The sequence below is a fragment of the Amblyomma maculatum genome, chromosome 2 (genome assembly GCF_055883805.1).
Source record: "Amblyomma maculatum isolate TAMU_Amacu chromosome 2, ASM5588380v1, whole genome shotgun sequence".
NCBI lineage: Eukaryota > Metazoa > Arthropoda > Arachnida > Ixodida > Ixodidae > Amblyomma > Amblyomma maculatum.
In genome coordinates this window covers 17,259,729-17,331,438 of record NC_139345.1, presented here as the reverse complement: position 1 = coordinate 17,331,438, position 71,710 = coordinate 17,259,729, and the positions used below count along the sequence as shown (strand labels likewise).

Here is a 71,710-nt window from a genome sequence, read left to right as displayed (position 1 = left end):
GACACGTGTCACTTATACTATGGTTAAATTGCGGTATTCTGCAAAGCGTGGTTTTTGAAATATAAATGCGGCGAGCTGCGTATGAAACAACTCACGACCATCAAATGATGAGGTAGACAGTAACGTTGGATGATTTGCTTGGTTAAGATGGGGTCGGCTGCTCAGTTTTAAGGCCGAGAGAACTAATTGGCGTATATCTGTGCCTGTTGATGCATTAAGTGCGTTCGCTTCCGCTCCCTGAGAAACAGGAACATGGCCCCATTTAGTCCCTGATGCAACGATTGTGCTCTCTAGAAAGTAAAAAATGGCTGTGAGGTGTGGCAGCACATTTACAAAATGAGTGACCGTGTGATGCAGTTTCAGGCTTTCCTCGCTTAGAAAGATACGTGATGTTGCTTGCGGCTATCGGCTATGCCATACGATGTCTGCATGCCCAAGCGCTCAAAAAAAAAATACGGTCGATTTGCATAGTTAATCGTATGCGAAGTAGGTGCTTAGCACTCCTTATTCCTGCTATACTTTTCATACACTTTAAACATTGTTATGAGGTTCTTGAGCCATTTGGCTGCGATATCAGAATTAGTAGAGTGACGTTCCCGCTGGAGGGGGGGGGGGTCTTTATAATCGTCGTACTTCAGCAAATCAGGCACAGCGAACCTGCGCCGCAGTGCCAGGCGGCCCGGTATTATCCATTGCGACGCGAAGCAAATGCGTGGCGCAGCCGCGTCCTCAGTTTTACTTACCTCGTATTCAGTGGTTCTTATTACAAATGAACGAAAATAGGCACAATGTATTGCATCCTTCTTTGGAATGCACTGCACTGCACTCGAAAGGTCTGGGGTGGCATCATATGGGGAGAGAAAGAGATTCGGGATAATGTAGGGAATGAGCGAAACAGAGGCTGCCGAGTTTCGGCGTCAACACACTCCGATCAGATGACCTGCTGGAAGGAGTATGAAACCCCTTGCCGATAAACTTTCTAAACGATAGCATCGAAAGAAAAGCAGCATCCGTAGCAGTTTGCCATCTGATACTCAGCGCAGTGGCATGAGAAAGCGCGCGCCACGGTTGACGCTGTTACGACCGTGCATCATCCGCACTTGCGCGCTCTATTGTTCGCCTGTGGGCATGGATAAGTGCTGTGGATATGTGGTGTTGGTACAATGGCTCTAAGTGAGCCTGTTTCCAGGAATCCTGTTTTGTAAGCCTGTTTTGCTTTGTGGACACCCTGCAAATGCCAAATTGACCCTGTCAAGAGAACGTCTAGAAAAACACAAAGAAATGTCCCCCTGCGGGAAATAGCCGGAAGTGCTTTGGTTCAATTGTTCACCCTTCCCGTCGAGAAGCCTTATCGTCCAGTGAGGAATGCCTACTGTCCAAAGGAGACGACAGAGTGACACGTCCGCTGACGTGCAGGACAAGAAAGGAGCATGACGCATACGGCCATTAAATGATTTCCCGGGAATGCAGAAAAGATTTGCAATTGTCGAAAACGGACAATGCTGGGAGCGTATGCGGCGCGCACGTGCACTTGGGTTTCTGAGAAGTAAATCCACTTGCCGGAACCAGCCTATCGATTCTTGGCTGAAGAATAGAAATGTACCTCCTCGCCGTTCCCAAGCTTTTCCCGCCAACAAGTGACCAGGCTCAACGAAACAATGCCGGGCCAGTCAGTGCTTCAGACCATCAGTGCAGTGATGTGTTCGATTGGATGCCGATATCTGAGGGGCGTGCCCTGGATTGGGTTGGTCAGCATCTTCAGAGAGGGGCTGGACATAGGGGGTTTTAAGGACGCTGCAGAGCACGAAATGTCGCTCTGAGCCCTGGGTAAACGGCTCATCCAGTCGCTTCTCGCTATGAACTCTTAACGCTTGCCATTTTGCTGATGTACCCTTCTTTTTCTTGTAAATAATCTTGTAAATAAGTTTTCTCAAAGTGCCATTAAACCTGCTTGTACATATTTCACCAACTTCAAAGATTCAATCCCTCATCAACCCCGAGTCTCTGCACGCTACCAAGTGAAGGCCGGGTCGACTTAGTCCCAGCGTCACGACAACGCCGATACAGCACCTTCTACCACGTCACTCAATATCCTGCAGCAGCAGATACACTTAACACCAGGACAAAACAAAAGGAGAACAAAACACCACCTTTTTCTATTATAACGGGTTGATTCACTGGGGCTGTACGGTCGCTCAGCGCAATTTGTTCCATCGCTTCCCATGGTCGAGACTATCAACAGCCTGGAGCCATTATAGAAATTTAACAGGTGTGGAAACCATAAGTGCCAGGGTAAAGTCTGTTGTCACTTGGGCACTCCAACTGCAAGCGAGCGCCATGGAATACAGCTGCGCTTCTCTGATCAGTGATGCATTTACTTTTCCGGCTGAGAGTACATGTCTGCATGCGGCTTGCGTTCTTTTGGCGTTGGTCTTCTGTGACTAGTACCTAGAAGGGCGCCCCTGTAGCAGTGTCTTCGCCTCAACATTCTTAATTAAGGGAGAAGGTACAGACTTTTGCTGGGAAGAACACGTAAGGTCGCCAGACTCAGAGGACGCTTAGGCATCAACCTCTGACACTAGAAATGGGTACGACGCAGTCCTGCATTCCTCATGTATATCGTTAGCCTTTGCCATAAAAGTGCTTTCTAATGCGTAAGCATTAGGGGCTATGTTCGAAGGAGCTTGTCCTCAGAGTTTGTCACCACGATTGCTGTGAACCGTTGGGTTAGATAAAAAAGAGCATTTGTACGCGAAAGAGGACCAAAGAATCTCACAGGGGAAATTGTGAAGTCGAAGTGGAGTCATTAGTTAGTTAATTACAGCAAAAAACGTAGCTGCAGTTTAGCTTGTGGTTAAACCTGGAGTTAGACGAGAGCAATCTGCATGTCTAGGCCTAGGTCCGGCTTGAGTTAAAAACATGACGTTTGCACATCGTAGTTTACTCTGTGGTTTCAGATTTATTTATGCCATAAGGGAATTCCTTTACGCATGCGCACCCCTTGCCTCTCATCGTTGACCATTCTCATTCGTGTGTAAAAGACTTCTAGTGATATGACATCATCTCTAGGCCGAACTCCGGGGCACACCGCCGTCACAACGTTCGAACGAACCTCCTGTCCAAGCAACTCGCTGTTGTCGTTCGCCTCTACCAACCACCGAGTTATCTGTCTTCTTCTTCTTCTTTTGCTCTCATTTTTTTTTTGCTTCTTCTTCTTCTTTTTCTTCTCACGGACAGGCGGGGCGAAATGGCGAGACTGTGGCCAATATATGCTCCCGCTACAAAAGCAAATCAGACGTCGAAATAGCTGAGCAAGCTAATGTCGACGTCCAAACATACGGGACGTTATGAAACTGGAAGACGACGTGTGCTTTGATGTCAGAATGAACAAGTGGAAATAAATGATCAATGAGTGTCTATATTAAAGTGATTAATGAGCGTCTATTAGTTAAACATATAATGAGGAAAAAGAGGACGAAGAGGAGCAAGGTGGGTATTTGATGCCGTCACTTCGGCGACGTGGCCATGGTGGCCACCGCTGGTGTCGCTATGGCGCGCCCTGTTATGATCGGGCTTCTAACCGCGGTTCCTGCGACTCCTGCGACGGTCGACGACTGAAGCCGAGCGGGTTACCGGCGAGCATATCATGCTCCTTACAGAAAAGATGCTGCGCAACATGGCTTAGGTGCACAGAGGAGAAGCCTAGGCGTCGGGCTTGTCCTCGTCAGAGCAGTTGCCAGACTCCATGGCTCCTCAACGATCGCCGGCGCCATGCAGGCGCGCCCTCCTTCCCTCCCCCTCCCCCTCGCTCAGAAGAGCTGTACCACATGAACTAGAGGGTTAGTTGGACAGACATCTTTCGAAACGGCATATGGCCTAGACGAGAGAAACAGTGTTTGTCCCCCTCTCCCGTCAAGGCCACGTGCCGTTGCTCTGCACCACTTCGGCTCGAAATACCACTTCTCGGACGAAGCCTTCCTTCGACGATTCAGGAAAGCCAGGAGCATGAAAAGCTAGAACGCCGAGAGCGCAATTAGAGAGAAACGCGGTTGATGCAGGTGGAGACTTCACTACATCGAATGAGCGTGGAAAGGCATAAAGCTGTAATTGCCTTTCAAGGTAACGGTTCGAAACCGCAAGACGGTATGCAACCGTTCCTCATCGCCGAGGACATGGCAGAGTATTTGACAGACTTCGATAGTATCTGCAGAAGTAAACGCTTTGAGCGAAATAGTCGGGCACAGAAATTGGTAGCTCTTCTCTCCGCTGAAGCATCTGAAGAAATCAAACGCTTGTTTGACGATCGCTTGAAAAACTAAGATGAACTGAAAGAGTCGTTGCTAGCATGATATCGGCTGTCACCGCAAGATCATCGGAAGAGGTATGCCCGCGAGCAAAATAGCACCAACTCGTACTTTTTTTTGGAGTACCAGTTGAAAGGCGCTGTAACCGAATGGCTAGACAATCAGGAAGCCTCGGAGTAAATTCAACTTCCACCAGAGAATGAGACACAGCTTGGGGAAGCGGCCGAGCAAGGCGACCGCAGCAGCGAGCCGACTGAGCCTCGAATAGAGAAGTCTCGGGTTACCTTGGCTGAGCCACTGGCAGCTGAGACGATTGGCGCCGGCTCCATAGGCGAGAAATTCAGTGACACCATCAAGCGAAGTGAACTGCATGTCGCCCCATCTAGCTGTAAGCAGTCAGATCCCACCTCCTCACAAATGCTGCGCTGATTAGTTTTACACGAACAAAGGAACTGGACAAACGCTGAGGTTAAGCGCAATCTACCAACTGAAGTTTTATTGCTTAGAAAAGGAAAAAGGAAACACAAGCACGCGAAGTAATCTGAGGATCGTGAATACACATAAATCATAACAATGCACTGTAACAGCAACAACAACTAAGGAATGAAACCATGAAGATGTGAAAAATAAGCACGTTATCTAAGCCCGGGATGAAATCGCACTCAACCCCCCCCCCCCCCCCCCCCACACATCTATCAGGCACGCGCGGGTGACCTCATGCAGGTCTTTTGTCTATTCTCAAAATATCTATTTCCCGGCGGGAAAGGGCTACGGAAGGAGCGCTAACGTAATCGCATTCTTTGCCAGAAACCATCCGAAAGGCCTCAATTACCTCACGCTTTTTCTTTTCTGTTGCCAAAATAACCGTGTTTTGGAAATATGGGCTGCACTCGTTTTTCAGGCAATGGTTAGCCAAATTTTCTGCACCCTGCAAGGAACGACATTTCCTGCTGTGCTCCAGAAGCCTTTCATTGAGGCATCGCCCAGTTTGCCCCACGTAGCACTTGCCGCAAGAGAGGGGAATTTTGTAAGCCACCCCCTTAGAGCATGGAACAAAAGGCGAAACATGATTGACGCCGCACGTACTTTTCTCATCTGCAGATTCTTCCTGGTGACCTTTTGAGCAGACCCCTTTAAACTTTAAAGGGGCTGAAAAAACAACCTTCACATCAAACCTCTGCCCAATCTTGCCCTTGCTGTTACAGTGCACTGTTATGATTTATGTGTATTCACGATCCTCAGATTACGTCGCGTGCTTGTGTTTCCTTTTTCCTTTTCTAAGATTGGATTGGTAAAACGTTTATTCGGGGCCTGCAGTAGAACGCGCGCTCGCGCGCGCGCGCTCTGGACGGGGCCTACGTCGTCCTCTGGGCACCGGCCGCGCGGTCGGGGTCCCCGCTCGACGTGGCCGGCTCGCTGGTTCCCTGCCGGGCCAGCGCCTTGATGACCTGCTGGACGGCCCAGAGTTGTTGCTCTTGATTGTCGCTCCCTGCGGCTGCTTCCGGTCGCGGTGGGATCCTCCCAGACTTAGCTTCTTCCTGGTACTTGGTACAATTCCACAGCATGTGTGCGAAGCCGGCCGTCTCCGTTCGGCAGACTCAGCATTTGTCTGTCGGGTGCGTCTCGGGATACATTAAAACCTCAGTTGGTAGACTGCGCTTAAGCTCAACGTTTGTCCAGTTCCTTCGTTCGTGTAAAATTAATCAGCGCAGCATTTGTGAGAAGATGTTTCAACTAGCTCAATCTCAAGCACTTCTTAACTTTGGATCCCACCTAACAAGAGTGGGAATCTGACACACTTGCGACTCAAAAGCAGTTGTAGAGCCTGGCGGACATGGGTCATGCTAGGAGATCGCAATATTGCAATTTGGGAAGTCAGCGTCGCCATAGATCATGACACGCAGGAAAACAAAGTGACGTTCGGGGAAACTGCGCAGCGCACAAGTGATGAACAGCGAAGGCATGTTCGTGTCCTGACGCGCTTAGTTGTATTGGCGAAAACAACAACCCTATCGCATGGACCTCATGCGATTCGAAGCGCCCCAGCTGTCGGACGAACTTGATTGTGCGCAGCGGGATGCGGCATACCGACGGATAAGGGTAACCTGAGTGGCGGGCAGGAAATGTCTAGCTGGGGGGCTGGACCCTCGTTTGGACGCGACTGGAGGTGAGTCATGCGCTGCTGGCCGCGATGCAGCCGCGGCACCGCACTCCGGCGACGCCATACTCGCTTCGGTTACTGCCAGCTTTTATGAGCTGGCAGCAAAAGAAAAATAAAAGCGAGCATTCACGTGCTGCCGCCAAAAAGAGCGAAAAGGCAGGCGCATGAGGGAATGCAGGCATCGAAAGAAGAGAAAGCTCAAATCAATACGAAATAAAAGGCGACGACTATCCCGACGGCACAAATGCGCCCGTGCTGAGAAAATGTCCGACTGGTGCGCAAAGCGTAAGGAACGGAACAGATCGTTCAGCAAAGCGATTAGCTCGTACTCGTCTGTTTCTTCGCACATAAACATGAGGAAAAAGTTGTTCAGAGAAATGGACAATCGATGCTGCAGCGGAAGGGTCCGAGGTAAAAAGGTAAAAACCGCCCGAGTACAGGTGACCTTGCTCAAGGAAGGCTAAATGAAGACTCCGAAGCGTCAAGTCGTACAGTCAGGGCATAGCCGACTTCGATGAAGCTTTCTCGTGTTTTGTACGGTTGCATACCGTTAATTCTAAAGTAGATCTCAGTTCGTACATCGGGCAAAATTGAATGACCTTCTTGCGTCCTCAGTTCTATGTTCCCGGCCAAAGTGATTTCAAAGGTCTGTTTGATTATTATTGCCTGATTATTATTTGTTCCTATTATCGTTATTATTACAAAGCGTTGTTTCGACCTTGTGCACTGCATCCTACACTTGTCTCTTGTTGCAGCGGGCACAAAAAGGGGACAGCAACTTAGTTATTTTGCACTGAACTATCCTTCGTCTGGTGTTGCGTCCGCCACGCCATCTTTAGTACAACGCAGCAGAGAAGTAGACGGGACGAGCTCTAACTTGCAACAAACGATTTATTGAAGGCACAGGTCCCATCGGGAGCACAACGTATGCGCAAACCTTTTATCAGCTGTCAGTCCGTTCTTACAACGTCGCTGGAGAGTGGGAGAGGAGGAGGAAACAAGGCAAGGAAACGACATCAGGAGTGTCGCCTCCATTGAGCGGCCGTGGTGATAAGTGCTGATGGCGAACTAACACAGCGGTCATCTCGAGCAATCTTCAATCAGCTCGCGTTCTAGTTTTCCTTTATGGCTGGCGATTACCGAAGTGTTCCCCAGCATGGAGTGACATTTGCACTACTTGTAATAGGTTGGGAAGTTAGAGCCATAGCCATTTCTAAGGATCTTGCATGCTCTCTTAACCCGTCATTGAGGCAGCGACCAGTTTGGCCGATATATAGTTCTCACCATAGTTCAGACGGATGCAATAAACAACGCCCTCGTTGCAAGAAACAAAGCTTTCTTGATAGTTTTTTTTTTCCTGCACCCAAGTTCTTCCTCTTTGTTGCAGATCACCATACGGCAAAGCCTGGGCAGCTTACAAGGCGCCTTAAATACAACGTCTACATCATATATTGCCGCAATTCTCTTTAGAAGTGAATAATCATGCAGCGGTCTCAATTTTGTCTGTGCACTATATCGATTTGGTAGAACATCTTTGGTATACAAGGTCTATAATCACGCGATGGGCCATAGTCCTGTTTCGGCGTCTCCGCTGCTCTCTTAGAATTCTAACTGGGCATAAACAACACAGTATACAAGAGCACATCGAGGCCCAGCTTATCGCACAGAAAATAAGATTCATACAGACGCAAATGGAAATGAACACACTGAGTATACTGGGCATGAGAGATGTTTGCACAGAAATAAATAGCACGGGAGCATACCGAAGGAAATAAGATAATTAGACAACTCGATTCCGAAAAACATGCATCCGAAAATACACAAGGCCAGAAGAGAGTGTTGTGCCGGTGGGGCTATCACACGGTAGCCCACCGTCAACAGGGTTGTGCCAAGGAGTTGGATGCGTAGCACTCGTCACCCGTTTCGTGAACGAGGGCTGTCAGCTCCCTGGGCGGTAGCGATGAATCCGAGTCGACGCTGGTGAGATGAAGAAAAGGCTTTATACATTATTTACAGGCATTTATACAACGAGTTCGGCTCTGGGGTCGAAAGCTAACATAGCCATCCATACGCGACTGTTCTCGTGCAGCGACGGCCGGGGAGATTCCGCCGCGTCCGCTCTCCCACGGGGCGAACTGCTCCCGATGGACGCTAGTGACGAACTCCCACTCGGAGTCTGGAACGGAAGCACTTGAGTCTCCGTAACCGAAAAAACGTTGACGCTCAAATGGTCCAATCCGACGGCAGCACTTTCGCAGTGCCAGTGGGAGAGCTTGCTGCGCTCTTGCTTCAAATATTCCGCGGGGCGAGAAAGGGTCCACCGCCAGGGCTCATGTTCAAACACGTCGCTTCTGTCCCCTTGGCACGGCTCGCCTCCAGTGCACCAGTACTTTGCAGAGCAGTATCCGGATTTTGTGAAGGAGGCGTTCGCCGAAGAAGTTTGGTGTCCGGCGAATTTATGGGCGGCTTTGGCCGGGCACAACAAGAGGCAAGATCGGAGGCACACAAAAGAACGTTCGCAGGAAAAAAACAGATTCTACGTCGACGCGGCCACTTACAAAGAACAATAAGAAGCTGTAGCCAGCGTGGTTGATCACCAGCTTAGGGGAATCAACTGCGCCTCAAAAGAGCAACAACATTCTTGAGGCTGTTTAAGCGGCAATCGCTCTCGCTATCACCCATCAGGGCGAGGAGGCTATTACACAAATAATTACGGGCTCGCTAGAAACATGCAGAAGGTATAGCAGCGGACAAATATCCACTATGCCCATCCGCATACTCAAGGCAAGAAAAATTCCCTTTTCGAAATACTTCATAACGTGGACGCCAGGCAATGAGACTGTCAAAGGTAACCAACGTCCCGACGCCAATGCCCGAGCATGCGCCCAACCGGGAGGCGCACAACGACGGGGAACTGGACGCAGTCACTAGAAGCTATGGAGCCATCAAAGAGCCTTAAGGAGGATCCACCCACCTCCCCACGAAGACCTTAATAGAGAGCAGTCGGTTACAGCCACAGACTAACACATACCCCAACCTGAGTCTACTCAGTACAATTCATCCCACAACATATCGCAATAAATGCACACTGTGCGGGGAACCCCCTACATTCTACCATGTTACATGGGCGTGTCAAAAAACATAGGTAGTGCCAATAAACACCACACCAACACCGGAGCAGTGGGAGGCTGCTGTTGTGCTGGTGAGGTTATCACACAGTATCCCACCGTCAACAGGGCTGTGCCAAGGAATTGGTTGCGTAGCGCTCGTCACTCGTTTCGTGAACGAGGGCTGTCAGCTCTCTGGGCGGTAGCGATGAATCCGAGTCGGCGCTGTTGAGATGAATAAAACGCTTTATACACTATTTACAGGCATTTACTCAACGAGATCAGCTCTGGGGTCGAAAGCTAACATAGACATACGCGTATGTTCTCGCGCAGCGACAGCCGGGGAGATTCCGCCGCGTCCGCTCTCTCAGGAGGCGAACTGCTCCTGATGGACGCTAGTGACGAACTCACACTCGGAATCTCGAGCAGAAGCACTTGAGGCTCCATAAACCGAGAAACCGTTGACGCTCAAATGGTTAAATCCGACGGCAGCACTTTCGCAGGGCCAATGGGAGAGCTTGCTGCGCTCTTGCTTCAAATATGCCGCGGGGAGAGAAGGGGTCCACCGCCAGGGCCACGGCGCCGAGCTGTATGGATATTCAGCTCATGTTTAAACACGTCTTCTCTCCCCCTCGTACGGCTCGCCTGCAGTGCAATAATGCTTCGCAAAGAAGTATCCAAATTTTGTGAAGCAGGCGTTCGCCGGAGAAGTTCAGCGTCCGGCGAATATCTGGGCGGCTTTGGCCGCGCACAACAATAGATATGACATAGCCACAACAGCATATGTCGTAATGTCGGGATCCCCAAAGAGGGAAAATGAAGTAGAAGTACTTGACATGTCAGTCTTTTTTTGTTGCTGTTGTTAGGCAGAGTTATTTCAGGCTATAGTGCCCGATTCATTAGCGAACACTCGGTGTATCAGTATATCCTAATTAGATTTTAATAAATTATCGTATGACGTTGTAGGAGTAGCAACGTGTAGAAACGCGGTCGCCATGCTGCCCTGATCGAGCCTCAAGCGTATGCATCTGACCTCTTCCCGCCTGCTTATGACGCCTGAAACAACGAATGTTGTTCAGATGAAGAAAATATAGTACAGCACAACCGTTATGGTTCCTAAGCCTAGCACGCCGCCGGGGTGGCGTAGTGGTTACGGCGCTCGACTACTGTTCCCAAGTAAGCGGGATCGAATCCCGGCCTCGGCGGCCGCTTTTCGGTGGAGGCGAAAAGCAAGGCGCCCGTGTGCTGTGTGATGTTAGTGCACGTTAAAGAAACCCAGGTGGTCGAAATTTCCGGCGTCCTCCCCTACGGCGTCTCTCATAGCCTGAGTTGCTTTGGGACATTAAACCCCACAAACCAAAACCAAGTCCTAAGTCTTGCGATTGGTCGCAAAGTTCTTTTAATTTCGCACAAAAAAAAAAAAAAAACTAGTTGAAAGGCCGCTTCCAAAGTTGTTGTTGTTGTGGCTGTAGGAAGAAGGAAAAGAAAATGCACGAGCCTGCTACTGGCTCTGTAGCTATATGCCACATCCGCTGCCTCGTGCAAACAGAAGAGAGAAAGTAGAGGAGAAAGAAAAAGAAGAGGGAGATATAAAGAAGTGTGCCGCAACAGCCGTCGTCCACCACCTAAGCGGTGGCGGGTGCAATGACGGCCTACAACAGATAAAAATTTGGTGCCTGGCTAGCCCCCGCCGCAAGCGGCGTTGACCTTCCGTCCCAGCCCCGTAGGGCCAGCAACAGCCACCCCCGCAGTCAGGGCTAATCCAGCCATGGAGCCCAGGTTCCATTGTAGTGTTCTGGAAATCCGGCGGGATCTTTCGGCGCTGTCTGCGGCGGTAACGCCACGGCAGCGTAAGCAGCAATGCGCTGCTTAAGAAACACCACGACCTGTTGGAAGAAAGGGTGGGAATATTGGCGCACATGCTGAAATCATTCATGGTTTAGGAAAATACTACATTTCTCAAACAGCACTAGAATCTTATTTAGTAACGTTTCCCCTCACATTCTCGTCATTTAGGAAGAACTCGCTTTATTTTTGCCGTCTCTCATCGTTTGTATACAACGTAGTGATCACCCCGCCAGGGTGGCGCTGTGGGTACGGCGCTCGACTACTGTTCCCAAGGACGCGGGACCGAATCCCGGCCTCGGCGGCAGCTTTTCGATGGAGGCGAAAAGCAAGGCGCCCGTGTGCTGTGTGATGTGAGTGCACGTTAAAGAACCCCAGGTGGTCGAAATTACCGGAGTCCTCCACTACGGCGTCTCTCATAGCCTGAGTTGCTTTGGGACGTTAAACCCCACAAACCAACCAACCAACCAACAACGTAGTGATCAGGGACGCTAGCTGGGCATACAACGCTGCTGGATCTTGGCGCTGATTATGAACAAATTATTTTCCTCTTGTTCGATAAACTAACCTGATTCTTCACGCGAAAGAAAGTTTCAACATTATCATTATGCGAATCTGCATGTGGCGTCTAGAAAACAAAAATTGAATAAGCATCATGCACCGACCAGAAGAAGGGTCCTGTTGAAAGTTGTGACCAGCGTAACAACGTTCCCTGTGATAATATTGTGCCTACAATGGCAAACAATATATTCAATTAGAACTAGACACCCCGGAAATACAGAAAATATCAATAATTATGGCTTTTTTATGCCCTGATGCACCCAAACAAGCATCGACATACGAAGCTGACGCAGCAAACGTAAGCCAAGTGTCCTAATAATTCAATCCCATATTATTAAGTCGGCGGATCAGAAAGCATTAAGCCATTAGCAGTTATTTTAAGTGTTTATGCTGCATGTAACCTAACTTTGACTCTGTTCAACTGTGCTAGAACTGACCGTAGTTTCACGGATTCTGTTGTACGCACCGCCACTTAGAACGTGACCGAACGGGTAAGAAGGCACTCTGAGATAAAACTCTTATCCTTCCTATATAACCAAGAACGCCAGACTCGTAGCACTTGCGAAGTTAACATAATGCTCTCTGCCCCATAGAGGAAAAAATGTCTCGAGAATAAGGAATGTTTTATCCACCTTCCCCACCTGTATGACAGCCCAATTTGTCAGTCAGCCACTTTTCGCCAGTTTGCAAAACGATCGAATTTTAATGAGGAAGTGGCGAATAGCAGGAGACTGGTAAAAAGGACCAATCACCGGAACCACGGAATGACAATGCTTGGCGATGAGGCTGATGAACACGCGGTCAATAAGTGTGTATATAACGGGTGCTAGCAGCCTGTTGTCGACTACTGATCTTTTTTTTTTTTTCTGGCGAACGACTTTTTTGCGACAAAAAAAAAATAACAAAATGAACATACCACTGACAGTGCTTTTAACATACTGACGAAGCTACAGCGCGAAAACAAAGCCATCTCGTCGTACGCAAGAAAGATAATTTCGGTTACAACTAGGCCTTTCCTTAAAACTTCATACATATATATTCAACGCTGAAAGTGATAGAAAAAGGATTGGTTACGTTACAGCAGGTTGCTAGGCGCATCGGAATCATATTCGAATAACTGTCATCTGTTTGCCAATCATGAGAGAGAGAAACTCGTTAATGGAACACACAATTAAGCTGGCGTTTAGAATTCACTGCATGCTACTCTGGGTAGAAAAGGAAGTTGGGGAGAGAAATATGGAATGAGAGCGAGGTGGAAAATAAAAGAAATAAAGAACAGGGAATACAGAATGCCGCCAATAAAAACGTACAATAGTGAGAGGAGGGATGGTAGGTGGCTAGCATTGGAATGCATCATAAAACCGCGCAAAAAGACAGGGAGGGTATAAGGAAAAAGGCAACAAGACAAAGCGTGGAACTTTAACTATTTTATTCTTCAACTAGTTATTTAAGTATGACTGAAAAAAGTGGCTCTGAAAGACTATGTGCCGGTGGTCTTCACCGCACCCCAAAAGCTGGCTCGCCTATGCAATAAAATGCCGGGAAGGCACAAAGAGGAATGCCGCAATAAGCACACAAACAGATTTGGCCCGTGGTAAACTGGGGTAGTTTATAAAATATCCCTGTCCTGTGGCAAAAGCTACATTGGACAGAATGGACGTTGTATAAACACCAGACTTCAGAAGCACCACGCAGGTTTTGGCGCATTGGCGGGGGGAGGGCATGGGGCTCACCTTTGTCGCCGCTGCCGTGGTTGCATGCCTCAGTACCGCGAGCCGAATATCTTGAAAAAGGTCGCGCCTAAACTTAGTAGAGAAGTGTACGAGGCCTACTGTATTAAGAAAGAATGCGGCTCGTGTGGCAGCAAAACATCGGTCAACTTATTAGGTAAACAGTTTGCATATCTAGATAGCTTGATGTCCCGTACAAACCTGCGCACCAGTGTTACGTGATTATCGTTTGCTAGGTTATAGTGTGATTGCGATGACAGTATAAAATGGGACGCACCGTTGTAATAAACTAATTGAAGTTCCACGCTTTGTCGTGTTGCCTTCTTCCTTGTCCATTGTCGCTTCGCACGGTTTCATGATGCATTCCAATAACGTATTAGGGTGCATTGTCGATTAATATTTTAACACGAAATGATGAGGTTCATAGTCCGACAAATGAGCTGACATAGTTGACAGCGCGAACAATTGCAAGGATGAATTAGATCATGTCGAGATGTTACGGCGTTTTCTTTTTAATGTGTAGATAGGATGCTCATTGTACGCCTCTGTTGCCTAGGGCAGACTAAGGGACCTAAGAAACTGTAGAGCTTGTCCATGCAACGTTCATAGTATTTACGCTCATCAGCATATTGCAGGACACTCAAACAAGATGTGTTCCACGGTTTCAATCGAGATGCAGCTGTCTCAATGCCGACTGTTCATTTGGCTGAAACTGTATAGCAAGCAGTTTGTAAATACAGAGTTCAAGCGCAGTCGATGACAAAGAGTTTCAAACTCAGGCATTGGTCGCTATAGAGCTGCGATCGTAACTCAACACTGATCACGGCTTCAACACCGTGGCTTTTAAATATCCATGAAAAGTGACCGGACCTTTAGCTCTTGGCGACTGGGCCTCAACACTGTCTGCATGAGTGATTAAACGGTGCGTTATGTGATGGCTATCTCGACGGCGGGAGTCATTTTATGTTATTGTTACTATGCCCGCTAGTTGCAGCCGTCACACTTATTTGCGGCCAAACATTGAAAGTATATTTCATTTCACAAATGGTTTGCACCATTACGAAATCTACAGCGATCTCAGCCAACCAGAAGGGAGCGTCGCAGCTGCTGAGCGTAGGAGATGTAAGCCTACTGGGCGGATGCCGTATTTGTGAATGGCGCCGCACGAGTTAGCAGCAGGATTCCGCTGGAATATACCTCCGCAGTGGGCCGTTCGCGCCATTTATTTTTGTTTCTACTCATTTAGCTAGTGAATACAATACTTGTTGTAATTTCCAGAGAAAATCGAGAAGTGTGTTCTTGATTACTGGAATAATTAACTGAAATATATGAGATCACTGCCCAACAATTTGAGGGGCTGTTAGGTATGCTCCTGTCCTCTTGATTAGACGAGAGAGCTAAAGGTTGTACAGGTCTACAAGAGTTTGTGATATCGAGTATCTATAATTGATCCTTATAGACTACAGCACCTGGTTGCGACCAGCCGCACAGTGATCAATGTGTCAGATGGCCGTGCCACGGCTACCGCTGACCCAAAATTAATAGTTTCACACGATCACAGTCACTTTGCCCCTCTGCCTTTCTGTTCCTTACCTGTGTGCAGGGTAATGTACTGTCTGTCACTGCCTGAGTTAGCACCGCAGCACTCTGATGTCTGGGTAGCGGCGTGATTGACAAAACTGCTTACTACCGTCCTGACCATGCCGTTAATGTGGGATTATACATCCTAGCTTTGCTCTTCTCTCTCTGTACCACGCTTGGTGTCGTCTGTCACTTGTGCAAACGTAACTTTTGCTCGCCGCTCAACAGAATAGCAAACATACTAAGGCGAACGCAAATTCTCGCTCACTCATCTCGTGCTGGTTAGCCACTTAAGCGTCACACATATAGCCAAGGTGTCACTTTTTCCCGTGTGCGTCTTATTGAAGCCACTGTTACAGTGTACAAATGTCCGTACTTACCTGAGGATGAGAGCTGGCAATGTTGTTCAGTTCGCAAGGATCCTTGACAACGTCGAACAGATAAACAGACTCCGTCTCTGAAAAGTTCTCCTTAATATTTCGGCACGTGAGCGTAGCTCTCTCCCTCCAGTTCTTGGACAGTCTTGGGTGTTTCGTTTCGTAGTAGTACCGTAGCGTCTTCGCCACGCTTGATTTGACAAGAAGCTCGTCGAGGTCATCAGACGGACGACTACCCCCAGGTATGGGGTAGCGCTGATTATACAGGCGTGTGCCATCCAGTACCAGCTTGTATTCGTAATGGCGAATGGCCGCAGCATTCATAATCCAGGGGTCGTAGTTGCAAAGAATCTCGACGCGAGGTGAGCGCAGCCCGTTAGACAAAACTTGCCACATGTCCATTCCGTCTATTTTACCCAGGTCTGCGGCATCGCCTCCTGAAAAACGCATATATTTCATTGGTGAGGGCACGAACAATAAACATAATTACGGAACTTGAATGTCTTATTACAGCGACCGTACTGTCATCGCTCAGGTCATTGTTATCAATAGGTTCATAAACGTATTTTACAATAATTCTTTGCTCCATTTTAAGCAACGCTCATTGTTTTTCTAACTACTCAGTGCGAGTGAATGAAAGGCATTGCAGCCAAATTTTTTTTCCCTCATTGCGAGCTCAGACCATTCCTATAAACATGCGCATAACAATATCCTACAATATCCCGCAATCGCCTCACAAAATAAACACACGAAGAATCCTAGGCTTCAAGGTGACTTCGTGTTCTTTATGATGTCAGTGTGCACGTTGCAGGTATCTAGGTGGTGGAAATTATTCCGTAGCCCTCAATTAGGAACCCATTTCTCTTACTCCTTTCGCTTTCACCTTTCTTCTTTTTATTACGGTGCGGTTCAGGTGCTCATCGACAAGTGGGACAGATACATCACCTTTACTTTCTTATAAACCAATTTACGCGTGTGGCGCGCATTTACTAAAGGTGTTTAATACCTTGCCAAAAAATGTTCCAGACTCTCAATGATAAACTGCCAAGCGAAACCGTGTCCCAGCAACTGGCCTGCAACCTTGCTATCTGGTTTTCTTGGTTTTCTTAAATACATTTTAACTACACGCCTCGAGCGCAGCGAAAACTCTAAAAGCAAATATTTTCTCCGCCTTGGAATATTTATTTATTTATTTATTTATTTATTTATTTATTTATTTATTTATTTATTTATTTATTTATTTATTTATTTATTTATTTATTTATTTATTTATTTATTTATTTATTTATTTATTTATTTATTTATTTATTTATTTATTTATTTATTTATTTATTTATTTATTTATTTATACAAATACCTCACAGGTTCCAAACATGGAACATTGTGTGAGGGGGAGGGGTTACAGTGTATCAAAAGAAACAATGGTACATAGTTTAAAGTACAAAAGTTAACAGTAATACAGGACTGGAACTGCAAATAAGTATTAGAGCATGCATGAGAAGTAATAAACCGAGGATTATGACATTATACAATAGTTAGCGGCATTGGACGAAATCAACCTGCACACAGTGAACGCAATACAAAAAAGTTATTCTGACTGCAAAACGGTACTCAATTCGTTTTTGAATTTTAGTGGGTCAGATATGTTAGCGATGCGTTCGGGAAGACCATTTCAACCCTTTATAGCCCGTGGCAAGGCAGAGAAATTAAATGCATGTGTTCGGCCGAATAGACGTTGAAAACTTATATTATTATTCAGGCGGTGGGAGGTGCGAGTCGGTCTAGTAAGTGGCACTGTTGATGCATGGTGACTGTCGATTAGTTGATTTAGCAAGCAGATAAGCGCGATATCCCGACGTGATTGTAAACTTGTGAGTGATAAGGACAACTTGATGTTAGTCACGCTGGTATGGCGGCTGTAATCATGGGAAATAAAACATGCTGCACGGTTTTGAATATCTTCTAGGGACTTGATTAGATACTCTTGATGTGGTGACCAGATGGCTGATGCATATTCTAGTTGAGGACGAACGAAAGTTAGAAATGCGAGTATATTATAATATCACACAATTGACTCACAATTAAAATATCTTCCAAAATCCTGGACTCGTTTCGGATGATTCGTGCGGCCAAAATACTTTGTTGCGCGCAGTCACCAGCTGCACAACCATCAATGTTCGCTCTCCGTTCAATCGACAAAAAAAAAATCGAAATTGGTTTTGGTAACTATGAGGCAAAAAATTTCGAGATAGGACCCCATGCTTGTATGAAAGCAAAAGATCGCTTGTGCAGGAACGCACGCTTCCTCGTGTAGTGCGCACCACCACGCGACCTCCACCTTGATGCTCTTTGTACTCTTCCTGATTCCCTGACAGCACCTGCTCCTCCTCTTCTCTTCCTATGTCGCACCCCCTCCACTCCTCTGGAAACGCCCACTGTGCCGGGTAGTGTAGCGCAGTGAGGCGATTTTGGCACACAACTGGAGGTACATATGCCGATTGGAATCCATACCGCTAGGTAGTCTTGCAGATGCTTGTCAATTCGGCAGATAAATCGTAAAGCACCATTCGGAGCGCTGCCCGTCGAGCGGTTGCGTTACAATTTTGGTACGAAAGAGAAGTGGCGATACTTGGAGGTCCGTTAATGATGGTTTAGGAGCAACGGCCGCGCCAGAGACGATGAGGGGGAAGCGCCCAGCGAGAGGAATGTCTGCTGTGCGTGCCTTTGCCCTACTCGCTGCTTTGGAGGCTCGAACACGGCTGGCGTCACAGTTTCTATGGCAACTGTGATGCAAGCAAGCCACGAAGGGTGTGTAGCGAGGCACGACGAGGCATTCGTTCTTTGTTAGATCTCGTTGCAACATACTGCAGCCTGTTCTCTTTCGTAGCTAATCACCACACTGTTTCAGTCATGGCGTCAGGACCCGTCTAGTAACGTTTGGCGCCACTATTTCGGCGAGATTTGTTGCGTTAGATGCGACCTAATAAGGATCCATTCAAACATTAACAGCGGCTCTTTCAAACAATAAATGCTCATTAAATAATTTTTGTGATAGTATTCATGACTTCATATGTCGATCTGTAGTGACGTGAAATTTATATCGAAACCATGCTTCAGCTTCATGGTTTTTACATATGCATAATTGTTTTCTCTCTAAATAAAACACTTTAAATCAAGTAATATAGAGAGAGTTTCAAGAGATATAGTGTAATAGTCAGCGTGAAATGTTCGAAAATCTTGCGGAGTTGTCCTTTAAAGTTTACACTTCAGTCAAGGTCAGTTTTTTTTTAGTTTTTTTTTTTTCATGCTCGTTAATTCATACCTGCTAGTACCTGACCTGATACGTTTTTTAGCCACAACGCGATAAGACTGCTCAGGAGCCATCATTAATGTGCGTGCCAGTATCTGCAATGTTCGAGACTCTGGGTTCTGATTTCATTTCATTTCATTTCATTTTATTACCCTCAAGCGCATACGCATTACAGAGGGGAGTGGTACATCATATATGATAGAAAGCATAGAACACTAAATGAACAAAACATAACAAAGGCTAAACGAACAAGGGAATACAGAACAACGAAAACAATCTTACAATAAAGAAAGTTATACAAGCGGAATAAATTGAAAACAATCATAAGGGGTGAGAGAACAGCATTATACAGCGAAAAGAACAACAGCACTGGGAGCAAACAAGCATGAAAAACCAAAAACGGAAATAAGATAATAGTCAGGGGGGAAAAAGTGTCACGGATCAGCTTCAAGATATTGCATCAGTGATGAGTGAAATGAATCGTGATCTTGGATTAATGCGATATCGGGCGGAAGGCGATTCCACTCTACTGACGTACGAGGTAGAAAGGAATGAAAAAGGGCATTAGTATTGCAAGTTATGACATTTACTTTGTAAGCATGATCAACGCGGGAGGAGCGATACGATGGCTGCGAAATGAAAGTATGCCTCAATTCGTTATGATGATAAATTTTGTGAAAAAGGCTAAGACGTGAAATTTTCCTTCTAAGCTCGAGAGATGGCAAAGATAACGTTAGTTTCATTGAAGTTATGCTGCTAGTGCGACTGTAATTGGAAAGAATGAAACGCGCTGAATTATTTTGAACCATCTCAAGTGAGGATTTCAAGTTCGTGAAACCGGGATCCCAGATTGCAGAAGCATATTCAATCTTTGAACGTACCAATGCTTTGTACATAGTCATTTTAGTGGAAACAGGTGCCTTCGAAAAGTTACGGCGCAAATACCCAAGCATGCGGTTACTGTTGTTAATAATGTAATCAATATGTTGCTTCCAGCTGAGGTCATTAGTAATATGCACACCCAAATATTTGTACGAAGTTACAGTATCTAAAGGAGTGTTATTCAATGCATAGCAAGCAGGGGGGAAATGATGACTACATTGAAAGTTCGTTCTCACCAGTTATTAGAGTGCGGACAAAATGGCAGAGCATTATATCTTAAAAATGTCCGTGGGCACTTCCCTCATCCCCTCTGCCGAGTCGACTTCTTTACTTAGAGAATTCATTCAACTGAAGAATATTTTGAGTTCAGCGCCACCGTGCCTGTCGCTCCCTCAGGACAGTGTTGATGGTCCCACGTCACAGACACACCATAATGCGTCTAACTCTTATTCTGCTTCTAATATCTACCGTTCCCACCGTATATGAACATCTTCAACGCGCTCCAATTCCTTGAAAACAGAAATGTTAGATGAGCCTAACAACTCGACTCTTGAAGCCAACTGGCGGCTATGCAAATATGCAAGCAAAAAGCCTGCCTCAGTAAAAACGATTTTTTTTTTTTCCGTATTGATAGGCTTGCCGAGCATTATTAATCCAATTTCACTCTCGTCCGTTAAATACGAGCAAAAACAGTTGCTGTAATATCATCTATACCAGCACTGCTTGTTAAAACCTTGAACCTGGGCTTGAACAGCAAAAACCTGCGTACTCACCACCTATTGAGTAAAGCGTGGGCAACCAGTCCGTGATATGCATTAATTGGTTGGAGACTGTGCGTTTTCGTTTGAGCAGAGGACTCCAGATGAAAGCAGCCGACCTAATGCCTCCTTCCCATAGCGGCCCTTTCGCGCCGCGCAGTGGCCAGTTGAAGCTGCGGCTGGCGTGGGGGCCGAAGGGAGCGCCGCCATTGTCGCTGCTGAAGACGACGACGATGTTGTCCAGCATGCCGGCATCACTTAGCGTCCGGAACAGCTCGCCTACAGACTGGTCGAGAGCATCTACCATACCTGTAATATGCAAGGGTATACGGCAGACATTAGGGAAGCAAGGGGCTCGTTATAGGAAGGCCACGAATCTCAACGAAACCATAGGGGAATTTTAACGCGAAGATGTCAGAATCTTCCTTCTCTAGAAAATATACCATCGGCTTTGTCGGGTTGTGAGCAAAAACTCACAGGCATTCACCTGGAAGGCGGTAGTTGACAAAGTGCGCCTACTGATTTGTTATAGTTTGCGCGCCGTCACGCCAGCTCGTGGCATGGCCGATTTGGCAGATGTCACATAAGGCTTCTCACAAAAATGGCTGGTGCTAGACAAATTTCTGAACATTCGTACTGACCTACGGTTTTTAAATCTATTTTTCACGATGGCGTTATTTTATCTGATTCCTAGTAAATGCAAATAATATAAACAATTATTTTTTATTCATTTAATTATTATTCCTCTTTATTGGGCACGCCTTCTATTGCGAGCTGTCCGAAAACCTCTTTTCTTACCCCCTACCCCCCGCCGCCCCCTTCGTGTCCAGGCGAAGTTCTATCCGTAATTGCTAATTCAAAGATGACCGGCCAGGCGTTGACATTAACCATGGAAAGCATATGAAAATCATGCAATCATTGCTTGCACCGATTCTTAGCCATATCTGCAATCTCGTATTTCAATGGGGCAGTTATTCAAATCAGCCCAAGATAACGAAGATGACAATAGGAAAGATGATTCAGCTCTGGCAAATAATTATCGACCGATTTCAATTCTTCCCTTTTTAGATAAACTTTTATCAAAACTAAACGAAATAAGGTTGTCAGGTTAAATTTAAACATTTACCATATTGACAGGTAGTCAACACAGCTTTCGGCGAAGAATATCTATACAGATACTGCACTAGCTTCTCTGATAGATTACGTTAGGCTGGCTATTGATAAGGAATGTTCTCAGGAGCAGTATTCGAATAATTTAGTAAAGCAATCGATTCCATTGGTCAATACATCTTGTCTCACAAACTAGAATCAGACGGTGTCACTGGACCTCCCCTAATGCTCTTGAAGAGCTTTCTTTGTGACCGAGAGCACATAGTCTCTATTAATGACCACGCATAACAGCGACACAAACGTTCCCAAGTATATCCGGGCGGTGGCGTGGGTCGATGCCAGCCATCGTGTGGTGAACAAATCCACACTGCCCATCGTCGAATGACGTCGACACTGTGAAAAAAGAGCTTGTAGCCCTTAGTGGGTCATATACAAACCTTTCAAAAATATGATTCCAAGCACAGACTAACATCTCTTCACGGATTCATCTCGCGCGTATGAAGTGTGCAGACGAGTTACCTCGAGTCCGTCAACGTACCCTAAAATAACCGGTGATTTATTAGAGACATTTGACGACCTCAATCTCAAGCTAAACATTAGAATGACGATTTCTTCGGTGCCTGCACACACAGGCATTGAAGGCAACTAGTGGACCAACAGTGAGGCACGAGCAGCAGCACGCAAAATATCAACCGCGCCGAGCGCACTTTCCACCATAGCGGGTACCAAAACCTCCCCGTTGTAACCCTCCACCTTCAACGCAATCGCGAGGAAGCGACGGCGCAAGGCCCTTGAGCACATCCGCAATGGAAGAGAGGAACGCGCTTAGGAACCGGCACGCCCCATTCCCCCTATGCCGGAACAGTTATCGAGGGCTACGCAGACATTAGTCCGCCGCTTAGCAACATTGAGGAAAAAATTTTTCCCAACGGCTCCGGCGAAAGGATGTGCCGTCACTACCGATCTGTCGATGTGCCGAAAGGATGTGCCGATGTCCAGCGACCGCTGCCCATATAGTATGGGACTGTCAAGAGTATTGTAGCATTCGAGTCAGGTCTCTCGCCGAAATTCCAATTGCCATCCGCCCGGCCAGCTACATGGACTGGGTCCTCCTGCCGTCTCTGGACAACGCTGCTGTCGCTATGCTCTGGGCAAAGCTCTGAGAGTTTGTTGACTTAGGTCCCGCTTGCGTAAGTCATATTCTATATGTAGCCCGTAAAGCTTTCGCCCACCTACTGCGACCGTTCACGCAACCTGTGCGGAGTTTCCTGACCTCCGGACGGCCAAACACTTCTGACCAAGTCGTTTTGAAGGTGGCTTAACTTTGGATACCTCTCTCGTGGTTCCGGTACTACAAGTTAGCCACTCCGGTAAGATAAAATACGACGTTGTTGAGATTTGTGTCGTCGTCCTACTTGTTGCATAGGCTCAGCTGTTCGCAGCAGCTGAGGCAATCTTCTACATCACGGTCATCGGTCCCACTGAAGATAGCTCGGTACCGCTGGCGAAGAGAGCCGGCACAGATATGGCAGCTGGGCTCGCCTGCACGGCTTGGTATCTAACGTCCTCAGGCATCGTGGGTATCAGGAGAGTGCGGCTGCGGGGCTCCAGAATCGATGTTCTTAGCCAGCGACTCACCAAATGTAAGATGGGGTTTATTTACAGGCACTGAGACTCGGAAGATCAGCAGCGAATAGAGCCCATAGACAGTCAGGTCGAACAAGCGCAGCGATAGCAGTGCCACCAACTGAAATGTTGTTGTGGTTGTTGGCCTTTTGAAAAATGGTATACGTTCCCATCATGGGGAATTGGACAAGATGTGGTGTCGTCCACAAACTCAGTTAAATGTTCGCACGTGCTTCTTTCTCTTCACAGCACTGGCATAGCGTTTCACACGACAGCTGTACTTTTAGTGGTTACTGCGGCCTTGATGGCATCCCTCATCTATGTGCACAGTAGTCCAGCGCCCTATCTACTGCACAACCGCGTCGATTGGATAACTAGGTTCAGCGCGGATAAAGCTGTGCAACCTTTTTAATTCTTGGTGTTTATCAACGCAATATCATTCATTTGTTAATCTTAACACTCAATGATAATTTTATAGCAACTCGAAAAAAACGCAGCTGTACATGCCGCCGATGGAACCAGAACAACTGCCCCCAGAATTTCGCATGCATTGCTCTACAAATTGAATTACGGTGGCGTCTTTTCAAGCTTGTGCCTTTGCAGTTATTATAATGTTCCTTAAACTCACACTTGTCGACAGCGATGGATCCAGTGCACCTTATTCAAATTATGAGGACACTTAAGCTTGCCGTTAAGAGAACGACACGATAGCGTTTCGTACAGACGGGCAGGACCACATTTATCTCGTGTATAATTATTCAATTTTATTTCATTTTTCTTTTTTAAAGATACTTAGAATTAGCAAACATTGACTTTACATTTTGAGCAGATTGGCATCTTTAAACGCATTTTTCATCTGTTGCAATTATTTTCATTGATCAATTTGTCAATTACACACTCTAAATTTTCTCAGTTAGCATCAGGTACTGGTTTTTCGTTCTTAGCATATTTACACTTCTGAACCCCCTTTTCTCAGTCTATCTGTTTTTGTTTTATTATTCAATATAATTGACCAAGTACATAACATTTTTTCGTAATTGCATCATGAAGTCTTGTCTTTCCATTCTGAGCATTTTGACATCCTTGAACACCACCTTTCCACTTTCATTTTTTATTTATTTTATTCTTCATTTATTTTCAATTATTTCCTTAACGCATCATTGACTATCGCACTACAATCAAACATATATCATCAGAACCGCAAATTACCATGATCCCCTTTATCATGCAGCCTCCGATTATATCCGACACGCGGTGCTGACAACTACCCTTACTGCTACTGCGCAGACGGGTTTTTTACCGAACGAATGTGTAAGATATCACTTAAAAAGGGGGCCTATGGCGTATGTATGTCATAAGAAGACTATCCCTGTATATTTGTCTGTGGGGTATCTTAACGCGAGCTTTGATCCTGGCGTCCTTGACACCGCAAGTAACATCAAGGGTTTTTCACTCACTTCTTACGTTGAGCATTCTCTTGTTTCGGCAGACTTCGACTCCATTACGGATTTCAACGTGGTATGAATGCGGTTGTGGCGCTGCTGCGAGCACGCTACCATTGGTTAGGAGATCAGTCACCCACACCATATGGCCTCAACAACTCTGGGAGATTTTTAGAGCGAACTTTGATCGAAGTGGCGCCTTTGCCCCTTCCTGACCTTACGGTCATTGGCCACTGCTTCCTGCAGGCAGCATTGTCCTGAATTGCGGTACGAATTCAGCATTGGGACTCTCGTTCTAAGCCTTCTCGACATTAGTATCTACGCTGGATTGACTTTCAGAACACCAGGTGTGTCCCTCTAATCCAGCAAGGTCAATTATGGGCTATTCGATTTCAAAATGAGATTCGTCTTTACCATATGTGCAACTTCCCTCGTTTCCTTTGTTTTTATTTGAAACAATAATTTATAACAATAGGATATGCACTAAGATTTTGGACCCATAGCTAAGGACAAGTGTCGGGTCCATAGACAGCACAATACAACATAATCGCAGCACGGCAAGACGAACACACTCTATTCATGAAATAAACGTCAGAAATTCGCAACACATCAAGAGAAAACAAGGAAAGCGACCACAATACATTTATCTTCAAAACAAAACAAAAAAAAAACAATTCACACCACAACTTCACATGTTCATCAGGAACGTTTCCAGAGTTTGCGAAAAATTTGTTTCCATTTGAATGTCATTAGGAACGCCATTCCAAATCAAAGCTCCACTGAACTTGATTAGACGTTGCCCATAACTATTGCGACACACTTGTAAATTGAAGTGTTTTTCATTAGCTGCTCGTGTCTCTCTTTTCGGACGTACAAATATACTATGAGGAAGTGGTTCATTAAATTCGAGGATTTTGTCGATTGTTCGCGCTACCTTGAAAGGGTATATGAAGTGAAAAGGAAGAATACAGGTTGACTTTAAGTCAACCTGTATTCTTCTTTTTCTAGCAAACCACTTTTTGAGAGTGGTTTGCTAGACTGAGACGGTTTTGAGTAAGTAATAATTTTTACTGCTCTCTTCTGCAGACGGATAACCGCCTCAAGATATGTTGGGTATGTGCTACCACATGACTCTGTGCAATGCATTAATTGGCTCTGTATAAAATCAAAGTAAAGCATGCGGAAGATACATAAATCGAAGCATTCTCGCGCTTGCATTAAATATTCTTGTTTTACTCGGGTTTTGTTTTAGTCTTGTTTACTCAGGAGGTGCCTCTTATTTTACTCGGGAGGTGCCTCGGACTCATGATGACGTGTGGAAATCCGTACTTGTTTGCAAACTGCTCGAAGTCTGCACCGATAATTTGGGAACCTCACACTCGGAAATTGCATGTCTCACAAAACTGCTTTCATTTGACTTATCAGAGGGGCATTCTTTTTTTTTTTTTTTGACGACAAAATGGCGGTCTCCGGGTACCGAAAGATAATCTACTATTAAAAGATATTTCCGTCCGTGAATTTGGCACAGATGGACCTCTATTGTCTACCAAGAAAAAGGCAGTGTTGGCGATGCAATCATCTGTTCGATTTGTCCCGGCGTATGCGTCGCACAAATGTTACATTGTTTCACAAAAGGCGCTATCTTATTGCCAAATCCCGGCTACCAGACGGAACCTTTAGCCGCACTGCAGCATCGTGAGAGGCCTTGGTGGCAGTTATACAGCTTGCTTAGAGTTGCTTTTCGAAAGGACTGAGGAATGACCAACTGCGTACCATTCAGCAGCAACCCATTCACCGAAGTAATGCATGCCAGATTCTGCCACTAAGGCAGAAGATAACAAGAAATTTTAGGGCAAAAACCTTCACACTATAGCTATCAATAAAATGAAGTTATAATGACATCCCGTCTCCATAGGGAATCTAACTTCTATCCCTCTGATCCCCAGCTGAGTGCTTTAACCAACTACGCCACGCCCGGGAAGGAGGAAATCATATCATACTTCTGTTTGTCTGCCGTGATGATTATAGTAGCGATGGCAATGACACTTCAATTAGTGATAATGACAATGATTACAGTAGCAATGATAATGACGGTGCATTTAGTTGATAATGATAATGAGAACAAACGTTATAGACCCTGCGCAGCAGCAACGCGCAGGCTTTCGCACTTTCGCAGTGCACATTCAACAGTGCTCTCGTAAATTTTTCGTCTCTTAAGATAATCCTGAAGCAACAACAAAAACATGCGGGACCAACCAACGGATCTTTTAGTGAAGAGAAGATTGCCCCTACCTGCATATATTGTTCTGTTTTCCTCTCCAATGTAAGGAAACTTGTCGATATTTTCCTGCGGTGCCTGAAAGGGTGCGTATGCTTCCGCACCGTGGGGGGCCTGATGGCTCAGGAGCAGAAACAGGGGCTGCGAGAGCAACTCATGTTCAATCGTGCAATCGTCAGGAATAAGGCATGCATGATATAAACATGTTCGATTAAAACTTGGACCCTAGAATCCTCGCGTGAAGCTAATACGCGTAGCCATACCTTTGACTCGTTTCTGTTGGCGATCAAGTACTGGGCTCTTTCGGTGTACAGCGTGGTGGAATATTTTCCGTTTGATGACCACAGCGGCTCAGTGTTCAGCCAAAAATCAAGACCCGTGTGGTTTTCCTGGATAAAAACACAAACCTTTTTAGCTGGTGTTGTTTCCGGAAAAGGAAAGCGCAGTATCGGTCTCACATCTGGGTAGACACCTACATTTAAGTGAGCACCATATAGCCTCCAGCTTGACCAGCAGATGGATGATAAATTTGAAGTGATATGGTATGCACCACCCTGAACGCTGCACAACGAATGGGTGCGTTATAGTTGTGATTCGAAATTACGTGCGCCGTTTTTCCGACGCGTTTTTCTCAGTTCTGGGTTTCAGCGACGGCAGCGCCTTTCAGACTAAACCGGATGTATATCCGTCGCTTAAAGCGTAAACCTTTATATTTCGAAAATATCTGCCTAAGGTGTGGCACTGGGTTCTACTCATTCTAAGGCTGCTGCAGCGACGTTTTTATAACTGCGTTTAGCTGAGAGTTTAACACTCAAGTTTATACCTACCTACCTACCTTTGACCTGCCATTATGACCTCTGAGGCAACTCCTACCACCGCAACAACATCGGCACAGCCACTCGTCCTCCCATCTTCAATGGCGAAGACAAGACAAATGTTGACGACCGGCTGGATGAATACGAGCGATGCATTAGGAACAATCACTGGGACGCGACCGTCATGCTGGCCAATTTGATTTTCTATTTGGCAGGAACCGCTCGCACGTAGTTCCGAAATCACGAGCACGAGCTGGTGACCTGGGAAATTTGCAAGCAAAAGCTTCCCGAACTTTCGTTTCGTGCCCAATCCACCACGGAATCCTACCTTGCCTGTATACATTCAAGACGCGCTCGCGTTGTGTCGCAAGGCGAACAGCTCCATTCTGGAAAGTGAAAAGGTAGGGCACATCCTCAATGGCATCGCAGATGACGCCTTCAACATCCTCTTCTACATGGATTGCTCTACCGTTGAGTCGGTGCTTCAAGTTTGCCGAAGATTCGAGCAGGCTAAACAACGACGCCTGATACATGGCTTTGAGCGCCTTCCGAACACGGCAGCTGCATCATCCTGCGATGATCTGCCTCCTCTGCGACAGCCTCCTCTGTCCACTACCATGACTCGGATCGTCAGTCGAAAACTTGAGGCCTTAGCTCCTGCACCAGTCCCATCTCCACTGCCCGACACCGTAGCCATGATACAGGCTCTTGTCCGCCAGGAACTTGCCAACCTAGGTCTTTCCTCCAACCCCGTACCGGCCTCATCACCATCGCATCCTTTTCCTGTAGTGGCTACTGCAACCACCAGCCAAGCTCCCCCACGTCGCTACGTTAGTCGCAATACTGCAGAGTGGCGCACCTCAGATGACAGGCCAATTTGTTTTATTTGCTGTCGAGCCGGCCACACTTCACGTTATTGCCGCAGTCGTACCTTCCCCACCCCTCGTTCTTTTTACAACGCTGACCGTCGGTACTACTACGGACCTCGACGCTTCCCTGCCCAACCTGAACAGCTCCGCCCCGCATATAATGGAACTGGACACTTCCCTCCTCACCCAGATGAACCTCACACCGAAGCCGTCTCAAGCGTCCGTCACTCCAGCCGATCTCCATCTCCACGGTCTCGTCGATCCCGTTCACCGGTGCCTCGTCGCAACTCCTCCCCATCATACGCCGGCACCTACTCGTGAAACTAGCGAGTGCAGTGCCCGGGAGTGACGCTGCATTACCGACCCGGACTGTCAACTCGGAACTGACCCTCGCACCCAGACGTAACCTCATTGACATTTTTGTGAACGGAGTCTCAGTTTCTGCCCTTATTGACACTGGCGCCCACATTTCCGTCCTCAGTTCCCCGCTCCGTCAACGCCTCAACAAAGTCCTCACACCCGCTTCCTCATCTACCGTTCGTGTTGCTGATGGCAACACAGCTACTGTGATTGGTATGTATACTGCGAGAATTACCATTGCCGACCGCCATATCCCTGTGCTATTACCAGTCCTCACCAGTTGCCCTCACGACGTTATGTTAGGACTCGACTTTTTAATTACACATTCCTCTCTCATTGACTGTTCTTCTGGACTGCTTCATCTGGACTTGCCACTCTGTCCTGACAAACAGGCCTCTGATACTTCAACACTCCGTCTCCGCTCCTCTACATTTACTCGTCTGCCACCAGAAGCTGCAGTGAATGTGCTCATGCCGCCTTTCCCCTCCGTTCCTGATGGCGACTACGTTGTTTGCCCCATAACCGACGTGACACTGCAGCGTATAGAACCGCTCTCCCTCATAACATAGTGCACGTAGAAAATAACAACGCTTATATTCGTCTTGAACTTCAGCCTTGCTGTGCACCTTCTTCCTGAGGGCATCACTTTCGCCGAACTGACCCCACGGTCTGACGTCAAAGTTGCCGCTCTTTTACCTGACCCAACTGCTAAAGTGTCGACACGACCTGCACCGTCCCCAACTCCTGAGGCCCGCATATCAGGAATGGTTGCGCCTAACTTGCGTTTTGTGCTTTGTGTGCTGTGTCATCCTGGACTAACCTTTGTGAACTAACCTTGCCACGTATCATATATATATTGTAAGATGGGGGTTTATTGATCAGATCAGCAGGACTCGGCAGATCAGCGGCGAGCACAGCAACAGCGAACACCGTCAGGTCCAACACGTGCAGCGATCACGATGTCACTGCCTAGAATGTTCCTCGTGTACTTCTTCTTCTTCACAATTACCCGCAGGACGAAGAGGAGACATCCTGGCGACTTACGGCGTGAGCAACACGGCAGGGTCGTAATAGGGTTTAAGGCGCTGGACGTGAACAATCTCGCGTCCGCGCCGGCGTAGATCATGAGGCGGCGTAAGAGGTTCCACCACATAATTATCCGGAGAGATAATTAGAACTCGGAGAGATAATTAGAACTCCAGAACTCGGTATGGGCCATGGTATTTAGCAAGAAATTTTAAAGACAGTCCAGGAGCATTGGAAGGTATTCACAGCCACACAAGAGCGCCAGACGAGAAGTCCGGTGTCGAGTGTTGGTTGTCATGGTTGGATTTATGGCGTTATTGGACTTCAATGTGAATGCGCGGGCAATTTGTCGACAGTCTTCCGCATGCTGGGCTGCTTGAGGCGCAGGAGTATACTCTGATATGTCTGGCTGATACGGGAGTATGGTGTCGATTGTATAGCAGAGGGGTGACGGCCGTAGAGGAGAAAAAAAGGAGAGAAGCCAGTAGTAGACTGCGTTGCGGTATTGTAAGCGTAAGTGACATACGGAAGGACGAAGTTCCAATTTGGGTGGTTGGAGGAGACGTACATAGAGAGCTTGTCGCCAAGGGTACGATTGAAACGCTCAGTTAGGCCATTAGTCGTAGGATGATAGGCGGAGGTTGTTCTATGAATAATGCTGCGCTTGGTGAGCAAGGCTTTCACAACGTCGCTCAAGAAAACGCGTTCTCTGTCGCTGAGCATCTCTCGAGGTGCGCCGTGGCGAAGAAGAAATCGCTGCAAAATGAAGGAAGCTACTTCTGACGCTGTGGCAAATGGAAGTACGGCGGTTTCTGCATACCTCATCAGATTATCAACGGCTATAATAGCCCAGCGGTTGCCGGCTGCAGTGTAGATAAGCGGCCCATACAAATCAATGCCGACGCGGTCGAAAGGGCGTGGTGGGTTGCGTCACGGTAGCAACTCTCCAGCGGAACGTTGAGGAGATGGCTTGCGACGTTGACAGGTGAGGCATGAGCGAGCGTACTTGAGTACGAAGGTGTTAGTAGCGCAGCTGGAGACGAGTGTATGTCTTGAAGACACCCGCGTGACCGGATTGCGGGTCAGCGTGGAAATAGTCAGATTTGCGAACGTAGCTGCCGGGGAATAACTAGCAACCACTTGCGGCCATCTGCGCAGTAGTTGCGGCGGTAGAGGAGGTTATCACGAATGGCGACGTGGGAAGCATGGCGGCGGAGAGCACGTGATGGAGAAGCAGCTGTAGGATTGGAGATAAAATCTAGGAGAGAATTTATCCAAGGATCTTGCCGCTGCGCTGACGGCATGTCATTGATGTGAAGCGATGGCGGGGAAACGTCGGAAGAGGAAACGCTCGCGACCTCAGCTGTAAGGGGGCAGCGGGAAAGTGCATCGGCGTCGTGATGTTTGTGGCCGAAGCGGTAAACAACGCGGACATCATATTCCTGAAGGCGAAGAGCCCATCTTGCCAGTCTGCCGGACGGGTCTTTCAGTGAGGAAAGCCAGCAAAGCGCATGGTGGTCCGTCACTACGTCAAAAGGGCGGCCATAGAGGTAAGGGCGGAATTTAGTAAGAGCCCAAATAATCGCTAAGCACTCTTTTTCCGTGACAGACAGAGTAATTAGATTCAGCCTTCGTGAGTGTTCCGCTAGCATAGGCGGCCACGTATTCAGTATAACCTCATTTGCGCTGAGCGAGCACAGCGCCGAGACCAATACCACTGGTGTCCGTGTGGACCTCAGTAGGCGCTGTGGTATTGAAGTGACGTAGGACAGGCGGTGCCGTGAGGATCTGGCGTAAAGTATTGAAGGCATCGTCGCACGTTGGCGACCACGACGAAAGGTCGGAACTGCCGGAGAGGTCTGTCGAGGGAACAGCAATTGAAGCAAAATTTCTAATAAAGCGACGAAAGTGAGAGCACAGCCCGAGGAAGCTACGTAGGTCGTCTATGGATGTCGGTTTGGGAAAGGCTGCTACGGCACGAAGTTTGGCAAGATCTGGAGATACACCTTCTTTGGAGACAACGTGGCCAAGAATGGTGAGCTGGCGGGCGGCAAAACGACATTTTTTTCAAATTCAGCTGCAATCCGGCATCAGATAGGCAGGTCAAAACGTGCTTCAGACGTTAGAGGTGTGTATCAAAGTCAGGAGAAAATACGACAATGTCGTCGAGGTAGCAGAGGCACGTCTTCCCCTTTAGGCACGCAAAATAGTGTCCATCATCAGCTCAAATGTTGCCGGAGCATTACAAAGGCCAAACGGCATAACTGTAAATTCGTACAAGCCGTCGGGAATTACAAAGGCAGTTTTGAGGCGATCAGCCGCTTCCAGGGGAACTTGCCAGTAGCCGGAACGTAAATCTAGGGAAGAAAAGAGCTCGGCGCATTGCAAACAATCGAGAGCGTCGTCGATGCGTGAGAGAGGGTAGACGTCCTTTCGCGTAATCTTATTCAGGCGGCGATAATCGACACAGGAGCGGATAGAACCATCTTTCTTTTTTACGAGAACAACAGGTGACGCCCAAGGGCTGCTTGAGGGCTGAATCACGCAATTCTGAATCATTAGTTCGACTTGCTCTTCGATAGCCTGGCGTTCGGTTGCAGACACATGATAGGAGCGCTGTCGCAGTGGTGCGTGGGTGCCGGTGTCGATGCGATGAGTGACTGTAGCAGTTTAACCCAAACAACTTTGATGACAGTTGGAGGAGGCGCGAAAATGATGTAGTATGTTCAAAAGCTGAGTGCGCTGCGCTGGAGGAAGATCGGCGTCGATGGAGTGGAGGAACAAGTCTGTAGAGGAAGGAGCAAGCGCAGGTGAAGGGGGGCTGAGCGCAGTCACGGCGGAGTGCGACGCGTCGCCAGGTTCCTCAGAGATCAGAAGAATGCGATTGGCTGGATACTGCCGAGGCATTCACCATGGCGCAAAGCAGTAGAGGAGTTAAATTGGTTAGATACCCATAACATGGAAAGGCCAGCGGCAATAGCGAGCACAGCGTAGGGCAATGGAAGACACTTGCGGCGCAGGAAAGTATGGGCTGGTGTGAAGAGAACGGTCTCATCGCTTACAGAGGCACAAGCGACACGAACAAGCACAAAAGAGCAGAAAGGAAGGTCAATATCTTCGGCGACGAGGGCTTTAGCACAGGAATTTCGTGGATCAGCGTCTGGTAAGGCACCGGGAAAAGTCGAGAATCCCACTTCAGCTCGAGCACAATCGATAATAGCAGCGTGACGCGACAGGAAATCCAAGCCTAAAATAACAGCGTGTGAACAACTTGGCAGCACGACGAACTCAATGGTATAAAGGCAATTCTGGATAACTACTCGAGCGGTGCACGCTGCTAAGGGCTTGGTATGCTGAACGCTGGCCGTTCGCAGCGAAAGTCCCGCAATTGGCGTCTTCACTTTCTTTAAATAGCTACCTAGTTTTGCGTCCATAACCGAAATCGCAGCACCAGTTTCAATTAGAGCCATGACAGCAACGCCCTCGACGAAAACTTCAATAATGTTGGCCGGCGACAGATGAGGACTTTGAAAGTTCGACGGGGTCGCAGTTCTCGCCTCAGGAACTGCGGCCTCTATATAGTTTTCCTCACATGAAGCGTTCTGTCGACGTCGCACGGTGAACGGCGGTCGGTCATGGCTGAGCGGTCTGGGGAGAAATGACGGCTGGCTGGAGGCTCAGTAGGCGCGGAATACTGAGGCGTCGAAGACCAGTACCCAGAACCATGAGTAGGATGGTGCCGACTCTGGGAGACGGTTTCGACAATAACGAGAAATATGTCCAGCCAGTCCGCAAGTATAACAAATTGGGCGGTTATCTGTCGTGCACCAGGGTTTGCGCGGTCTTGGGGCCGGTCGAATAAACTGCGCATGTCCTCGAGCAGGACCAGGAGGCGGCTGAACGTAGGCAGGTTGCGGCGGAGCATACGTAGGTAGTGGTCGGGCAGCAACAGCCGCATATGTCAAGGGGGCTGCGACAGGCATAGATTGAGGGGCTGGAGGAAGAGACTCAGCTACTTGTTCCTGAATAATCTGGCGCAAAATGGGAGCTAGGTGTGAGGAAGGCTCTTCATGGCAGGACATAAGGAAGAGCTGTCGAGCAACTTCTTCCCGAATGAAGCTCTTGATTTGTGGCAGCAGCGCAGAGTGTTCAGCTGCATCTGTCAGCTAGGTCAGCAAGCGACTCAGAGTGCATGGTGTTCGCGCGAGTTATGGCCCTTTGCTTGCGCAGTTCATCATAACTTTGACACAGTGGGACACTTCTGCGACGGTGCGGATATCTCGAGCATTGAGCATCTGGAAGGCGTCGTCATCAATGCCTTGCTGAAGGTACTTAATCTTGTCGACGTCCGACATCTGTGCTTCCACGCGCTTGCACAGTCTACGACGTCCTCGATATGACTTGTGAAATTCTCACCAACCTGCTGAGACCGCGCACGCAAGCGCTGTTCAGCGCGGAGTTTCCTCACGGCCGGACGGCCGAAAGCGTCAGCGAAGTTAGCTTTGAACACGGACCATGATGGAATGTCCGCTTCATGGTTGCGAAACCATAGATTTGCTACCCCGGTAAGATAGAATATCACGTTACTTAACTTCGTTTCCGCGTCCCATTTGTTGTAGGCGCTCACCCGCTCATAGGATGTGAGCCAGTCCTAGACGTCGTGGTCGTCAGTGCCGCTGAAGATGGCGGGGTCTCGCTGGCGGAGGGAGCCGGGACAGATGATGGCCGAGCCAACTTGTAGGACTTGGTGGTTAACGTCCTCAGGCATCGCAGGAGGTGGTAATGTGCGGCTGCGGAGTTCCAGGGTGAGAGGATAGATCTTAACCGGCAGCTCCGTCAAATGTAAGATGGGGGTTTATTGATCAGATCAGCAGGACTCGATCAGCAGGACTGGGCAGATCAGCGGCGAGCACAGCAACAGCGAAAACCGTCAGGTCCAACACGCGCAGCGATCACGATGCCACTGCCTAGAATGTTCCTCGTGTAGTTCTTCCTCTTCACAATATATACATATATTGTTGTCGTTGTTATCCTCTAATGTGATGGCACATATCCGCACAGGGGGATCGTCTTAGAATTGGGGTGCAGAGATATTAGATTTTGAGATGTATAACTACATCGCAAAAATTAAAAAAATAAATGCTAGGGAATAGAGAAGGAAATGTAAGTATGATAAACCAAAATATAAAAGAGTAAATACTAACGCACGCAGTAGGAGAATAGTAAGATTTATATGTACAGATTAAAACTTCAAAGCATATTAGAAGAGGGCAGTGGCGCGGGCAGGAGCGCGCGCGCTAGGCCCGCATACAGATTCATTAAACGTCATCTCACGACCATCGAGCATCTTCTCTCAGTCCTCTGTTCTCCTGTTGTCATCGCTTGCCGCCAAGTAACATTTGGTTGGAGGTGCAGCGTACGTCATCTCCATCCTCCCCTTGGAGCCGGAACCATCGACCGAGGGCTCAGGGACATTGCCAAGCAGCTTCGCCCCAGCTCTTCAAGCCCGGACATGACCAACTACCACCGCCCAGCCCCCAGCCCGGACCTGAAGACAAGGAGAACAAGCCAATCAGAACCGAGACGAAGGACCCGAAAGACCCGAACGACCCGAAGAAACCGATGGACAAGAACACGCAACCCCCGCCCAAGCGGCCCGACGTGACCTCGAGCCATCGCTCCCGTGGACTCTGGCGACGGACTGTTGACAGCTCCATGGGAGGCAGATCACCCACGCATCAGACATCATACCGGCAAGCCATTCTATTCTTACTTCTTCCTCTTCTTCAAGCATCCAGACATGTCCATCATCATGCCATGGAATCATCATCGGTAAACTTCCTCGTCTACGATCGGGACGATCGCTCGGTGGCCCCGGGTCATGTTACGGACGGAGGAGGAAGAAGAGGGCAGTGGCGCGGGCAGGAGCGCGCGCGCTAGGCCCGCATACAGATTCATTAAACGTCATCTCATGACCATCGAGCATCTTCTCTCTGTCCACTGTTCTCCTGTTGTCATCGCTTGCCGCCACAATATATATATATATATATATATATATATATATATATATATATATATATATATATATATATATATATATATATATATATATATATATATATATATATATATATTCACGTCTCGATACAACGCCAAGGAGGGCCTATAGCGTCATCTTCTATGCGGCATTTGCCTCCCTCCTCGGGAAGCATCGTCCCGATGAGAACAAAAGGAAGTAGGAGGTCAAGGTCAGTCCGAGTTTTACGGCTTCGTACGTTCAACGTAGACGACGTCGGCTTGTTGCTGGCGTTGCTTTGATGTCGACACCCCGTCTGGCACCACCTCATAAGTGGCGTCGCTTAAACGTCGCTGGACAACATAGGGCCCGAAGTAATGGCGCAATAGTTTTTAGGAGAGTCCATGGCTGCGAATAGGCGTCCAGACCCATACTTTGTCGCCTGGTTCGTGCATTACATGTCGGTGTCTAGGATTATAGCGTCGTGCATCATGCTCCTGCTGATTTTTGATCCGCACACGCGCTAGTTGGCGAGCTTCCTCTGCACGCTGAGCGAATTCATTGGCGTCCTGATCGAGATCATCGGTGTCGGCGTTCGGGAGCAACGTTGCATCCAGCATAGTTTTTTTAGTGGTCGCCCGTGAAGGAGGCTGAATGGTGACATGCGAGCGGTGTCTTGGCTGGCCGTATTGTAGGCGATGCCTATTGTAGGCGTATTGCCTGTACTCACCTGTGGGGTTGAAACGTGGAGGCTAACCAAGAGAGTTCTACTTAAGTTGAGGACAACCCAGAGGGCTATGGAACGAAAAATGGTAGGGGTAACATTAAGAGATAGGAAGCATGCACAGTGGGTCAGAGAAATAACTCAAGTTGCCGACCTTCTTGTGGAAATTAAGAAGAAATGGACATGGACAGGACATGCAGTGCGAAGAGAGGATAACCGATGGTCGCTGAGGGTAACAAACTGGATTCCAAGGGAAGGAAAGCGTAGCAGGGGGCGACAGAAAGTTAGGTGGGCGGATGAGATTAAGAAGTTCGCAGGGGTCAAGTGGATGCAACTAGCACAGAACCGGGTTACGTGGAGAAATATGGGAGGGGCCTTCGCCCTGCAGTGGGTATAGTCAGGCTGATGATGATGATGATGATGATGATGATTGTAGGCGAACATAGGGAAGAATTTCGTCCCAATTCTTGTGATTCACGTCGACGTACATGCAAAGTATGTCTGCGATGGTCTTATTGAGGCGTTCCGTCAGCAGATTGGTTTGAGGGTGATAGGCTGTAGTTTTACGTTGAGTGGTACCACTGAGGCGGAAAACGGTCTCCAGCAATTCGGCCGCCAATGAAGTTTCTCGGCCAGTTATAATGAGTGCCAGAGCACCATGCCTCAGGACAATGTTCTTAACGAGAAACCGAGCTGCTTCGGTGGCGGTACCCCTTGGCAGAGCCTTGATGTCCACGTAGTGGGTTACATAGTCAGTGGCGACAATTATTCATTTATTCCTGGCTGACCGGAGGGTTGTCTTCGATTTGGGTAGTGTCGGTTTTGAAGTGGTGGCGAGCAGAAGCAGGCGGAAAGGCCTGCCCCTCTTCGCGGTAGTGGCAGCACCGATACACATGGCCAGGTTGTGCGCAGTAGAGAAAAAATGGTCGGCTATCATAACTGCGCCACTTGTCAGTTCGGCGTGGTTGATAGCGCCTGGAAGACGCCCACTGAGGCCTCTGGCAGAATCGCGTCTCCTGACGGTTCGGTGAGCTCGGTGGGGCGTGGTCTGGAGGCGGGCGACGAAGGACTGCGGCAGAGCTCTCGGGTTGCGGCTAGAGGTAAGGTGCAGGAATGTCGGCCGTGTAGCTGAACGGTTGTGGAGTTGGTATGGTTCGGAAATGACTGCCGCGTTGTCGACGGGGTGAGACTCGTTGCATGGCGCAGACAGTGATAGGGAGTACCGAATTTTATTCTTCACAGCTTCTATGAGGGCCTCTGATGACTGAGGCTCCGTAGCCGTATTTCACTGCAGCTCCTCAAGGACAATTTCTCTAATGAGGTCTCGAAGAGTGGTCTTATCGGTTGCAGTCAGGGCCGCCGCATTCGTCGGAGCACAGTTGACGGGTCGGTTGTACTGGCGGCACCGGTCTGGGGGGCTAGCTCTATATCTGTAGCGTCCTTAACGAACTCACTCACGATTTTAGGCGGGTTGCGTACCAAGTCGGCAAACACCTGCTCTTTGACACCGTGCATGCGGTGCCGTAGCTTCCTTGGCTTACACATATCAGGATCGGCACGGCGAAAAAGGTAAGACATGTCAACCGCAAACATAGCCACGCTCTCATCGGCTTCTGGCCGCGCACTTCAAGCAGGCGCAGCGCACTGTCTCGTCGATCAGTTCACGCAAAAGTGTCTGCCAAGTCATTCCAAGGAAGCTTAACGCAAGACTCCATCTTTTCTAGGCTCGCGCTTGTGGTCCCAGTCGTCATCTTTGGCGTCGTCTTCTATGCGGCAATATATTGTTATGGTGCGCAGTATCGAGATGACGACGACGCGCTGGTGTGGTATTGTGAAGAAGACGACGCTCAGGCTAAGCTGGGTTCGTTCTGGTGGTATGGGCATCTAACAGTTCCCTATAGCGTTTACCGCTGCGTACGTTTCCTGTAACAATATATATATATATATATATATATATATATATATATATATATATATATATATATATATATATATATATATATATATATATATATATATATATATATATATATATATATATATATGTTTAGCTAGATTCAATTTCAACCGAGAACAGCCAATATCACCGGCATGCAAGGCGAAGCTAGCTGGATGATTAGTGCGTTTTCAGTCAATGAAATATTAAAATTGTCTAAGCGGGATGGCTAGGGCCATGATGCGATGGGGAAATTATTCTACAAGCAGCGAAACTTTGAGACTTCAAGCACTGCACTCCTTGCTTGCTTACAAGCTTCTGCGAACCCACCGTAGTGGCCGTTCTACTGGCCTGTGGCACGGGTGGGATTCCAACCGCGGTGCCCACATTTTATTGCAAGCGAAACGCGTGTACTGTATCACTCCTCGTCAGACATCTCCAGGTGATCAAAATTACCCGAAGCCCTCTAGCACAGCTTTCCTCATATCCTGAGTCACTTTTGGACGTTTAACGCTATAAACAAAACCACCTCCCCCGTCAGCTAATTAACCGCTGTTTATTCTCGGTCATCACTCGTTTAGGCCATGCAGATATTCGGTCAAGTACTTTTACCAAATGCATATATAAGACATTGACAAGAATCTGTGAAATACCGGTAACCGAGAGTGTATAAACTTTGGAGATTAAACGACTGCCGCACTACTTATGGTGTTTGAATGAACTGCTCATCTCTGCTCAGGATGTGAACGTAGCAGGGACATAAAATTCAAGGACGATGCCGTTAGCTGACAGCGGGGCTCAGGGACAGGCGGACCATCTGGTAACCGAAGCAATCTGGCCACTGGGACTGGCCACGCTATGAAGCGAAGTTTCACATTTCGCATGATTCGAGAGCTCTGTACATAGTTTAATTCCACAATGGAACACCCTTTATCGTATGAAGCTCCCATCGACACAACTTCGCCCATGAGAAGGTGTGAGGCGAGCGGCCCCTTTCGTAACCTGCAAGCAAAGTACTTCGGTGCCAAATCTACCTCGAGCGCCACAAGCGCCATCTCTCGGGCTCATTACGAGCCAATTCAGCGCGCTGCTCAACTATAATTATGATCGATTTCAGAGCGCAGCTTTTAAACGCCCGTTCAATGGTTGAGCCTCGTCGCCGTCGGCGCTGGTGGTGTAACTGCGGCAAAAGAGTCACGAGCTCAAAATGATTTCTAAAAAGAAGAGTAGGAATAACCATTGAGCTCAGCACCGATCGCTAATTATCAGCATGCGATGGTTTTCACGATAGTTGTCCTCACCGATTACGTCACTGGCAGCGTTGCCTTCCGGGCAGAATTATAAGCGACGCAACCGATGAAAAATACCATGGTCAATCCCACCGTTCGGATATCAACGCTGGAATCCAGATGTGCGTGCCGTCGAAGCAAAAGCCAGGCGCCGCCTCCGAGAGAACCCTAGATGCAGAACGCTTTTCACAGGCTGGCGGACGCATTACTGAAATTGGTTTACAGTGCAGACAGATAAACAGAGGAAAGAATGAAGTGCTCTGCTCTGTCACTTCGTTCTTTCTTGTTTTTGTCTGTCTGCGCTGTCAATCAATTTCATCCTAGCTGCAGTTCGCGCCGCTGAGGCGGAAGATCATTGCCGCTGCCGAGAGGACCATAGTAGTAACCAACTGCTTTATCATTTAGAGTAACCAATGCATGTCCGCGCCGTCTACAGGGCCGTATACTGGTCGCACCGCAGAAGCTAAGTAGCTGCTATCAAATTTCGCATCAGGGAATATCATAATCGTCATCATAATTATTTCATGAGATTGGCTCGCAACAACCAGCGATGTGAAACAAAAGGCTCACTCTTATCCAAAACACTCTTCTTGTGTGTCGCAAACATCCCACAAGCTGAAAAGCTACCGTCATCATGACGCTCTGAAATCCGAAATGCATTCATGCAAATTATATAATTACTAACTTACTCTACTAGGGGTAGAATAGTGAAAGAACCGCACATAATGCGGCTGGAATAATTTTGTTATTGACAACATACACGAATATTGGTACAAAAAGTATACTCATGCCATATATTGAAGCTCTAGTGGCCGTGCTTTAAGTCGTGCTATTTTGGCTGCAAATTACGATACACGGAAGAGTTATCTGCACTTCTAGACACGAAATATGATGTCAGTATACGCATAGGAGAAGCACGTTTGCTGCTGGTAACCGTAGAAATAGGACTAACGCCAAATCTCTGTTGGTGAAGATGATAGTTTGAGTCATGGCCTCCTATATCGGAAATAAAAGTGGGGTTTACTTTTTTTTTCACTTTATTGCCAATAGAATAGTTTATGTAAACGTCGATCGCAAAGAACGCATTGAGGAACTTACGTATGTGATGCTGTGGGAGTAGTAGTCTTCTTCTCCATTGTAGAAGCCGTAAAAACTGTCGAAGCCGCGATACGTTGGTGTGACATTTACTGAGTAATAGCCAAGGTTCCACTGCACACAGAAAGTATAGTCACCCTTTTGGTATCCTGAATTACGAAGCTGAGAACCTTAAGTTTCACCTGCACCACTTTGCTTAGCTATAGGCAAGCATTCTGTGGCCCTGACAGACAGGAGCCCACCGTCAGAGAGCACCCTCGCAGTGTGGACAAAGGACGGCATTGAGATTTGCCTTTCTCACTGCTTTTCACGGGGTCCGCCAATGGCAGTGTCTGCGAGTGGATGGGCCTCAACGTGTCTGCTTGTGATTGATAGGTCCTACTAGTATAGGAATCCTCCCAGTTTTCTAAAATATTACTAATGCTTTGCTTATTTGTACTAAAGGTTAAATGACTGTTGGATATTGTACGCGCTTTTTGTTTATAAAAACAAATAGCTTGTTTGTCACATAATTTTGGAATTGCCATCATTTGGTTGCTCAGAATATGGCCCCTCATTTAAGGATTCTGTGCGCTTTATTTGAGGTATCAGATTTGATTTCACAATCGAGGGTATTTACTACCCTACGCGGCTCTCTTCTGCCGCATTTAAACAGTTTAAGCAACTCAGACTATTTTGTTGTGTGCACATATTCGCACACTTATGGGCACAAACGCGCACAGTGACGTTTTATACAGGTTTATGCATTCTCACTTATTTAACATCGCAACAAAGCTTTCCTGCACATCAAGAATATCTGAGTCGCCATCCAAAATAAAAATCATAGGAATGCGCTTAACACAACGTCCATGCGAACGACAAAACTTCCTGTGGAGCCACCTGGAAATCGTGGCAATTGAGGAGTGATCACTACCAATCAAGATCAGAACCGTTGCTTCTGCACTAACCAACCACCACATATTGGTGCATTAATATATAAAGACGCTCAATCGAATTCAACATAACTCCTAGCACAGGGCTAATTTGAGGAGCAAGTTATTCCTACCTGATTGACGTGTGTCTGACTAGGTTACTAGCGCACTCGTGTGCTATATTAAAATATCATCATGTACAATTTGCGAACAAAGAAATCTCTTCCTACTTCTTGAATAAATGTATGGCACAATATATTGGCGAAATGAAGTAGCTAGGAGGCACATTTTCACAATAACTTCAACAAATACGCTAAATTGGGATGACAAACGCTGAAGCGTGTCTCCATTTAACTTTTTCTACAGAAACTTCATATTTGTATACAAAGCTCTAAAAGAACTGTCTTATCTTACTCACATTTGACCGCTGCTAAAATACGCGTGCGTACTGTGGTACCGGCTCGCAAGAGCTCTTAAATATAAGTTAGAGTATGCTCGATAGAGGTCTGCAAAATTCGTCACAAGCGCCTGCAGCTACAACATTTTGGGTCCAGAAACAAGGAAGAGTCTAGACTGGGTCCAGTTTTTTCTTTTTTTCTTTTTTTTACGTAACACTGAAGTCAATCATGCAGGAATGAGCGCGTAATATATAACAACAACTTCGCTATTAGAACACAAGGTGAGACAATCCGAAATGTTAGCCCCAAGCCAAGTTGCGCGAACACTTCAGAATAATTTCTTTTGTCTGGGAAGATAGTGTCACCGCACAATTCTATCTGCCGTAGGTGGTATCAGATGAATGTAATATATATGATACTTCCACTGTATTTTTGTACGCACTGTTTTACATGTTTTGCAACTGTATGTTTTATTCTTGCATAGAAGATTTTGTTTTATTCTTATGTTCATAACAGCTGCTTATTATTTTCACATTATTTCTGGCTATGTGCTCTCGTTTGCATTCTTCCTCCCCTTAGTGTCTGTTAATAACAACCATATAAATATTCTCTAACGAAACGAGTACGTATCTGTAAAAAAATATATAAATAACATACTAACCTTTCTGACAACTTAGTCTGTCGCTCTGTAACTGAATTTTTCTTTCTGCCTCTCAAGAACTTTGCCTATCGCTCCAACTTAAATGCTTCTCCTCACTTGTGGGCTACCTACATTCTGATAATTACACGCAAGCTAGAACACTTGCGAAGTCTTAAATAGCCACTTGCAGTATTTGCACTGTGTGAACGTCATTGTGTTGTTTCTTTGAGTGCATTTCTTTTTTTTTTTTTTGGCATGCCATTGAGGTTACGATTCATACAATCACTTCACTAACTATTACGTGCGTCCCGCAGATTTGGTAGCACTGCTAGAACCCTTCGAAACATTGTATAACATTCTCTAAGGACTACGAATAATATGCCTTAATGCGCTCAAATTCCTGTCGCTTGCAGGGGAGCGCTCCGATCTAAACACTTTGAACGTCCCCTTTTAGAGTGATAGATTATTACATATTAAGGCAAAGCAAAAGGGGTAACAGTCGAACAGGGGCTGTCACAGAAGCAGGACATCATAAACGTGCTACGCCACAAATGCTGTAGGATAAAAAAGATTAGTCTTGCTCCGATGAGGACGCGCCTCAGAGCTTGGCTCACCTTTCCAATGAGGTGAGACTCGTACCCGAGTTTGTGTAGATGCTGAGGGAGAATGCGCACATCTTGTGGCAGTCCCCATGCTTCCACTACGTCTACGGCGAGGCCTTCCATACCTAACGATAGAGGCAGACAAATAAATAAGCTCGGTTACTTGGTTATATTACACATGAAATACACATGAAAGAAGCCAACAGTCGGCGAGGCTAAGAAAAACATTTAATATTTGCTGTCGGCCTGAAATAGTATTAAAATTATTTTAGGAAAAAAGATGGTTAAATACAAAGCAGAAGCAAAGACAACGCGTCGCTGATGGGATCCGAACCAGCAAACTATGAATATCGCATCCAGAGCACGTAAGGGTAGTGCACGAAAAGCCGCGTGTTTGCTCGGTGGGTCGTCAAAAACGACACGGCACTTGCTGAATTCAGCCTGGTTGCGCTGCCTGCCGTCTGCTGCCAGCGACATCATCATGGCGGATTACCCATCATGCATCGCTTCATGCAAGTTCCCTATACAACAGCTCCTTTTCTTACAGAGGGAGTGGACGTCGTAGTTAACATCAAAACAGTTTCAAACAAGTGCAGACGAATAGCAAAGGTTACAAAAAGAAAACAGACAAGTAGAATTTTTGAAATGCGTTCTACGCGCAGAAACACAAAATTGATAAAATGCAAAAAAAAATCGTTTCTAGTATCGGGTTTAAATAGCGATGCATCCTTAATTTATGCGATGGATTGGAGAAGCCGGTTCTGTTCGGCAGTTGTCTTGGGTAAAAAGTAATCAAAATGTACAGGGTTGGTCAAAAGTTGCAAGGCCATAGGTTCTGCATTTAAGCCTTGTACTTCAACATTCAAAGCAGCAATGTAACAACCAAGGTTATTAGATATGAGAACAAACCTCCTGCTACCCCCAACAGGAATTTTGAGTTTTGAAGGTGCTGTGAACACCCTGTAACATGGCCTAAGAGCCGACAGTGTGACCTGATAACTTTTGACAAAGAGTGTTCATTCGTTCGACAACAAGGAGTGAAAATGTCATGGCTGTGATTTACGTGGGATGATACGTGGTTAGAGCCATAAATTTGCTTTTAAGGCAATACGTATGAAAGATTGCGATGCAAGGAAGACTGAGGAAAATTTCGCCGTAGGTAGGTAAGTGTTTGGTTTCTATTGTAATCATTGTAGTTAACATTAGTATTTCAAGATAGTTTTCAGGTTATGTAGAGCCCCAGATACTCATATGAATCAACATGCTAGAGGACTATCATAATTTAATCTTTTAATATTTTGTTAGAAATTGAAATTCGTGATATATTTAGTTTCTTATACTTGTTCATAGTACGAAGCACAAACTATGTGTTACACCGGTTAAGATTATTATTTGGGTCGTCCTCCAGAAGAAGGTTGTCACAGGGTGTAGTTATTGTACGATAAAGGACGCAATAGTCAGCAAGTAGTCTAATAATAGAATGCAGGAAGGGAATTATACACACACACACACACACACACACACACACACACACACACACACACACACACACAATATATATATATATATATATATATATATATATATATATATATATATATATACACACACACACACACCTGCGAGAGACTTAAAATTTTCTTAACATGGTGGCGACGAGACACAGTCTTTGGCTATTGCGTACTGAGACAACACCCCCTATACTAAGACAAGGCCAGCGGAAGTCCCTCTTTCCACTAGTCCTACGTCACGACAGTGAGATCTGGGGATAGGTCGGCGGCGCCGAGCACAAGCGTACGCAAGCAAGGCGATCTGGAACGACTCGGCCTGAGTGTGCGTGTTTTTAGCCTGCGCTTGCTGTGTTCCTAATCCGTGCTGTATAGGCGCTTGCGAGCAAGGTATCTACAATGTCTGGGTGTTGTGCGCGAAACTGTCGCTCTAACTATGCCAATGGATCCACAGCGCAAGTGTACAAGTTTCCGTCGGACTCGGCTCAAGATGTAGCGTGGACAAAGGCTGTGCCGTGGAAAAACTTATTACAGAGTAAGTGCACTGTGGTAAGAAAGCGTTCTTGTTTGCTTCCTAATTCTCGTGCTGCTATTCACCACTATTGGATTTAGGAGGAGGATTTAACGTAGCGTATTAAAGTGTAGGCGTGCCCATATCGAGCGCACAATTCGGACAGCACAGCTACTAATAATCGAGTAGCATTCGCCTTATTTTGAGTGCGGAACAAAATTGTTTTGCAACCTAAACTAGTTTCTTATCGAAACAATTTTATTTCGCTAGTGACCATGTGATCGTAGTTGCCGTAGTAAATGACTGGTTTAAAGCCAAGTTAGCTGCTCGCTGCGTTAATATACTCATGGCAATCGCTGCTCCTAGCTTAAGCAGCTTTTTTTTTTTATATTTACGTTACAGCTTTGTAACCAGCACTTCCGTGAAAGCTGCCTCGCATTCCCGACAAGCTACACCGAGTGTCGCCAAGGCCATCGTTCTGAGTAATACCTCCGCCTACCATTCTTAGCTTTATCTCTCCATCTAACAATAAATGCGCACTCAGATGAATTTTGTACCTGTCTTAATGTTTATTCAATTAACTCTGAATGAGGGTAAAAATTTCCTCGCAACTTTATTTCTGCCATTGAAATAAATTCCAGGTGGATTGTGTCAAACTATTCATATACTTCAATAGACTGGCAATATTAGATAACACAGGTAACACGCGTACAACCCTCTCCATCGCTGGTACTAAAAATTTGCAGAGGTACCTCCAGAGCAGCGTTGAATTAAATAAAACACAACCGCATAGGGTAAAGCCGACTTTCAGTATGGTCTCACGACGATGACGTCACAAAAGCTTGCACAGGCCTTGCAGTTGTCTAGGTGGTGTTGACTGAGAGCGCTTTGCTACAAGTTTCATTTTAGTATACTGGGATAGACATTTACACGCTTACTTGAGGAACTCTGCCTTTAGCAAGAGTAGATTATTAGGAACCTTATTAAATGCCTGGCGAAATCAAGACAAATGCAGTCAGTGGGCAAAGTACAATCAATGTCTGAGGCTATCTCACGAGTAAAAGTAAGAAGTCTGGTTTCATAGGAGCAGCATTCACGAAGAACATGTTGGGAGGGGCAGAAGAATGAGTCAAATTCGAGAATGGAGATTAGATTGCAGTAGATTATATGTTCTAATATTTTTCAAGGAATGCTAGCTTGTCTTGAACCACAACCTTGAACTACGTACAGAGGTTTTCTTTCTCTTCTTACAATGCAGCCGCGCAGGCCAGTTTCCCAGTTATTACTTTTGCATGAAGGGTACCTGTGCGTATTGGGTACAGCCCCGTCATGAGAGCCGCCCTGGAAGGCGTGCAGGCAGGCTGCGTGTAGTAGCTGTTAAGTATGATGCCATCTGCGGCCAGGGCGTCCAGGTTTGGCGTGGGAATTTGAGAGCAGCCGTGGAAGCTCACGTCGCACCATCCCTGCGAGAAATTGCGATTACCATCGAGCATTTGGATGGAAGCTCCCCTACTTAATCGGCGCTGACGCTTATACATTGTCCTTTCTGGTGACACTCATTTTGCTTTTCTCTAAAGTGGTGTCAGCCGCCTCTAAAAAGGCATTTCACCAAATTTTAACCTGAAATTAAAACGAAATGTTTTTTTTTTTTTTTAAGCGTGCACAAAATATCTTGCAAACATTTACAGTGGTTGAAAATTGCCGCACTCAAAACGCAAGCAAGTGTTGTTAAACAAAGGCGCAAATGATGCAGAAAGAATTAAAAGTAATTTTCGATACAATCAGTGTAAAATTAAGTCTCAGGCAGCTTTGGTCATCTGATGAGAAGAGAGGAGTCGCTAGAGAAAGATTTGATGTTGGGAAAGGTTGAGGGTCGCCGGAGAAGGGGTAGGCAGCGAACGCGATGGTTGGATGGCATCCTCGAGGCACTGCAGATGAAGTTCTGTGATGTTAGGAAGATAGTGAGAGACCGGAAAGCGTAGCGTGACATGGTCCATAGGGTCACGAAGAGTCGGACACGACTGAACGACTGAACTGAACTGAAAATTAGGTCTGCAACAATCCTTGTGTCTGCACAATAATGCAGGGGTCATCCACACGTAGTGCGAGCAGGAGGTCAGCGTCCGACACATCCCATCAAAATGACGCAGGCAGAAAGAGAGGAGGTGCCTCCCATCATCTGCGGCTTTGTTCCAATTGCGCAATGGAGCCTTGAAGAGAACGATCATCTTCATGCGTGTTCATAATAAATGTGGACGGCCCTGTTTGCTGCATTCTCTATAGCAAACACGAGAAATCTCCCCGGTTTCGATGATATTTGGCGCGAAATGTGTGCTCACAAAAACATCGCTTCTAACGCACCCCCAAAAAGTTGCGAATTTGCAACGCATACAATTTTTGAGAGTCTTCAACCGCAGTTCGAACACGTGAAAAGGTGGTTACCCTTTTCAAAGTGGCAATAATACGTTCAATGCAGCAGCACATCGAAACAAATTGGAGCACACGAAGACGGACCGGAAGCAGTGCTTTGAACGTCCTGTCGCTGCCCTTTAATGTGTGGTCGGGTCAGACACAGTGGCGTTTTGAAGAGACCGACATCCTGCTAGCGTGCTTACTCTGAAAGTCTGAAAGTGAATGACCGAAAGTAAAGAGGAGCAGGTGAGCATTGACTAAAGTGAAAAAAAAAAATGCCTGCGAGTTAGCTTTATCAGCAAGTGCGCAGCAGCGAACTACAGCGTGAGGGCACATGTGGCTGTCCCATGGATCTCGATAACCTCATTCCCGCCGTATTGCCGCCAAAGTCCAAAGCCGCGCTACTACCATCAGTACTCGTCAGAACAATGCATCTAATAAAGGCACGCTATTCGCATTTCATGTGTTCCCTAGAGAGCCGTGAGCACCTTCCCTCGCAGTTCACCCCTGCTTCAAGACCGTGCGAACCCATATGGAGCCTACATGAACCGCAGATTCACCTATCAATTCCTGGCGTAAAGAAGAAAGTTGGAGTACTAATGCTTGCCTTGCAACAAATGACACTGGATCACCTTCGCTCTAAGCGCAATCGCCGAATACATGCGAATACGGATGGCTCAGTTACATCAGCCAGCTCCGCGGGGTCAGTGGTAGTACCGGCAAGGTCCGTCTTGATAAAGTTGAAGACTACACATCTCACCTCTTCGACTGCCGCGGAACTAGCTGCTCTACGAGCTGCAGTCGAATACATCAGCCAGGAACTCTCTTAAGAATGGTCAGTTTTCACTGACTCCAAAGTAGCGCTTCAAGGCATGCAAGCGGCACTACGCCACGGCTCAAATGAACAACTAATTGCAGAGACCCGCACGCTGCACCACGCCGCAATATCCAAAGGCCACGACATCATCTACCAGTGGTTGCCACGACACTATGGCACTGCAGGAAATAACCAGACGGACGACGCTGCCCATTCTGCCCATAACGACAGACTTTTAGTCTAAATTACGTTAACGAGAGCCGACGCAGCGAGCGGGCTTCGCGCTGTTTGGCTGTGGAGCTGACACATACAGCGTGGAACACCGGAGAGTTCTCCAACCGTCGCCTCAAGGCGTTGGACCCCGGACTGCGCCTGCGTATTCCCCATTAGGAACCCGTCGTGAAACAACGTTACTGTGCCACCTATGGCTTGGCGTTGCTTTCACAAACAAATACGCCTTCCTGATCGGGATGGCTGACAGCCCTGCTTGTGAACGATGTGGCGTTGATGAAGCGATTAAGCACCTCCTTTGGGATTACCCTGTTTTTTGCAACTGAACGCGATACGCTGCGTACTGCATTGTATCGTCTGGACGGTCTCACCCCTTAACGGAAGGGAAGATCTTGGGACCATGGCCGCAAAAGTCATCTGCGATCAAAGCCTACAAGGCACTTCTTCGCTTTCTAAGAGAGACTATAGCCTTACTGACGGACTGCGACTTTCTCATCTCCTCTTCTCTTCCACCCTCCCCCTTTAATCCTCCTTTCCACTTCCCTAGTGCAGGGTAGCCAACCGGAATTCATTCTTTCTGGTTAACGTCCCTACCATCCGCCCTCCTCTTCTCCTTCTCCTCCTCCCTATAGGGCCGAGAAAAGCTTTGAACGCACTTACCAAAACGATTCATGAGTAATATTGTACTCCCTAGAGCACAAGCTCACCTCCAAGTTAATCGCGAACCAGAGCGGTCACGCAGACAAGAATTTGCGCCAGTCCTGACGAAGCAGTAAGTGACCGTCGCTGGAAGCCAGCTTTTCTGCGCGGCATGGGCATGAAATAAACCTTTGCATTAAGTAATGAAAGCTCATCTTTCTAATGGTGGCGGTAGAAGCGTAGACTTGCACATGTTGCGATGAGGTTAGCCTAATGTCCCGACGTCCCCTCGCTCTGTGCTGCGCATTTGCTGATGGAGAGCGCTGCAGGCATTCTTTCTTTTTTTTTTTTTCAGTTCGGCTAGCGCTCGCGTGCTGCGTTTTAGTTTTGGTGCACCTGAACATGCCCTACGAAGCTTTCGGAACAGTACCCGTGTTGCATGGGTTCTGTGCGGCTTAATCATTAACTGGTATGATGCACAGTAAACGGTAAAAAGTGAGCATCTTTACACGTTTCGAAACTGCACATTTTCCGAAGTAAACATTAGAGGTAGTTAACCTCATGGGGTTGATCTACACTTCACGTAGAAGTTGTAGTTGAGGTCAGATCGGCGATGGCTCGATTTTTTTTTTTTTTTCTGGGGGAGCGCGGGGAGGAAGGGGGTATGAGGTCAGCATATCGCCCCTCAATCTCACCTTTGCGTTTGAGCTTGAGTGAGGCCGTCGCTCAGTAAGGACGTAGTCCTGAAGTCCACAATTTTTGCTGTTTCCACGGCCTACTCAGAACTGTCCTTTCAGACGCGAAGTTTGAGCGCACCGCCGCGTTATGAATGCAGCGTCGTTTTATGTTCGGTTGCCCTTCGTCGGCAATTGTTTTCGCCTGTTTACCTCTAGGTTGGGCATGGAGTTGCTTCTAGCCTGGCCTATGTTTTTTTTTTCCTTTTTTTGCGATACAGAATTATTTGTCAACTATAACCATCACATAGTAAAGCTATCTGGTTTTTCTGTATCACGCGATTGCTGACGAAAACATTTTTAGTTTCTGTTAACTTGAACGCCTAATTATTATTCTTTTTAGGTCATCCACCCGACTTTATTTGACATTCGAATATTGTAGTGAAACTTTTACCACACGTTCTCCTCTCCGTCCTGACGCATTCTACAAAATTTGGGCGCCGTACGATAATCCGTTCACGCGCAATACGGCTTTAAAATATGCCGTTTTCATGGCTTAAGTTGAGAGTGTTTCTGCGGGCAACACTGAGTTTCTGACGTCACAAACAGTATACAGGCGTTAATGTCCACTTCCTGCGTGATTATGAAATTGTGAGGCTTATATTGAACTACCTCAGACATTTTATGCAGTGCGTCATGATTTCCATACTTTATTTTCCCCATCCAACGCACGTACGAGTGTTTTTCTAATACTGAGTGTGACGTCACCATTTCGTCAAATGGGACGTCGTTTTTGGCCGTGAAAGCAGTTTCGGTTTCGATTTGCTGTTTTTCTTTTTTAAAAATACTTCCAATTGGAATTTTGAAAAACGGTTTTTTGTGTTGGAGTCAGGACGTGTCGAGGAATGTAATTCAATTAAAAACACAAAATGATGAAAACACCACCGGAGTTGCTCTTTAAGGTGGGGTTCAGCGAGATCGCCAGTGGTCGTTGGAAAAATGAGGTGAGGGTGCCTGTGGGAATTTCAACCTCAATTGTTATTAGAGTCGCCAAAACGTTTTGATATGGGGGTGAGATCGAGATTGTTGAGGTCAAATATACTCACCTCTGGTGCAAACTGTAAGTGAAGTTATTCTGATTTATACACTGATATATGGTAATTCCTGTCTGCATAAAAGCACTAAAAGGGGCGAACATTAGCTATTCTCTGGCCGAAAATATTGTTATATTAGTCATGAGCTACAAGTGGTACATGAGTGGTGCAACGTAAACACTTGTATCCCCTGTGCTAAGCAAGCATTGCAGTAGTTTTCTGGGAATATAAAATTTTCAAGGAAAATGCTCGAACACTGAGCGAGGGAAAATATAATCCAAAGCAAGTATTCGCGACTTCCATTTCATGCAATTGTGCGGTTGTCCGATGCGAACTTTTGTTTGGGAAGTGAGAATTCGTAGATGAGCTTAAGAAGGAAACAGTAAACTCTCCGCTCACCAAATCGTCGGCTAGGATGAACACAATGTCAGGTGGTCTTTTCGTACATTGAACCAGTGGCAGCAGCAAAAGCACAAGCTCCAGGTAAGACATTCCGGATCTTGCAGCGCTGGCAGGAAGAAACGTTACCACAGCTTATGATACTAATTTCAAGTTACTGTCTAGGTCTGCCAGCGTGCTCTTATTTGTCGTGGCCCTACAGATGTGCTATTCCCAATATCTGTTTATGGGGTATAAAACTAAGCAAACTCACAACCGGATAACCTACGCCAACGCTGTGCGTGAGAGGTGCACAGCGAGAAAAACACTCTGCTTACAGCATGGAGTGGCAGCTGTGGCACGTGACACGAATAGCAATGGAAAGCTTCGTTAGGGTACACGTTAGAGAGCAAAAACACAGATGTTCAGGTCACCAAGCATCGCCTTTTAATGCCACGTTGGAGCTGGAAAAAAATTAAAGCGCACTGCAGAATCTGCATTGGAGTCATGCGAAAACACGGATGCTGCTGTTGGTTGCTTCTGGTTGCTTCTACTTGCTTAATTCACTTTTTGTTTACCTATTTTAGTCTTTGGTACTTTGAAATTGCCCGCCAATTTCCTCCTATGCACTTTTTCGGCTCTGCTTCCGGTTGCGTGATGTCACATCCGTGACGGCACATTAATTCACTTCTTAGTTTACCCATTTTAGTCTTTGGTACTTTCAAACTGCACGTCGATCCCTTTCTATGCCCTTTCTTGGCTCGACTTCAGGTTGCATGACGTCACATTCTTGACGTCAACCTAATTGACTGATTTAATTAACTATTTAGTATTGGATACATCTGGATGTCACCCTAATTGACTGGCTTAATTAACTATTTTAGTATTTGATACATTCAAATGTTGTGCCAAGCCATTGACTCATGAGACCATTTTCGCCTTTACATTTACATTTTTTGCCTCTAATTATTTACCTAATAAACGTATTGGCCTAATTATTTTTCGGACACAACATTATGTCACCCTCTATCGATTGATATCACTCATTAACCTCTACCACTTCCTAATCACAACTGCTGCGGACAACGTTTATATTATTTTTCTCTAATTATTTACCTAATTACCTTTTTGGCCTATTTTTTATCGGACACAGCATTACGTTACTTTCTATCGACTGACGCCACTCGTAAACCTCTACCACCAATTACTCACAACTGCTGCGAACACGATTTTGTGGACGCCGACGCGATATGCGAACGCGGTGTGCGGACGCAGTCTGCGGACAGAAATCTGTGAACATAGCGAAGCAATGCTTCCGCAATAATAATAAAAAAAGAGCATTTAGGAGCACATGGAAACAAGCGCATAACATTTTGGCTGCGATACGTATAAGGACACAAACAGCGGCAAAGGAAAGCGAACGAAGCAAAACAAAATGTAAATATTTTCCACTAGGCCGTTAGTCTGCCTTTTAGTATTCAAATAAAGTTATAATGACCCACAGTATTAACTGTAGAAAAGAATACGGCATTCCATTCATTTATATCTCGGTGTAAAAATGAAATCTAACTTCGTCGGTTCATAAAAAGGGGGTTAGATATTTTTATCTTGAACGAGTCGATTAAATGCATTTTAGCGCGCCTATTTAATTGTTGAGAGAAGGATTTAGGGTTAAAGCACAGTTTTTGAAAAATCTCCAAGGGTGGTCGCTTACGTCTGCTTACTAACATTGGGAGTTTAAGATTCTCTTCTATAGCAGATAAGCTTAAATAACGTGCGTACTGATGCGTGCTGAATCGACTGGCTTTGTTTTGAAGTGTCTCCAATTTGTTAAGAAGGTGCATTTGGTGACGACTTTAAATTAATGAAGCGTATTCAAGCATCGGTCTCACCAATGTGGTATAAGCAATTAGTCGAGTATCTGTTTGGTTTGGTTTGTGGGGCTTAACGTCCCAAAGCAACTGTGCCAATCTGTACAACTGATGGCAATGATATGGACCAATAGGGGGTCATATTTTAGGTGGTCAGCCGTGTCAGTCGATTGCTGAAAGATGAGTGCCGCGATGCGCGATGTATAACATTTTGTGATGTTTAGTAGTTTTCTTGTGATTTCATCAGGGTATGGGCTCCAAAATGCAGGCAAGCATTCAATAGCCCTCTCGGTGCCCTCAGAAAGTATTTCAATACTAGGCATTATGCATGCAATCATAGACTCAGGCTTAGAAAGAGGCAGAGGCTTTTTGTCAAAAATGCTGCACAAAAACGAGTTAAACCGGCAGTCCGTGTCAACTGGATCAATTGAGGTACCATCTTCAGTGTAAGCACGGCAGTTCTTTTCTGGTTTTTCAGCAGGAGAAATGGCTTGAAGGTCCTGTTGAATTTTTCTGTTGTGCAGACTCCTAGACGTGTGATTCGAGCAACGGGTAAGTCACATCAACGTTGTCGACTATTTTTTCAAACTAAAAATCTGGCGATGCTGTTAGCAGGGGCTGAGCCCTGATCTTATCGCTAACACTCCGTAGAGGACCATTGCAAGGTGTGCAGGTTGTTGACACTTCTTTGACGATGAGCCAGTCTGCGACTCTGACGCCCGCTTGTGGTGCACCGATCAGCTGCAATCACTTCGTGCCACCTTCTTGCCCGCGGATGAGCAGCTGATGCGATCAGGTTCGGGGTCCAAAAACATCCTAGCAGCATGACGAGGAGGATGAGACAACGGACCGAGCAAGAGAAAGTTTGCAAAGAAAGAAGTTTATACACAACTTTTCTACTAGTTGAGTCAGGCAAAAGAACGCAGAATAAATGAAAAGCCGCGTGTAGATACACTTCCTCGCTTTAAATAGCGTCCGCGACCCCCCCCCCCCCCCCCCCTTTCCCTCCAGTTCCCTAGCTGGGCGAATGCAGTTCATTTGGTATATTCCATTCATTGTACACACATGGTCGGTAAAGGCACCGTCCACGGCGCCCAGAGGCGTAGTTCCAACCTCCTCGCAGCTCTCTCCTCTGCCTGACGACGAAATTTCGACACCAGTGGAAAACTGGTCATCGGTGGAGTGATCCGGGACGGCGTCATTGCAAAGGGTCAAAGCACTTCAACGGGCATTCCACCGCCGGAATGTAGCGACCTTCAGTCCCCAGTTTGGGGAAGGGGCTTTAATTGGTCCGTTCTCGTCTTTCTGCTGGCATCGTTGTTTCTATGGTGGGATAACCACATCAGTGGACGGCCTCTCCGCAATCTCGCAAGTGAATGGCACCCCCTCGAAGCCGGGGACGTGTTGGCGCCTCTCATACCGGCTGCTCACCGACGCCCGCTTTGCTTGTTCATATGGTCCACTGCCGAATGACCAGCGTAAATATATAATGTGCTGACCCGATCAAAACAGCGGTAGCATACTAACAAAGAACAGTTTATGAACAAGTACCCTAATAGATTGCACTGGAGCGAAGGTGGTTCACTCAGGAAGCAAAGTAGAAGGTGGTGGTAGCTCGAAACTCACCCTATCAGTGGGGTGGACATCTGTCTAACAATAAGTGTGAGTGATGATGATAATTAATGTGTCTTTAGGGAGGAAATTCACTAACTTTGGCATAGAGCAATCCCTGTTACGGCGCCCCTGCCCAATGGCGCTGTTTAGCGACAAGCCAAGAGATTTAATATGGGTTCTTGTTTTCGTATAGTCAGGTAGGCGAGCATCCACAGAATTCAGTATGCATCATTGCAAATTAATAAGTAGTCCAAAGGACATAACAGATGAATTTATACCCGTCGCTCCCTAAAAGGCTGTCACTGATATCACATACAGGCTGCTTATAGCAAGTCAGTTTCGGAGTAACTATTTATAAAGGGCTGCACATTAGACAATTAAATTCTGGCTTACCTGAGCACCTTTTGAAAAATTTGTTAGAATCCTTAATTCCACTACCCCTCATCAAGAGAGGGTACTAGTTTAATATAAGACCACATAGTACACCCAGATAATTGCTTATTACCGTTGTCTCTCACTGAACTGAGTTCAATGAATTGTACACCTCGCCAATGTATGTTTTGTTTATTGTAGTAAGCACGACAGATTGTATCTACTGTCATCTTATAGAGCAATGTTTCTACGTGTATGTAGACGATTCCCATTGGCTTGTCGCGTCAGAGACTCTCAATAAAATTTTAGGACTAATCAAAGCGGTTTCGTTGCTAGTACCTACATCCTTGCAATCAACCAGAAAACGTTGTTTCCTATCGACCATGAAACAATAGCTCACAGCCCTTCCGAGAACTTGGCCGAGTCATCGTAAATTTTTTATAGTAGTATTACACCATTCACGGAAAACAATGGTACTAGTACTTGTCGTCCTGCATCAGCACGGAATAGAACGCGGACTGAGAAAAGCCAGGCATGTCCTGCGCTAAGTCCGCTGAGAACTCAGGTTGCTTCACAAGAGAGCTTAAACGTTGAATATACACGTGCAGATTTCATGTAGAACTAACAAGTAATGTTTAACTTTCGCCTTGACGCATCAGATATATCGTTTTAGCACACTCTTACCGTATTCGAGTGCTGCGGCCGCTGCTTAACGCACCTGGTGCAACCGTTTTCCTTGTGTCTGAATATGAATAGGACCGAATATGAGTGGTTAACTTTGCACAGAGGGCATACGGCCGTGGAATGCAGGACTGCGTATAACTCGAAGCTGACAGGAAGTCTACCTATGAGAATTAACTCGGTCGCTGTACAGAATTGCTTCACCACTTGACAGCTATAAAACTCTCCATTCAGGCAGCAAATAACAGATGTACGGGCTGCTCCGCGCTACATTTGCACACTCCGGATTTTTTTTCAGAGGGCAATGATACGGGGGCGAAGGTTAGCGCACTGCACTGAGTTTCCGCTAGCTTCTTTTAAGCACAGATATTGCTGTACGCTTCAAATAAACTCAAGAGTAGTGCCGTTTCACCAAGAATCACCAAATATTATGTGTTAGGAAGCAGAGAAGCAAGCCAAGCCTTTACTATACCATGAGACATAATTGCTTATCCTCAAAACGGCTTCATTACAAAGTTCATTTACCGTCTTTCGTGCACGTCAGTGGCTCAGTTCTTCTTTTCTCTCTCTCTCTCTCTCTCTCTCTCTCTCTCTCTCTCTCTCTCTCTCTCTCTCTCTCTCTTTAGCGCAGCCCTGCTCCCTTTCGCCAGTGGTAATCTGTTGCCGTCGGTGCCGTTGGCGTTGTAACTGAGCGAAATAGAGTTACAGACCAAAACGCATTTCTCAGAAGAGAAAGAAGAGCCACGAACTCCGCACCACTCTTTCGTGCCTCCTCTTTCTTTTCTGAGCAATTCTCTTTGTCTAATAAGGAACATAAATAGCGATTCATCGGTGTTCAAACAATTATACAAGCATCTCTCAAATTCTTTGCCTGAATATATCGCAAAAATGCATAAATGGCTGCGCTCACATTTCGCACTTGGAGTGTTACAATCGTCCTTTGAATTATTTGTCTTCGATTGCAAGAAACGTAAGAAAATTATAAGCATAAACCTCCAGGTTGCTACCTGCCTTTGCGTGTGTGTGTGTGTGAAAGGGGGGTAGAATCAGGATTTAAAGTTAGGTTTGACTAGGTGGAACAAATTTTTTTGTCAAGCATTATTTGCTCCGGTTACAAAGCTTAAAAGGCCAGACAGTAACGCAGCTTTAGGCTCTTCTTTCTGCTTCGGCACTTCAAAGCTCGCGTATATATTCTAGGGCGCATTAAGCCTTTTTGTTACGTGACTTTCCAGCCATTCGTAAACGAGTGAGTACTTTAGAGTCTACGAAAAACTCTGTCGTACGACCAAAATGAAAAAAGTCCAATTTTTTAGGAATGTTGATTTTCAATGAAATATTGCCCAAGTTTTAAATGCGCGTGTAGTATTTGATGCAGAGGTTTGTAATGAATTCTATTCATTTTTTGTTTTTTCAGCTGAAGCAAAATGTTGCAATACACCAGCCACCTACTGCTTGGTCTCTTTTTCTACACAAAGTGTACACTCAGTCTGCGTTATTTAAATCCCGCGCCTAAATTGACAAGACGACGATAGGATAGACTGCGCACATCCCACGGCACAAGAACGTCCTTGGTAGGCATGATTTATCGGACATAAAGGCGATACCGACTGCGAAGGAGTCTGTAGTGGAGGTATCCAGAAATCTAGACCATGTGGGCTTCTTTAGCTTGCACCAACGCCGCATACTGCATGGTCGCCTTGCTTTTCGCCTCCACTGACTCGTGGCCACCACGGCTGGAATCAAACCAGGGTTCTTAGGATCAGCACGCAAGAGTCCAAATTACTCAATCACAGGGATCAATCGTGTGAAAATGTGTTAAGTCGTTTCTTTTTAGTAAATCTCTGCGTAATGTTTTCTGAAAAAAGAAAAACTTTTTATTTGAATCTAAATTTTTCGTTGCTCATTCTTTGGCTTTAGTGCCGTGGTAGCTTCAAACAGCCCGCGTATATTCTATTCGAATGATTTATGTGGCAAGTCTCGTTGTATAGTGGCTCCGTGAAAGCGCGAGCGTGTATAAGGCTCACCATAATACGAGGAGCGTTCATAAAGTTTTTAAGTTTGTATATCGGCATGAAGAAATGCAGATACAACCAAGCGGCCGGGGATCCGTTACATCATAACATACACATTCTGGGCCCAAGACCACACACTTCTGCCAATGATAGACGAGCTGGCACCGACGCCGCTCTACACCTCTTCAATATTTCTGTTCTGAAATATTATTCGCTTGAAAGTTCACTTCCTCGTTTTCATTGTAGTTTTCTCACATAGTCTGTTCTTGGTTGGAAGAAAGAGGAAGAAGTCATTCTTGCGATTTGGAGGGAATATGGAGGGCGATGCGAAGTTTTGTAGCCTATAAGGCGGCTGCGTGTGTCACGGGCTGAGTGAAGCGGTGCATTTTTATGGAGCTGGCAAACGATTTTCGTAAGCACGCAGCACCCTTCGACATGCATGTGCAGGTTTCCATAAAGAATAGTGAACACTAATCCTACACTCACTCGCATTAACGTGTTGCACTGTTTATTCGATAGTTATCCACGGAACAGTGAGAGTACGCCGCCACTAGCACGGCATGAAAATTGTTTGAATGGCGGCTCTTCAAATAGAAGAATCAGACTACTGGAAGTGCTTGCAATTTCCCGATGGATGCTACCATCGTTAGTTTGATGCCTTCGGGGTATTCTGCAGAGCTAAAAGAGGACAGTTTTTATACTCCGTTAAAAGTACATAGATGTACTCTCAGTTTGCTGCAGTACATGTGCGGCTTTTTTAAAGTTATGGTACTAATATTACCAACTTTATAAAGGTCCTTCGTACCTGTCTCGAGGGGGATTGGAAACCGAAAAACGGGGGGGGGGGGGGGGGGGGGGGGCAAGGGTGTATGAGCATATTGCCGCGAACCATTCACATCTTTCTTCGACAGCCACCGGCATGCGGTCTTATCACTGTGATTGGTGCTAGCTGATCGCTTCTGTACTCTTTGTTCGTTCATACTTGTTGTGGCGAGACGCAGCTTTATCATTTTCTTTGCCGCACAAGAATCATCAAAATGTATCTTGAAGATTCTAGCCACTCGAGTGTGTTTCTGCAATGTATAAAGTTATGATAGCCACCGTTTGCGGCTTTATCTGTATGTTTCTTCGCCGCCTTTAAATTGTGCACTGACGAATGCAACGACCATTCTTAGTCCGGCGACCAGCGAGGATGTTTGCTGCTATCGCCCCCGCTGAGCTGCTTAGTTCTTTTGCTTGCGCAAGTAAGTCCCATAAAAAAAAGACTTGATTCCAGTGTTACGACTTTTTTCTCTTTTGTAACTACGACCTTGTCACTACCACGTGAACTGTAGTGGAGGAGCTGAACCCCGATATAGTGAAGTACACCCGAAGATGGTACCCGTCGAACAGAAACCACCTTTGGTTTTCGTCCAGCCCCTTGACTAAAAACATTTTCGTCTGGTAATTTAGTAATGTAATGAATTACTCTTTATCAGTAATTTCGAGGTAAAAGTAAATAATGCCTTTCGAAATTACTATTACTAAAGGGCGCGCCTTCTGTTTCTATAGAGAACACTGTAGACGAGTGGCGCGAAAACAAGAACGACGTGCTGCAAGCCTGGGTCAGCGTATGACGCAGAGCTTTGCTTTTGAGACCTCCTGTGTCCTCTGTAGTCAGGTCACTAAGTGCTGCCATCCCATGGGTAGTTGCAACCATTCCCCAAGAAGCAGGAGGTAAGGCGTGAAGAGGCTGCCGAAGGCATCAAAGGTGCAAGACAACCGGAGTTCAAAAATAGTTGGGAGCGCACAATGGCACTCCCTGTTGCGTCGGTTAGGCCCCAGTAGTGCGTGGCTACACTCGTCAATACGAAACGAGTAGGAGGGGGGTCAAGCGAAAGGGTCTATGACGTGAGCATTACTGAGCAAAAGGTGCCGAGGTAGATTGCCGGGACCACGGAAACAGTAAATAACCTCGCTTCTTCCGGGACTTCAAACGGTGGAGATATCTCTGGGCCTACGAGGCAGCGACGTTCGACCATGCTTCTGTTCTTGTCGTTTTGTTGCCGTTGTCTTATTTTTGCACTGACACGTGCTGTAGGAAATAGGGAGGGAATAGTTGTGTGGGGCAAACTTTGGCCGAAAGACGAAAGAATATGTGTCGCGTCTGGAGAGAATTGTTTTGTTCACTCCCTTACTAAGTTTTTGCATAGATGAAAACTAGAAAGCAATATAAAAGAATTGAATTACTCAACAAAAGTAATTGTAATGTAATTTATTACATTTGCGGAGCAGTAATAAGTACTGTAATTAATTTAAATGTTTGCGATTTTCAGCAAAGTAATTATCAATGTAAATGATAAGATTGTTCACACTTCAGATTATGTTATTTACAAAGAAAAAATAAGCAACATTTTGTTCTGAAGTGTGCTGTTACTAAAGTGTGTTCTATAGTGTGCTTTTCAAATTTTGTTCTCTTTTCTTGTGTTTGCCATTGTATAATGTTAACGTTTTGAAAATAACGATGTTAAAATAACCATCTGCTACATGCTTCTGTTTCGCACCCCAGTTATGTAACCCCCCTCACATAATACTCCAATCGGAGCCCGTGAAGTATTTGAATAAATAAATAAATAAATAAATAAATAAATAAATAAATAAATAAATAAATAAATAAATAAATAAATAAATAAATAAATAAATAAATGATTTCCTTTTGAAAAGTAATTTTGCCATGTATGCTTGTCATACACGTCGACTCCGAACATAGGGCCTGGGACATCATCCTCCCTACGTGATCTTTGCATATATAACACATGGCATCCAGGAGACAACTTGTATACGGCAAGGAGCCCACGACAACGCTCGACGCAATGCTGCCGCACGTAACAGACAAAGACAACCTCGACGTTGCCCCCAGTGTGCAGAGAAAGCCCGACGACTCCGCTGGCTGCGCATAAAAGGCCAGCAAAGCACTGATGCCCGCCGATACACCTTGTGACTGCACGTCTCAAAGTACAAGCCAGGAGATCAAGTTTTGGTTTGGACGCCGATAAGCCGTCGCGGACTGAGTGAAAAGCTCTTGTGGCGGTACTTCCGCCCATAGAAAGTCCATCGCATCGGACAACCTGGCTATGAAGTCATTCCCGACGGCACGACCACATCCCAGTGTCATCAGGCACTCCAAGAAATCGTCTATGTTGTGCGCCTGAAGCCTTATACACGCTCTAAAGGTCCTAGTTATTATAATTTCTAGTATTCTGTTCACCCTTCTGTGTTTATTTTTGCGAGCGATACCTTTTAAAGGGGGGGGGGGGGGGAGTAATACCGCCAACCATTCAAATCTTCGACAGCCGCCGTCATGCGGCCTTTGCACTGTGATTGGTGCGCACTGATCGATTCTCTACTCCGCTTTTTTTTTTTTTTTTTCATCGTCGCTTGCGCGAGACGCATCTTTGTCGTTTTCTTTGTCGCGCAAGATGCACCGAGATGTATTTTAAAGACTCCAGCCACTCGTGTGCGCTTCTTCAACGTTCCAGGTTAGGCTACTCACCGTTTGCGGCTTTATCTAGATGTTTCTTCACCGCCTTTATATTGAGCGCTGACGAATGCGACAGCCATTCTTAGTCCGACGACCAGCGAGAACGTTTGCAGCGATCGCCGCCTATGAGTTGCTTAGTTCTTTTGCAGGAGAAAGTCAGCCCAATAAAGAGATAATTCCAGTGCTATTACGCCTGTCTTCTCTTTTGGTGTCTACGGCCTCGTCGCTACCACGTGAAAATATGAGCTTCGCTTGCCCCTACTTTATGGTTCGGTCATAGCCGCGGTCTTTTTTCCAATCTCGCTCTCTGGTTTGTATGCGGTCCAATTCTTCAATGTTCATCCGTGGTTGGGGCAAGCCTAGTGCAGGAACGCACGCGTATACTTGGACAGGCGAGCCAAAGTTCGAACACGGGGTCGGTCTGAGCACTCTTGGTGGATACTGGTCATCTCATCTTAAAAATTTAGTCAATATATAAAATGGGTTCGTGGAAATGAAAAACATCGAAATAATTTGTGAATACGACGCCTAAACTCTCACTGGTGTTCCTAAATTGATTTCATCAACACAAATCACTCACAAAGCTGGAGTTCATATTCTAAAGGAGTCCCGTCCGAATTGATGCATTGGTCCTCCATTAATATTTGGGCCAAATTACTTACATCAGCAATATTCTGTCACGTTCAGGCTAGATATACACAGGAGCATGCAGAACCTGCACGCAACTAAGGCCCTACGAAAGTTTGTTTCCTATGACGCGTATAACCGGAATAACGGAGCACGTGCTTCCTGCCATTCACTGAAAACCAGTGCAGCGACCTCAAATGGAGCTAGCTTTTTAGAACACATTTATGTCAGCAACAAAGGCATAAGCTCGACAACCGTCGCAGAATGGCCGCTACATAGATTATTCATAGCAACTGATCTCTCGCGCATTTTAGTGAAGATTTCAGCGACGATGCTCTCATTACCCTAATTTCGCAATGGGTGCGCTGATCTCACTGAGCAGACTGCAAAATCTGCTCTTTGATGAAGGCTTGATCCATTGTCTCAGGCGAGAATACGAAATTTTGGGTAACTCGCGCAGAAAAGGCTGCACGTGCATGCCTTTTTATAAGATGTTTGCGCCATAGGATTAATGTCAAGCTTCTTGTCCCGAACAATCGAACCCACCAACTAACCTAACGAAGCCACGAGCATTGTGCCGGGACTGAAGAGGTTTATTTTCTAAATTTGATGTCTTGATTAGACTTCAGGAAGTAGTATTAGGCAGTTGGCATTGACACCTGCTGTGCTGCGCCACTGGTCGAATGTCGCTAGTTCTTGGAGAATTTGAAGCCTTGTCGGTCGTCGAAAGACAGCAAAGTGCAGCAGCAAATGCTCAGGCTTAGATCAGAACATGAAGTGATAAAAATAACCAAAAATTGGCCTAGGGATGTAACCTATGTATTTTTTGTTCACAAGCTACGTACTTTACTCACGGGTGGCCTGGGCTAGCCAGGATGGAGCGCACTTGTTCGTGCTACTTCCGCATTTTTGTACAGCGGTCGACCATGGCGCAGACGGAAGGCACATAGATGCGGATACAACAAAGACTCCAAAAGAGTGACAGAGTGTGAAATAACCTAAAGTCACCATTGTGCTACTGGATCATTTAAAAAAAGCAAATTCATTATGGTGAAGCGACTGCTTAGCCACACACACGTCATTAGCGTTTGCGATATAGTGTCCCTTTGGATTTGGACATGTGGCTTCCCTTTTGTAACGGGTATTCCTTCACCGTAACGAATTTGGTTTTTTAGATGATTCAGTAGCACAATGGTGACTTTCGGTTGTTTTCAAATCTTTCACTGATTTCGGGTGTTTCCTATGGGCCCATTTCTGTGCGAATCTTATTTTGTCAATTTCCTTCAATAACATTTCAGTTGTTAGTCAAGCTTTGTCTTGTGATCCTCTATCTTCCTGCGTTTTGTCTTCTGGCTGGGTTTAGAATAAATCAGTACGAACTCATCCATTTTTCAGTCTTTTTGATATCACTAGCCTCACTACACCCACTGCTGGGCAAATGTCTCTCCCATACTCATTCAAATATCCTGATCCTGTGCCAGCTGCATCCATCTGATCTCCGCAAACTTTCTAATCTCATCTGCCTGCCCGAATTCTTGCCGCCCCCTGCTATGCTTGCCTTCTCTTGGAATATCCAAGACTAGGGAGGCTCACTTTGAATGCATTTTGTGTGCTCTAGCTATCCCAACCTATACCTTTGACGGTGGACTTTTCTTTTTTTGAGCACTGACCTAAAATTCATCATAATTGTGTAGCTGTATACACCTGTTTGTATAAATGCCTCTCCCATATCCATCAAAAAATCACGATCTTGTGCCAGCTGCATCCATCTGATCTCGTAGACTTCCTAATCTATCTACCTGCCCGAGTGTAGTGTGTATTAATGGCGTGTACCAACATATGCGTCCTAGTGTACGTGTCCCAGTATAGCCACATCCTTGAAGTGCTCGGTCAACATGCCTCTCTCAGAGGAATTACTTCTGGCTGCCTGGCCAGAAATGGAAAGCTCTACAGACAATGCTGGTCTTATGCCGCTTCTTGACTGACACACGACTCGACTCGTGACTGTGGTGCAAGTTACTAATCCTGTGTATATTTTTATTTATTTATTTTATTTATTATTAGTACCTCAAAGGCCCACGAAAGGCAATACATGAGGGGTGGGCTTACATCAAGTTATATTTTCAATTGTTGATTTGAAGCGCGCGTTGTCGAGATGAGTCACAGCTTCGGCAGGCAAACAGTCCCAATTTTTTGCTGTTAAACCAAAGAGTGACGAGATGAGATGACGTAGATGCATGAGGGGGTTGGACGGCTTGTTGATAGTTGATCCGGGCTGAGTGGCGATGCGCAAGGGTGATAACGGCATTCCGCAGAGGTGAGTGATAAAATTTGTGGAAAAGACGGAGCCTGGTGGTTTTACGGTGCGATTCTAAGTTTGCAAGGTTAGCTTTGTCTTTTAGTGATGAAACACTAGTGTGATATGAACAGTCTGAAAAGGCAAATCTTACCGCTCTGTTTTGGACGGATTCAAGTGTTTCTGTAAGGTTAGATTGATGTGGGTTCCAGATCGAGCAAGCATATTCTAGTTTGGGGCAAGTTAAATAAGCGGACAGTTTTACGTGACTGGGAGCAAGTCGTAGTGTTCGCCTAAGATAACCTAGAACACGGTTAGCTTCATTAGTGATGTTATTTATATGAGATGTCCAGGTAAGATCTTGAGTAAATGAAATGCCCAGGTAATTTATATGTAGTTGCATGCAATATTTTGTCACCACATAAGTATAGTTTTCAGTGTGATATGATGCACGACGATGAAATGAGACTGTTTTGCTTATGTTTAGCTTCATTAACCAATTAGTGCACCATGTTTCAACAAGTTTCAAATCACACTGAAGTTTAAATGAGTACATGCTGTTTGTTATTTTTCTGTAAATGGCGCAGTCGTCGGCGGACAAACGAATGGTAGAAGACAGGTTATTAGGAAGATCATTAATGTATATTAAAAATAGTCAGGGTCCTAAAAGGGCACCTTGCGGTACGCCAGAAGTGACTGGGGACAAGGAAGATGCGTGGTTATTGCCCCATACGAACAGCTGGCGATTAGTCAAAACATTTTGCAGCCATTCAAGCACTAGTGGGTTTAAGTTTAGTCGTGAAAGCTTATGGAGTAGTCTTCAATGGGTAACGTTGTCAAAAGCCTTTTCAAAATCTAAAAACAGCGCATCCACTGGTGTGTTATGTCCAAGCTAGAGCTGATGTCGTTAGTGAATAATGCTAGTTGGGTAGAGCAGGATAGGTTTTTTTAAAACTCCGTGCTGACTGGGATGAAAGAAGTTGACAGACTGCAGGAATTTTATTCTGTGAGTGAATTACATGCTCTATTAGCTTGGAGGGAACACTGGTTAAAGAAATAGGGCGGTAATTTTTAGTAACGACCTTTTTTGTTTTTCTCTTTTCCTTCCCCTCTACAGAGTACCAGGTTAGATATTCAACTTTCAACCACCCTCTCTGCTTTTCCAAGTAATAACTTATCTTTTTAACCCTTATGTGCCCTAATATCTCCTAAATGGTTCACCTGATAATCACGGCATCATAATGCAGTGACATGGGGCGTACGTGCTTTCGTGGTGAGCAATTTGTACCTTACGAAGAAGGTCTTGTTAAATGATGTGCAGTATTCTGAGCTCTTCTCAACATGATCCTCCTCTTTGGCGTCTAAGGCATCAGATTTTATGGGACTAGAGGAGTGCTGTAGAATGAACATGATCAAAGTACTACATCAAAGTGGAGCCAAAGGGCCTGTTCTGGGTGGTACGCTATGCTGGCAGGGCCACCTGTTGTGCTGTCCTCGCGGTGTAAGGTCAGCTGTATACCTGAAATTTGATGAAATGAGAATAAAACATGTAAGGACAAGTGCAAGTTTTTCTCCAAATATAACATTACTGATAAAACTTAAACAATATAAACAGTGATGAAATAGGGCAATGTATTTCAGATAAATTTTCTCTTCCTACATTATCGATGGATGCCTCAGTGTCATCTAATGATGGACATGTGACTTCAAACTTGATATCAGCCATAGTATCGCTAACTGCATATGAAATGCATGACCGCCTTCTTCACTAACTCAAAAATCAATATAACAGACCTCCACAACATTACCCCAGGTTAGAACCGACACACCCCTACTGCCACATTCACAATTTTGAGCATTTGCTTATACCACTAAAAATATGAGAGTAATCAATTCCTGCTCCCTCTGCGAGATCCTGAATGTTGCAAACACCACAGTTTAGGCCGTGATTACACTACGGCCTAATTATTTACGCAAAATGTATGCTAGTGACATATCTGAAGAAAGCGAGCATATTACTGCTAGAGGGCATTCCGGCAGGAAACAGTCAAATAGTACTGATGACTTGTATTGAGTCATCCATTATTCACGGTGAAGTTTGCGCTTCCTCGGTGAACAGAAGATCCTGCGAGTCATGGAGCTCTAAAATAGGCATTTCGGTTAGCAACTAAGTTAGGTCTACAAATCGCAACATATTTGACTACTTTTATCATACGAATTTACCTCAGATCGCCTGCACGTTTTTGCCAATGCACTGTGCCAATGGTTTTGCGTCGGTACGATGTCTCGTTAGAGGTAAGCCTTCTTCGTTTCCATACTGAGGCTAGAATGACGCTCGTTTCAGCCTTCCAGTAGAATGTACTCTGAGCACATGGATGCAATCTGAGGGCTGCAACCTGTGAAAGCGAACGTTACTTCCCCTCCGATAAGTCGTGCTGCTGTCTCATAAAGCACACGATTGACATAGCGAGCACTCAAACGCGCACAACACGCCGAAAGCAGAAAAACGGGGTCAGAAAAAAGAGGCGAAGATTGGGCACGGTAGAAGTTGCAAGAAGTATAAGGAAACGAACCAATATGAAAGAGCGCGTGAAAGTGCTCTAGAATATTTCGGACGCAGCCATTACCCGCTGAACAGCTGACGGAGTAGACACGATCGCGGTCACGTGCTATACATGCACGGAAGAAATTTGCGCGAGCAAATTAGTCCACTCTTTTTTACTGACTAAATTTAACAGAAACCTATTATTTTAGTGCAAATGAAGGTTTAAACTGTGTTTACGTACGTTTCTGAATGTCTCAACACAACATGACGTCATAGAGAAACAATAGTGATAGATGACATAGGTAAGTGCCTACAGGGTCGCATGGTCGTTCCAGGAATGCAAAAAGGCAACAATTTCAAACGGTCGTTATTAAATGTAGACTCAAACTTTCGCCGAAATCTTTTCGAATCGACATGCCTAATGCTTACTGAAGTAAGGAAACTTACAACCGGGCAGCTACATTTTCTTTTCAAGACCCCTTCAATGCCCAACCACGTGACACCGTTTCTTCAGCGTCGCGTCAGCGTCTAGTCTACGAGCGTCGTCGCTCGGCTCGCGCAGGAGAGGGTGACCAAACACATGGTGGAGTACGAACTGGTGTCTGCAAAGCAAAGCATGGGGGAATCCTGGAAGTTCGAACAATTGTCCCCTGACGGTAGCTAAAATCGTTATTTTCCACGACAACGGGGACTTACTGAGGAGGGTGGGGCAGGTAAGCTTCCAGTAACAAAGACGCAGTCATGCACGCGGACGAAAGAGGAGCTCTTGCTTTCGCGGAAGTGTAGCGCCTGTGGCGGTGGGTGCTGCACCTGCCCATGCGTGCCATTGTCATTGGTCCCCACCTATGACACCGCCAGATACCTGCATCTTTCAGCGTCGCCCCTCGCCGATAGCCGAAACGCTGACGCGGCGCTGAAGCAACGCTGCCATGTGACTCGGCCTTTAAGGTTACATTTACCAATTTTCGTTCCATAGCTCATTCCGTTGTTCTAATTTAAGTAAACTGTTTTCTTCAGCCTCTGCATTTCTGCCTTCTAGTTAGTAGCGGTACGATACAACTTCTATGTACTTTTCTCTTGAAAAATACGGGTAAGCTATTTGTCATTATCAGCAATAATTACTAAATGCGCTCCATCCCAATCTAATTCTCCTATTTGCTTCCATATCGTGGTCCGGATGTGCGGTTGCTACGTGTCCTTCATCAGACCTCATAACCAACTACTGTCATTCTAAGTCTCGGGATACTTCCTCTAAAAAACGTTATGTAGTACTGAGAAGATCTTGTCTACTTGCCTAAGCCTTTTGTCATGGGAATTTTAATATTACTTTTTTTTATCGAGGACTGTGGTTGTTGTTAGGCAGTTGCACACGAGCTTGCAGAAGGCGGCGTGCTCGATCACGGCGGTCGTGGCTGGCAAAAGTATCCCGCAGCTGCTGGCGAAAGGAATCCCAGCTTTGAAGACTAGCCTCCCTATTTTTATACCACGTTTTAGCGCAGCCCTCAAGTGTGAAGTAGAAATTGTGGTTGAATTGACTGATTGAATTTAGCCACTCGCTCGGACTTGTCGATTCAGTCGTCGACATCTTCACCAGTAACATCATGGAAACAGGGTCACACGAGGCTGCTGAAGTAGCAAATGATGTTGACTTGCCTGGGCCATTGCAGAAATCTCGAATTGGTGGCCGGATGGCGCCGGTTCAGGTAGAGGAGCAAATTCCGGCGCTAGGCCCCTGAGGTGATGGCTGCAGCGGTGGACAGGTGTACACACGAGCGGAGACCAATCGAGACTCGATGCGCGGCTGCGAGAGGCCCCAGACATGGAGTTCACGACCGCACCTCCCCCAGTGTCACGTAGCCGTTTAGGCCCGTAACCAGAAGGTTGGTTTTAAGGGACTGATCCAACAGGAACAGGAAATCAGGTCCAGAGCGCAGAGCGCAGAGAGACGGTCAGCACCAAAATTCAGCCTCTTCGCATCGAACGTCACGGGGCCACTACTTCTTCAAGTCAGCGCACGAGACTCGCGATGAGCAGCCACCAAGCGGCTGCTGTTGCACATACTACAATATTATATGGGCCCCCACTAAGGTCATCGCTCAACGATTTCGCATATCTTGGTTTGAAGCCTTGGTAAGCCTAACAAGTGAGCCTCAAATTGAAACCGAAAAGCTAATAGGCGCTCTAGGAATCCAAATCCCATCTGGCCTAATCTTGTTAAAGTGCCCATAATTTGTTTTTAGTCCACTCCTTTACAAACCGCGTTTGCACGCCCATCACTGAAAGCAAAAGTGCGGAGCACAAAGAGGTATATTAGCACTCGCCCTCCGTTGCAGTCTCTTTTGAAAAGGAAAAAGGGCTCATAACATGCTTTCAGCTGGAATGTTTCCGTCTTGCTTCCAGAATCGCACCTAGAGAATAGCTGTCGAAAGAATGCAATGCCCCTCTCCCCTCCCCCAACCAGCACTATCTATTCCTTTTTGTACTCCAAAATGAAAGCACTGGGTAAACAAGGTTGTATCCTTGCCACACCAGCTTCAAACATATTATAAATGGGGTGGACTGGCGCCTCGCTCCTCGCGCTTTTCCATTAGAGAACAAAGTGACCGTGACTCTTTCTTGGAAAATAGCGTTTGCTGTCCACCTGATTTAAAAAATCTCTGAGCATGCCAGCTGGAGTTGTCTCCACCCATTAAACGGAGAAAGCGGCAGATCATTAAGCTACTGAAAGCATGAAGCAGTGGGTGGCGGAGAAGAGGCAGCGGGGAGTTTTGTGACAATAAACGTGGTAGCACCGAAATATATACGTGCCTGCATAATTATGTCACGCCGCTTCACACCGCGTTGAGCGCTAAGTGCGCGTAGACGTGTACCCTGCACATGCTCTTCATGACGAATATAATCATAAAAGCGGCGACAAGTGGCTGATAATTTTAGTAAAGTCGATATGTTTTGAAGTATTTTAATGCAGTTAAAGGGGTCATGCAATGCCTAAAACGGGGTAAAGCAAATCGGTCGAGAGATAGGTACTCCCTCACAGGTCAATTCACCGCAAGAATTTTTTAGCTAGCTTCATTAACACCAGAGATATCGGCGATTAAAAATGGCGCTCCTCCTCGCTCCCCTCAACTCAACACTCCGAGACACCAGAAAAAAAAAAAACGAAGAAAACAGCTCTGGAACTCCGCCTGCTCCGCCCCGCTAGCCCCGCCCACGAAGCGTCATCGGGTGACGCTCGGTTCTCAGACTTCCGGTCGTCGCGCCTGTTTTCCCCCGAGCGTCGCCCATGCATTCACGGTCTCTGCCTTTCCCGTCCCGTCTGCGTTTGCATAGCTTTCAAACTTGTCTGCTGTCTTCCTCGGCCGCCGGTGTCTTCAGTTTCTTGACCTCTCGGAATTGTGTGCGACAGCAGCCCGAACGACTCGGGTCGTTCGCGAGCGCATACCTGCAGGTGGGAGTCCACACATACCGGCGGCCGCCGCGGAGGGAGCACTTTTTTTCATATCCCTGTCCCATTCTGTGCAAATTAGCGTGCACTCCTGCCGAGCACGGCTTTCTACAAGACCGCTTTCTTCTCTCGCGCTGCCTGGGTCAGTCTCTTTGGTACCGTCTTCTGTGGTTTGACCAACGGCGGCCGGTGACCCCTCGCGGAGTTGACGCGATAGCATCGACTCTGCATTGATGCTGGCAGACGATCGAGCGTGCGAGTTGCCCGCGTGCAAACATATGTCGTCGTCGCTTTTAGTCTGGAGCTGCTTTCATTATGGTCAGCGAGAGGCATCTCTTGTTCATAACGAATGGAATGTATACGCGTACGTATCACCGACGAGAGCACGGTCTGATGATCACTACAGAGTTTGGATATCGGATGACAGGTGAGCACGAATTATTCGTCCGCGAATCTTAAAATTGAGATTACAAAAAGGATAGCGTAGTGTTCTTTTTTTTTTTTGACGTCCTTTCGCACATTGTTTAGGGAATGCCAATTATTGCGCAACGTGCACGCGTGTTTATCTCATGTGTACGCATCGTCCGAGCCAGAATCGACGGCGCAAAACATCCGCAAAGCAGCTCGGCACATTCAGTTCGGCAGCGCAGGTTGTCACTGATTTTCGCGCCGACCCGCAAGAATCGCGCCCATGAGCATGCGAGCGGCTA

General features: G+C 46.3%; 1 protein-coding gene across 1 annotated transcript; it reads right to left on the bottom strand.

Annotated features, from left to right (window-relative positions):
* Window positions 1-10,971: 10,971 nt before the first annotated feature.
* LOC146198061 (arylsulfatase B-like) lies at window positions 10,972-52,131 on the bottom strand. The gene is made up of 9 exons (XM_084592558.1): window positions 52,039-52,131; window positions 47,076-47,235; window positions 43,766-43,878; window positions 41,206-41,316; window positions 27,336-27,461; window positions 27,087-27,213; window positions 20,632-20,925; window positions 15,670-16,103; window positions 10,972-11,458 (listed from the first exon to the last, which is right to left on the bottom strand). The coding sequence occupies exons 1-9, from the start codon at window positions 52,129-52,131 to the stop codon at window positions 11,330-11,332; spliced, it is 1,587 nt and encodes a 528-aa protein (XP_084448684.1). The 3' UTR covers window positions 10,972-11,329.
* Window positions 52,132-71,710: the final 19,579 nt, after the last annotated feature.

Coding starts and splice junctions, on each gene's coding strand:
- LOC146198061 (XM_084592558.1), bottom strand. CDS start 52,131: ATGTCTTACCTGGAGCTTGTGCTTTTGCTGCTGCCACTGGTTCAATGT. Junction 43,879..47,075: donor GCTGTACCCAATACGCACAG/GTACCCTTCATG, acceptor CTCTATCGTTAG/GTATGGAAGGCCTCGCCGTA. Junction 41,317..43,765: donor AGTCTCACCTCATTGGAAAG/GTGAGCCAAGCT, acceptor TTCTGTGTGCAG/TGGAACCTTGGCTATTACTC.